General features: G+C 39.8%; 2 protein-coding genes across 2 annotated transcripts in view; both read right to left on the bottom strand.

Moving 5' to 3' along the window:
- The window catches only part of LOC149829532 (alpha-L-fucosidase 1-like), a 2,244-nt gene extending 1,692 nt beyond the window's left edge, over positions 1-552 (bottom strand). Inside the window, exon 1 of the mRNA XM_090015567.1 lies at positions 1-552. This exon is cut by the window's left edge and continues 354 nt beyond it. Within this exon, the coding sequence (XP_089871693.1) occupies positions 1-176 (176 nt within the window). The 5' untranslated portion in view covers positions 177-552.
- A 35,306-nt stretch (positions 553-35,858) lies between these two features.
- LOC149829531 (Peptidase family M48 family protein) lies at positions 35,859-67,383 on the bottom strand. The gene is made up of 4 exons (XM_090016009.1): positions 66,782-67,383; positions 65,961-66,428; positions 65,357-65,508; positions 35,859-36,260 (listed from the first exon to the last, which is right to left on the bottom strand). Exons 1-4 carry the CDS (start codon positions 67,256-67,258, stop codon positions 36,011-36,013), a joined length of 1,347 nt encoding a protein of 448 aa, XP_089872135.1. The 5' UTR covers positions 67,259-67,383; the 3' UTR covers positions 35,859-36,010.
- Positions 67,384-72,089: the final 4,706 nt, after the last annotated feature.

The following is a 72,089-nucleotide window of genomic DNA, read 5'->3' as shown; positions in this document are numbered from 1 at the left end:
GTAAACGTATTCATGCTGAAATGGAAAAACATTACTAGTTCCCTCTGCTGCCATTTTAGTTGGGCTGCATTAGGTATGGGGAGGATTGGTAATGGAGGAGGCACAGAGTTGTGCTTGGTTAGCACCAAATCCAGTACGTTAAGGACTAAGGCTAACCAAAACCACTCCTTTGACATGATTCTCTGGGTTCACTACTCGAAATCAAATAAGAGAATCTCTATGATTGTTTCCCTCGACATCAATTTGAAAACAAGGAATCTGTTCACTTCTGGTAGAGATAAAGGAGTGGAGAGAAAGAGAAGGAAAAAGACAGAATAGAGTGCAGACAAGGCTAGGTGAGCAGAAACAGTTTATGAATGAGTGGTTGATTCTGATCAGAGGATGAATTCAGAAGCTCACGGGTAATAGAATGAATGCACGTTAATCGAGCTACTTCCTGTCAAACACAGAGTATGTCACAGGATACAATGGTTCATATAGGATAAAGAAAAATCATCATAACCAACACAAAATTTATGATTGTTTTAGGAAGACAGGTGACCTTTGTTGTCAAATCTTATAATGACAGTAAGCTAACATTTACCATATTTGCCATAGGAAAGGTCAATCCCCTCAAATTTCTTTCCAAAATACACTGGAGTCGCTAGACCATGAAAATGATCATGTTTCTTCACCTTCCTAGAAAGGTTCCTATTCATTAACTTGAACAAGGATTCTCCCATCAACACCGGCCATTTTAATTTAAAAAAGCGTGTGAAAAGAGGTGCTTGTTACCTTGTTATATTCCATCTCTTGCACCAATCACACAAGTACAAGCCTATGTCTATGTTTGGAAGTAGCGATGGGCAATGGGCCAAGCCCACCCGACTCACCATAGGCTGGGTTTGGGTCAAGGTTTTAGGTTAGGGCTCGTTATATACGTGGGTCAGGTCCGGGTCAGCCTGCAGGCTATTGGGCCAACCCCATGGGCCTAAGCTATTTATTAAATTTTAATATAAAAAATAAAATATAATTAATTGTATAGTAATTTGGTAACTATTATTATTTACTAAATTAATTGCATTAATTTTATGAAAACTAAAAAGATAATTATTTAGGTAGATGAGATTTTATTAATTATTTATTAGTTTGGTTTGGGCAGGGCGGGAGCTAGCACGGTCCGCTTCACATTGGCCCATTGGGCCAATGAGCCGGGTCATGCATGGGCTGCTCTTCAAACACGAGCCCGTTAATAGCCAGGCCAAAGTAGGGATGGCAGTGGGGCGGGGTGGGGCGGGGGACAAGGTTTCCACCCCCGCCCCGCCTCAAAATTTTATCCTCCACCCCCGCCCCGCCTCCGCGGTGGGGATGGATTTTATCCTCCACCCCCGCCTCCATCCCCGTTTCATACCCTTCATCCCCGGTCCAAACGGGGATGAGGCGGGGCGGGGCGGGGATATTGCGGGGAAAAGTGGTCGGGGCGGGGATTAGGCGGGGATCGTGGCGGGGACGGGGCGGGGCGGGGAAAAGTGCACATCCACCCCCGCCCCGCCTCCGCGGCGGGGATGGATTTTATCCTCCACCCCCGCCTCCATCCCCGTTTCATACCCTTCATCCCCGGTCCAAACGGGGCGAGGCGGGGCGGGGCCCCGCTTTCCCCCGGTGCACTGCCATCCCTAGGCCAAAGTCTGGGCCAGACCATCTTCAGGCTGGGCTGCACTTAAAGCCTGATGGGCCGACCTCTAAACGAGCCCGGGCTGGCCCTATACCCACCCTTACTTGGAAGTGGGAAAGGGAACTTATAATTACAGTGGTACAGAAAATGAAGGAAAAATGTGTTAAAAGCTAAAGAAACTAAATTTGTGCATATTTTTAGAAAGTTTCAATTGTGGAGTCATTCATTCACCAACTCCTTTGGTTGTTTGCCATTAATGTTTCGGTGGCGCTTTTGCAATGGTATATTTGAAAAAGAAATCTCAGGCAGCTAGTCTCTGGACCCCACCTTCCCTTTTCTTTCTTTGTACCTTGTTTTAGTCCCCCACGTTATTTCATCTTCACGGTTAACATCAAATAAGCTGATCTTTCAAATCACTTTGGGACAGTGATTTGACATCCTCAGCGTCCATTATTGTGATAAATGGTCACCATTATACTCCCAATATTGACATCAGCGTTAGCTTTTTTTAAGGCCCGTGAGATTGAAGAAATGGGAGGTGAAGATGTTAGATCACATTCTTCAAGTGATTTGGCAGATCATCTGCAACAACAGATTCTTAATTACTCTCTGTGGTTCACCGTTATCATAAATGCATAAAGATGTAATAAGCATCACAGATGCACTAGTACAGTAGAGACTTTGATGTCTGAGCTGTCCCAGTGAGTCCAGATTGTTAGAATCAAATGAGAACAGTCCATCAAATGTGGACAACCTCTCCTCAAGATAAAGCCAAATATGATAAAAGCAGTTTACAAGATCAAGATTGCATCCAAGGATCTCCTCAAGATAAAGATGACAGATTCGTAAAACAAAAAAACGAATCCTTCTGTAGCTATACCTTATTCAAAGATGTATCAATCTGTAGAAGAACTATATATAAATGAAAACCAACTGACCACGTTAAAAAAATTTGTGAGTTTCTTTCACAGATCGGGTGCAATCTGATTGCGCAAAAATTTATGCATTAAGCACCCAGGTCTTGGGTCCCCCACCTGAGAGGCCACCAAGTTGTGCTTAATGCACAAATATTTGCTCAATCATATTGCACCTCATCTTTTCACCCAGTAAACCGGGTAGCTGTAGCTACAATGTTTGGAGGTCAGGTGGAGGTCAGGATATATACCAATCAAAGCCAGCATGCATTAAGCAATAACATGTGCAATAAATTGAGAATTCAATGTCAGATTTTGATGTAAACCAACTCTCTTAACGCAAACTAGAGCAAGTAGAGATGCACTTTTGAAGCAAACCAGAGGCAAACCCAAAAAGAGTCTAGTACCACTAGGCCCTTTACCTTGATTTGACCAAACCAACTTTGATTTGGATGGTATTATCTAAGGATGTAAACGGTTCATGTTCGGTACCAACTGCAGTCTTGGGTGGGGGAAAGGAGAATCTAGGCATTACCAAGTCCAACTTAATTGGGTTTAACCTAATCAGGTTCAGATTCAGATGAAAAAAATAAAACCAAACCCAGATCTGACTAGCTTAAAACCCAGCATTTACAGTTAATTGGGTCGAGTTTCTAGTAGGATTTGGGTTTTTAGTCTGATCCGGGTTTGAACGAAAAACTTAACGCCAAACCCGGATCCAATTATTAATGGGATACAGATTTGACTACCACACCCGCTTAATGGACTCAGATTCGAGTCCGGTCTAGGGTTGCACCCTAACCGTTTACATCCCTATTATTACCTGTTATCATTTTTGGTACAATTGGCCAAATTAAGATAGTTCATTGTGGTCAATTTAGATAATTGAATAATCCTAATAATTGAGAGTAAAGCGTGGTCCTTTAAAAGGATCTTATAAAGTTGCCACCTCATTTAAAGGTCGGTGCATGAGACAACAAAATGTTCCAATTTACTGATGGGAGCTTGGTGTTCAATGACAATGATTGGGGCATGGGGATCAGTAATACAGGGTGTAACCTGGCTGAGTTAGGTTCGGGTTTGAGTTGGGTCTTATCAAATCTGTTTTTGAATTTAATCTAAAAATATACTTAAGCCTGACTCAATTCAATTCGGGTACGGGTTTGGCTGAAAATTGTGAATCTATATAAGTTAATGGGTTTAGCCAAAAATGGGCGGTTTCCAAATGAGTCAGATACTTAATTTGATTCATTTTCCTGTTGGGTCTAGATATTACTAAGATTATAGACTTGAATATGCTTCATCAATTCAGCTATAAATTAGGTCCAGTATAAATGAGTGGGTTTGTTTTAATGCAAAATAAGTTCCATTAAAATTTTAACCTTTTAGAGTTGGAAGAATATTGTTATCATAAAGGAAAATATTTCAATTAGTAATTATTATATTTATAATTCACATATTGATATACATCATGTTCAGGTTAGGATCAGTTTAGGTGTCAGGTCCAAGACGGGTTAGAGTACATATTGTATAGAACCGTCTGGGTTGGGTAGGAAACGATTTTGGGTACACACTGTTCAGGTTGGTTCGAGTATGAATTACATAAACCATTAAGGTTGGGTATAAAAACCGGGTCGGATCTAATGGTTTCAGCTCTATATTTTCCATACTCATAGCTGATCCATTGTTTAAAGGATTCTAGACTCTAAACCTGACCTGAACCCATGGGTCTATCAAAATCAGGTTCGTTTGGGTCTTATTGATTCGGGACATCGGCTTGGGTTAAGATACCCGACCTAGTTACACCCCTCTATATATGTATGACATAAAATACACTCATTTTTTTTTGTTAACCATTAATGTTAATTAGGTTTTTCATTTTTTCATCTTTTTCGATGGATAAAAAATATGTAATTTTCCAAAATTGACATCTAAGTTTTCAACATAATTCAAAACTACATTTAGTCTCTGTTTGGAAACTGGTAGCTGGGATGAGAGTTAATGCATTTGGCAAAAACTTGGTCAAACTACCTTAGTGGAGGATGCTGAAAACTAGCAGCTGGGTGGGAGTTTATGCATTTGAGATGAGAAGCCCTTTGTATCTGTAGTACTGAATGGATTTGGTAACTACCACCACTTAGAGGAGGTAGGATTTGGCAGCTGCTACCTTTTCAAATGCATAGACCACCTCGGACTGCCGGTTTCAAACTTGGAGCCTTATGTTTTGAAAATATTCAAAAGTTAACCTAAAATTTTCAAACAATCCCATGAAAATATTTGGTATTAAATTTATAACAAAACCTAAAATATGACCTTTATATCATTTTTTCTTTCTTCTTCAACTTCAAATGGTGTTTTCTATAAATTGAAGTTATGAATCACTGTTTCTTTCTTCTCCTTTAAACTTCAAACTTTTTTCTATAAGTTTAATCAATTTGTTGTAGCATGGAGATGGTGATAGTCTGAATATTAATTCATTTTAAAGATAAAAAAACAATAAAAATTACAAAATTGAGGAAGAATCAAATCAAAACTAACCTAATTCATAAGCCTTCCAAAACCAGGCTGGCATATAAGACCAAGAGTATATTTTGAATTTTTTTAGAGAGGTCACAGGAAAGTGGCCTAAGCAGTACTTTCCATGGGTTCCATGGTCCAAAAAGATAGTACAAATGCGTCTATTATTGGAAAAGTAGCCGTATAGGCTACAAACCTTGTCCACAATATGTAAGGATGAGTTTTCGCAGTACACCAGTAAAGCCATAACTCTTCACTAGGACATGCATAAATCCAAAAACGACGCATCCAATGCTATTGTCACAGACAAAGGAGTTGGGGGTGTTGAAGCTCCATTGAGTGGACAATGTAAAGCGGTATGCATTAAGCTATCAGTGACTTGTAGTAACATGTCATGCAATGGACAATGGTGTCATCGTTGGTACGACGGTGTGTGGCGGCACAGTTCTGGAGCATTGTTCAGTTAAACATTGGACCAGTAGACTAGAAGATGGTTGGCTTTGAAGATTTGGTTAAGTATCTCTGTACTCGGATGAGAAATCCCACAGGTTGCATTTGGTTCGCACGAGGGTATGTGTGGGTTAGGGATAATTCTCTCAAGGATTACATTAGGTAATCCTAACTGCGTATGGTGATGCAGGACTAGGCGAGTGAATCCCTAGGTGTCAGTGATTGATTTGGGTAGCATTGCTCACTATGACGTATAACTATCAACTGACTGCAAAGCTAAGGGTTGAAAATGATTTTCCCTCGTTCGTTGACATACATGCAAGTCCTTATGAGATCGCACCATGGTTGTAGGGGTGCGATGTTGTTATTGAATTTAGGTTGTTAGTTCAGAAGGGCATGAGCATCGCCCCCTCATCATAACTTAGACAATGACCACTTTTGTATATTCACTAAAGAGCACTGTGACCTGCGTATAAGAAAGATGCGTGACACCGTGGCGTGGGATAGGCAGCTGCGTAAGAAGTTGTTCTTGGCTCATCAGTTTGGTTCCTACGAGAATGTATTTGTTGACTCTAGAAGAGAGTTACAACGTGTTGACTCCAGGAGAGAGTTGCAATGTTGGGCCAAGAGTTGCTCTTATTGGACAAGTGACCAAGAAGACCACCGCTTTGAAGGACCACTATAAGGTATTATGCGAGTAAGCATCCCCCATTTTGAGGATTAGTTTTGGCCATGGATTGTTGAAAAACCACAAGTTTGGTGCCTTATGAAAGCAAATATCCCTGTAGCACATGTTAGTGATCTCTTTTCTCCGCAAGATAACAAGGACCATAATGGGCAAAAAGTGCTCATTTTGATAGCCCTTAGGTTCGAGGCATGAGCACAGTAGAAGGTCGCAAAGAAAAGTGGTGGACAATTGTCGAAGTGACTTTAGGTACATCGTGGTTTGAGACTCAATGTGTTGAAAGTTGCAATGATGATAAGTTAAAGCCAAAGAAGGATGACCGTGCACAAGGGGAGCACATGTGTAAAAAGATCTTTGATGTAAAGTTAAATTTTCTAGAGTGAAATATGAGTTGAGAAGGATAAGGTAAAGTGCAACCAAAGATGATTGCAAAGGAAAATTGGCACTTCGAAGTGAAGTCGTCGTTCTTACATGCACCAACTTTAAAGTAGATGTCAAAGGGTTGGGTGGGAGAGAGCGTCACTGACTAAGGAGTTGGGATGTGACATGCATAGTGTTGAAATGCCATTGAGTGAAAAAATGCATCGGATGTAGTAACAAACGATATGCATTGGGCTATCATTGACGTGCAGTGCTATTATGTCATGAGATGGACAATGGTGTCATCATTAGTATGACGGTGTGTGGCAGCACAGACATGGAGCATTGATTCAGTTAATCATTAGACCAGTGGACTAGAGGATGGTTGTCTTTGAAGATTTGGTTAAGTACTTCTCTACTTGGATGAGAAATTCCACACATAGCGTTCGATTCGCACGAGAGTGCGTGTGGGTTAGGGGTAATTCTCCCAAGGGTCACATTAGGTGATCCTAACTGCGTATGGTGACATAGGGTTAGGTGAGTGAATGCCTAGGCTCAGTGAGTGATTTGGGTAGCATTACTCACTATGACGTATATATATCAAATGACCATAAAGTTAGGGGTCAAAAATGATCTTCCCCCATCCGTGGAGATACCTACAAGGTCTTCTGAGGGATGCTTACAAGAGACCATGTCATGGCTGTGGGGGGCACAACATTGTTGTTGAATATGGGTTGTTGATTTGGAGGGGTGTGAGCATTGCCCCCTTTTCAAAACTTGGACAATGATTGCTTTCATACATTCGCTAAAGAGCATTGTGGCATGCGTATAAGGAAGACACGTAGAGTCATGGCTTGAGCTAGGTAGCTGCACATGTGGTGGTGTGCAATGCCAATGATCATATCGACAGTCATGAAACGAGTTTGTATGAAGCCTAGGCCATTAGTCTGGCACCGCACGGGCTCGCAAAAATCTTTTTCCCTTGACAGCTATGCACTAAAGCTGTAGACCAACCTCAAGCCTAAGTCACTTCATGAAACTTGACTAATGCAGAGTGCATGCTACTTGATATATTTCATAAAATATAAATCAATGTCATGTATAAAGGTGCATGTGTATGACCTTGTCCTCTTTAAGTTGTGCTTAAGTTACTTTTTGTTCAATTGCCTACTTGAGTTGAAATTGAACAACATGACCAAAAATAGATATTTTATACTACTTTCTTCTTCATATTCAATTTATATGAAAAGGTATTCATTTATAGTAGCATACTTTGAATTTAAACAAAGAAAGATACAACTAAAACTTATTTTTAATGAAAAATGCTTGTATTGTCCTTGTAAAATGGTGTATTCTTTAATGCCTCAAAAATTTTCAAACTCCTTTCCATATCCAAAATGTTTGATTCTCTACTTTTTTAGGACATTTTTGCCCTTCCATAAATATAGCACGATCTTCACAAATTATTTTCACGAATGTCCTCAAATGTGTGAATATCCTTTAACTAAATACTCCTGACGTACCTCGAAAAATATAGTATGACCATCGCAAATCATTTTTGTGAATGTCTCCAAAATGTGTGAACCTCCTTTAACTAGATACTCTCGACGTATCTCCATAAATATAGTATGATGTTCATAAATCATTTTTGCGAATGTCTCAAAATATGCAAATCTCGCTCTTTTTACTAAAATCATATATAAGGCTTGCATGCCCCATGACCTTCACGCAGATACCGTGAGAACCTTCTTTATCCACAAATATGTCCTAACATTCACAAATATGTGTTATGAATGTCCTTACTTTCACATGTCAGATTCAAGCTTGACAAGTTTGTGTCACACATTTGCAAACCTCACAACCTTCACTTATGTTTCCCTGCGAACCACCTTTAATTAAAATTGCATAAAGACATGATGTTTATAAAATACGGTTTGAATGTTCTTACCTTTGTGTAAAGTCAGGATGACATTAGTAATGTTATTTTAAGAATGTTATTACGTTCGCATGCTTATTGATTCATATATAAAGTCACTGCAGTTTTTTTTTTCATTTTTTATTTGTTTCTCGTTAGAACACTAACTCTTTTTCCTCTTTTCTTTGTAGCAATTCCTGTGAAATTCATCTTTCAATATTTCAGTATGTGTGCGACATCCTTTTGGCCAACTTTCTCATCTTTCGGTCAATTCTAGTAACTTAGGTCAAAAGGTGAGTTTTATATATATATATATATTGTTTTCTTGCATTATAAAGTTTTTTTTGTAGATATATATTTAATAGCCTTTTATTATTTGTGTTTGGTTGTTGTCGTGTATGATTTATGTATGTTTTGCTAGTGCTTTATTTAATATCTGACACTGGATCGTACATTTAGGATTGACTATGTTTAGGGTTGTTTTCATATATATATATAGAGAGAGAAAGAGAGAGTAGAGCGTAGGTGCTTAATGATGCATGCTTAATGGGTTTTTTCTGCTCTTCTATTATTTTTTTCGCAGTTTTGACACCATAAATATGTTGGGCATGGTCAATTTATGAGGAATCCACTCCCGGATCATGTATTTTTTATAAAAAAAATGATATTTGGAGAATAACAATTTTACAAAGATTTTGGACCATTGATTTTTTGAACCTTATAAAAACCCACCCATATGTCAGAATCAAACCCTTTAAGAGTTGATCCCTATAAAATAAAGTAATAGATCACATATGTGTTGCCTGAATTTAAAAATAAAATGAAAAAACTGAAAAACCCATTAAGCACCTACTCTCTCTCTCTCTCTCTCTCTCTCTCTATATATATATATATATATATATATATATATATATATATATATATATATATTTGTTGATGTTGTAGTATTTGTGTTGAGTTTAGATGATTTATATCTGTTTGCTTATCTTTTATTTAATATTTGGCGGTTTTGTATTGGGGTAATGGGGGTTAGGGTTGACTGTGCACAAACATTCAATTAATGTAATAGAGTTGAAGTTAGACTGTGCACAAGCATTCAATAGGGGTAATGAGGTTAAGGTTGAAGTGACTGGTTTTCAGAGTGGTTGTTGTAGATAGTTGTGTTAATTGAATGTGGAAAGGCTATATGGATGACTTTTTCTTACATGATATTTTCATTTGATTAATGATATATTATGTGGTTGGTGTATGCAATTAATGATTGCCTCGAAAAGAGTTAAAGTGCACTATCATCTCATTGCTTAGTCTAATTAGAGATTAATAATGGTATCCAAAAATAGTAGTTTTAAGAAATTTATGGTTTTGATGTCTTGTAAAACAAGATATACAAAAGAGTTATTGAGCCTCCAGTATAGTTATTCTCCAAATGTAGAAAGCCAACAAATATGGAAAACAGTTTTGGATGATGTAAACTCGATATTATGTAGTAATGATTTTTTCTTAATTACTTTCAAAGTTAAAAAAAAAAGCAATTGGAAGTGATATACAAGAAGCAATTGAAAGTGATGTAAGAGAAGCAATTGATGAACAAAATATCAACCTAAGAAGCAATGATGAGAATCCTATGGAGACCGTGTATCTATCTCAAGCATTGTCTATTTAGTTCAATCCTAAGGCGAACATTCAACTATCCCAAATAATTGACAATATTAATGTTTTTAACATGCACATAGAGGACATGCAGCTTCTCAAACCAATTAAAGATATAAATATTGTACGTGTAGGCAGTAAATAACGTGCACCAATAATTAATGTTCTACATTATTAGAGTATGTTTGCAAAGGATGTGGAGCTACGTCAATAAACCAGTGTTATTGATGTTCGCTACAATAATGCATATAACATCCAACCTTTTAGGGTGGATGACATAATGAGGTATGAATTTATGAACTTTGTAATATATTATTGATATATATTTGTGATAATGAAGGTGTTATTTTTATTGTTAAACATAAAATTTGAAATTGCAAAAATGATGCATACATAAAAACAAATGAAGAGATAAATACAATGACTTTTGATTTACTTTATGCATTCAAACAATCAATTAGTGATAGCAACAATCATATAAATAGCAAAGAATTTGATTATGATGATGACTATACCATGTCGGATGATGATGACTCTGAAACAATAGGAGCAGACCAAGACACTGATGACATGCAACAACTAATGATAGATGCAAATGATGCACAACTGAACATTGAAAAGTTGAACTCTTTGTATGTTGTAAGAGCTATAAGAGCATTTATTGGGCAATAAAATTAATTTTTTGGTTTTTATACTAATGAGATTGGTTGAATAGGTTCATGTACAATGAATTCTCATACAATAAAGAACAAATAATCAGATTCATATATGTGTGTTGGATAGAATTAATGAATTTAAAAAATTTAACCATGTGACATTAAAATACAATGCTTGTAAGGAGAGGTGAAATAATACTTTCAGTTTCATGGACACTATTTTTTAGCACGAAAGGTTGATCCTCTCCAACTATGAAGATAAGAGAACCCTCTACATTAGACTATAGCGTGGAGGAAAGAAACTCATGAGTAGAAAACTGATGTATCAGGATGACAGTGTTGAGAGTGTTCTCTCGATACACTCGTCTCTCACCTATAGGACTGGTGAAAGGTACCTGGCCATGCCAACACCATAATTATATGAAAATACCCCTGTATCATGGCTCTGATCGAGGTTTAAGCCTGTGTTAGTACCCACAAGGCTAAGAACTGAAACCTAAAATGATTGTGCATTTAGTTAGGCACGACATGTATCATTTAAAAAGAAAACCTAATTAAAAATAAAAATCCACTCATGCATACAGTTCGAATTATGCAATGCTAGGTGCATACATTTTAACTGCTTATGCATATTTAAATGCTTATGGTTCATTGATTGCTTTTGATTGAAAGAGTTATGCAAGTGTAAGTGATTGAATATGAAAGTGTGAGCATTGGAATATGCTTTTGCATGCATATTTTAATTTATGTGTATTGAATAACACTTCCCTACTGAGGACTTGTTAGTTTAACCCTATTAATTAAATGTTTTTCATATAGCGAATAGAGGACCACATGATGGCAGGAGGTTGCGGCGGGAACCGAGCCAAATCTTTCTCCTTTTTTATTATGTTTTGGATTTGCGAACATTCACAAGTGTTTGAAGACTCTGATATTATTTAATTTGAAAGACTCTGATATTTGTTAATTCAAAGTTAGTAATGTATATTTATTAATTATGGATATTAAATTTTAAATTTGGAGTTTATTTGAAAATGATATGATAGATCTATAATATGCCAAAGCTTTTATCTTGTTCGAATTTTCACTATAATTTCTAAAACTATTTAAAAAAAATTACACAACTTTTAGGATAGAAATTTTGGGATGTTACACTTGAGCTACGTTGTTTTCAACTACGGCCTAAAGAGGCTCCTTGTATTTTCAAGTTTTATACTTGTTTGAATTGGAATGCTTTCCTATTAGATCAATGTTGGTTCTGACCCCGTTTTATGGGAGATACAAGTACTGAACCTTGATGTGATATGTGAAGCAGGGTAACATCAAATTCTAGGGTTTCTCCAGATTGTGTTAAACATTTCATTTATAAAACCCGTTTTATAAAATATTATTTTTCTAAGAAGTGATATTTGTAATAAATAACTCATTTTGATAAATGGAACACTTTGGTGGTCATTAAGTACTTGACCACATACCTGTGACTCGCCTGACATTTTCTAAAAGCGATGACTCATTATTTCCTATTTTCGCTGCTAAAAACTTTTTCTAAATTCTGTTGTAAAGAAAAAAAAGAAATCCATGAATTTTTTACCAAGTTTTATTTTGAAAATTTTGGGCATTACAAAATTGGTATCAAAGCCTAAGTCTGAGAAACCCGGTTTGAGATCTGTCATGTTCACGATATCGTACTATAAGTATTACTTTTAATATTCTAACCCCGAAAAAATATTTTGTCAAATATATATGGCAAGTTACGACTCAAGGGGTTAGGGCGATATGACAATAAAGAGGCCTATCTGAGGCAGTTTATGCAAAAAAAAAACCCAGTTCTTAGAAACTGGTCATAATTTGAATCAGTAGACTCACGTGTGATGTTTCACCGCTCATGATCGCCAGTGATGCGTGACCCTTATAATTAAAGGCAATGCGTGCTTGTTTGTTCTGCAATGTATATATACAAATAATTTTTACTTCCCTGTATACGATAAAAAAACGGAATAACATTAATTGTATGTGAATAGACAAATGTCTTATATGACGAGGAGAACCTCACCAAGCAAGGAGTCCCACACTCAAGGGTTTCTGTTGAAAACCCTCAACAACTTGGTTACTGCCATCTATGAGACAAGGCAGAAATTGGCCCTGCCTCGCAATGAGAACACTAGAGAAATTACTCACGAGAAGTTCCTCAAGCTAGACCCATCGATTTTCGTTGGTAGAGCCAATCCAAAACTTGCAAAAAGCTAGATCGAAGAGATGGACCATGTGTTCCTAGTGTTGGGAGTGCCAGAAGAAATAAAAACTAATTTCGGCACGTACCGATTGAAGGGCAATGCACGAAAGTGGTGGAACACTACTAAGATTACCGAGTTCTCAGGATACAAGGTCATCCCTTGGGGTGATTTTTGAAGGACCTTCCTAGATAACTACTTTACAATACACTCAAGTTATTGGAAGAATATGAGATTTTTGGAGTTGAAACAAGGTAATACAAGTCTTATCGACTATACAATCAATTTTTAAAACCTCGAGCGATATTGCTCCAGGTTGTTCGAGACTGACTAGGAAAGAGCCGATAAATATGTCAATAGGTTGCGGGAAGGGTTACGATCTCATGTGATAACCAGAATGCCCCAAACATTCCAAGCTAATATGGTGGCAACTTCAAAGATTAATACGGACTAAGAGTGATCCAAGGGAATCGTAGGAAAGAGGCCAGTAGCAAGCGATGAGAACAACAAGAGGACATTATCTGGTGGGTAGGAATCATGACAACCTTTTCGCAAGAGAGAGTTTCAGGCAAAGAATTTCGCTCCACTAACCAAAGGGCCACCACAGATAGAGGGATTCATTCAGCCCTACCAACAATCCAATTTTCATTGCCCGAGGTGTAGCGCACATCACTCCAGAGAGGCCTGTCTTCGCAATACAGGGGATTGCCTATATTGCGGCAAATAGTGCCATCATATAAGAGAATGCCGCAAGAAGACTTCAAACCATTAATAGAGAAATATGAGATTTGCAGAACCCTTTCAACAAATGTGACTGTGTCCCCTATTCCAACGATTGCCACTATCTAAAGCAGCGCAAAAACCTGTGGTGGGTCGTGTCTATGCTGTATCAACTGAACAACTCATAAATGATGACCTTATCGAGGAACTCGAATACCCTTGATAGATAAAAGTTGTGTTGGGTAAAAAGCAACTAGAAAATAAAATAAGATCAAATGAATGCTCGAGCCTAGACAAGTGGCTCATGACCTTGTGTATGGTCATCATTATCAATATGTATTTATTCTCCAAAGTAATGATAAAAAATCTTGGACTTGTCAAATCGAATTTATATATGCTTGTGTCCAAATTGGTGGCCATTGACCCTATGAGTGGATAATTGTGTTTGTGCAATTACGACACTAGAAGTCACTTGATAAAATCTATAAACCGTTGAGGAATTGTTCATTAGAGGAGAACCCTGTGAGGTTTTACATATCTAATATCAGATAGTCTGACCTAGGTGAGCCTGTAAGTATGTATAACTCCACGACCAAGCAGTCCTGAGAGACCCTGTACAAGTGTACTTGTCCAAAACCCGTAGCTTAGCTAGAATAATTTCATGAGGGTGTACTTTCTCAATATCAGGTGAGTCTGACAAGGACGAGCCTGTGAAGTGGTACGTTTTCAAAACCAGGTAATCTGATGGGAGACTTGTTCTAATATGGTAAAAATTCTTGTGAAAATGATCAGGTTATATGAAATAGTTACATGAAATGACTATAATTGACACCCAATTAGAAGACTATGAATTCATATTTGCTGCCATTATTGTAGCATGATTTGATATTAACTTAGATATGAAAAGCATACCTTCATCGATTGTAGATCGTGATATGAGGTTATGATTAGAACGAATATGATAAAAAACTAGGTGAATGACACACCACACCTACTTAGACACCTTGCAAATGATTGCAAAATTGTTTATTCGATATCTGACTGGGATGGATATGTTGACATACTAGTGAAAGAAACATCATACCTACTTAGTCTTGTTGTTGATAGCATTATCGATCCAATATGCGGGAGAAATATTTCGAGATATTTACGTAGTACTCATAATAGAATTTTGAGGACAAATTTTTTTTAATAGGGTAATGATATAAAACCCATAATGTTTCTATAAAAATTTTGAATAAAACTAAGGTATTTTATGTAAAATTATCATATTAACCTATAATGCAAAACAAATGAATTTCATCCAGCCAATTATACTTAGGACATATATATCTTCAAGGATATATGATCAAACAATCAAGAAGACATAACTCTCTCTAACAAAACTAAGAGATTTCAACAAGCCAAACTGTTTTGTCTCGTCAATACGAAGAAAATGGTGTACTCATATTTTTTCACAAAAAATATCGGCAAAACAATGAAATTACATAGGCCCCACAAAAATATTTGGCGGACCCCACAAAAATATTTCACCAAAAATATCTTGTGGGTCTCACATAAATATCCCATGAAATTATTAAGTGGGCCCCATAGGGACATAGATGTTATTTAGTTACTTTGCCACTAAGTTTAGATCTTAGATCAGGTGGGCCATATAGATCAGACTCAGACACCACGTGGATCCAAGATCCACATTTTTGCCTATAAATAAGAGGAGACCCCCTCCTTTTAGAAAAAAATTCAACCATCTCTTTCTCTCTTCTCTCTCTTGGTTCTAGCCTAGTTGACTTAGACCAAGCCCACTTGCAATGAGCTTGAACTTGCCTAGCCTAGGGTAAGCTCAGTTGGGTCAAGCCAACTTGACTTACTAGGCTAGCTTTTCTCTCTCTTCTTTTGTCGTAGTCTTAGCCTAGGTCAAACCCACTTAACCTAGACTGAGCCTACTTGAGATGAGCTTGGACGTACCTGACCTAGACTGAACTTATTTGGGACAAAATCCCTTAGCCATGACTGCTTGACCTACTCTACCATTCCCTTGACTAGGTCCAACCCATATGACCTAGGTAGGTTCGAACCCAATTGGACCTAAACTAGGTCCAATCTGATTTTGGTGTAAACCTTGTCGTCTTGCCGCACAATTGGGTCCTGTAAGAGACATTCTTGATTGTGATCGTACCAGACAAAAATGACGTGTCGACCATGATCTAGGAGCGCCTCAACACCTTGTTGAATCACCATTGCCTAGCCTTGGTAGGTTTGTGTACCAAACAATGCCAAAGCTCTTGCTTTCCTTGATAGATGCTTTGGTTATGTATTTGAGATTGTTGTCACGTTGAACGGTGCCAAGGCCTTGGTAGGTTTGTATATATATTTGCTTATGCATTTGAGATTTCTGTCGAGTCGAATAGTGCCAAGGTTCCTGCTTTCTATAATATATATGTATTTACTTATGCATTTGAGATTGTCGTCACGCTAAATAGTGTCAAGGCTCATGTTTTCTGTAATATATACGTATTTACTTATGCATTTGAGATTATCGTCGCATCAAATGGTGCCAAGGCTAATGCCTTTCATAATATATATATATATATATATATATATATATATATATATATATATATATATATATATATATATATATGTATTTGCTTAGGCATTTGAGATTGTCATTGCGTTGAACGGTGCCAAGGCTCCTACTTTCTACAATATATATGTATTTATTTATGCATTTAAGATTGTCATCATGTTGAATGATGTCAATGATCATTCTTTCTGCTAGTTATTTAGTCTGGTTTCACCCACTGAGCCTTACATATGCTTTTACATTACCGATGCGCTAAATTGTGCACAGGCTCCCTCTTTTACTATATATAGTTGCGCATAAGTAAACATACAAATGGAGATCTACTCCCTATCACCAAATGAGATTTCAAATACTTATCTTCATTCAAGATGTTGTTTGGCGAAGAAACCCTATTGAAAAGATTTTTCTATTTACGCAAAAATGCTTTTACGTAAACACTTAAGTCACTTGTGTATGGCCTAACTAAGGTTTGAGTTTTCAATAAACCATGGTAGATGCAAAGTATGCACAAAGGTGCACATCTATCCCCCAATAAGCATAGTGCTTTCTCTGTCAAAGAGAGGAGGTGCTACCAATTTTTTTAAAAAGATGCTCACTGAGCTTAAAAGAGCATAGCACTTTCTCCGTCAAACAGAGGAGGTACTGCCAAAATTCTGATAAGCTACCTTCTGTAGTAAAATGAAACATCATGCTTACTCTGTCAAACATAAGAAGTGATATCGAAATTTCATGCAAAATATTTGCTTGAGCTAGTATGAATGACACAATGATGCCCCCATTGTCGGAACCCTGCCTAGATGGCTCGTTCCACTTTCACTTCCAAGGTTACCGCACTCAAAAGGTATAATGTGCTAGAGTAGCCATTGCGCTTTGATTAGGCTAGTACTCATTGCGGCTACATACATCGAGCAGTCGATTCAAAGCGATCATTGTCTATGCTTGCCCATGTGAAACATTGTTTTACAACTAGACTCGTAAGGGCTATTGTGTCGAAGTTGCTTGTCCACCCGCAAGGGGTGAAGTGCTCGTGAAGGCCATATATGCTGAGAGTTAGGTCCTGCATGCATATGAATAAAATATAACAGAAGTTCTTAGACCACACGGGTGACCCGTGCTTCAGAAAACTGAGTAGGGTTGGGGTACATGTTCCCTTGGTGTAGAATGCACTGAATTGCCTATGTGCCACTCGATGTCCTAATAAGAAATATTATGCCGTCGAACCCCTTCAGTACTTGCACTCATCGTGGCATGACGATGATGGTACCGCCTCAAGTGACTTGTATGATGTTATGTACCAAAGAGTTTAGGTGACATTCCGTCACTCGAAGGTTAGGAGGTCAGGTTATCTTTAAGATCTAGAGATTGAACCCTGCTAATGCAGTAGAATGATGCATCTGAACCAGCCTACTGGGGGTATCTCGGCATGTGCTTTAACTGCTGCCCTGCCATAGACAGGGTCACTCAGGCTTCTGGGGCATACAAAATACATAGCATAATAAAACCTCAAATGGCTTTGTTTGACGCCAAAGCTAAGTTCTCTCGCATACCAAGAGGTGAACGAGTAAATATCAAAATAATGCATTAGCTATAAAATTAACGATGAATGAATGAATAAATGAATGTGTATTATTATTATGACTCATGCATAACCTTGGGAAAGATATTAACATCGGTACACTGTTGAACTGATAGAAAAAATGACCCATGTTTAAAGTTGGTTGTACTCCTTGGTCGGCAAGGGAGTTAGGATTTTCCACTAATGAGCTTGTGAGTGAGGTAGTGACGAGGCTGGATCAGGTGTAATCGCACTGCACATTTCTAATGTGCAGCTGCACTTGAGCACCCTCCATCTTTATCATACAGCCTGTCAGTTATGAGCCCCAACAGCAGATGAGTGTTCAAGTGTAGCAGCACATTTGAAATGTGCAATGTGATCAAGAACTGATCTTTTTCTGTCAGTGAGGTCGAGCAACATAGTGGGAGGTGTGGTTATATGTTCGGGGCAGAACACATTATAAGTGTTCCGCCCTTTTAAGAGGGACGCGGTACACTGGGCACCCCTCTTGAATAAGGGGGCAGCTACTATATGTTCCCCCTTAGTTGGGCAGAACACTTATGTATGCGCCCCAACCCGAACATTGTATCTGCTTCCACCTAGTGACTGCCTCCTATAAAAAACGGAGGCGCCTCCCCACCAAAGAGGGGGCCAAGTGTACTGATCGCCTATTAACAGGGCGAACACTCACAAGAGTGTTCGGCCCCAAACACACGATCATGTCCCAGCTTGAAGTCATATGAGCTAGTCCAATTCAATTTAAACTAAAATTCAGTCTATGGTGTCAACCACGAATTGATAGGCTACTTTTCCTTTTTTGTCAAAATATATACACTCCAATTAGGCTTGGTGCACACCTTAGTGCTCTGTTCTCCAAACATCTGCGCTCTTTTGTATCTGATGAGTTTATAAACGTTGAAGGCCCCACCGGGGGTTTTCCGGCTTCGGCGAGGGTTGCTCGTCAATCAAAAAAAAAATGTCATATTTTGATGTCAACAAATACCATCCAAGGTTTGAATCATACTATTTTCATCATGTATAATACATTCACGAGTTCATATTTGGTTAACATAACCAGCCCCAATGAGTTTCAACTGGGGGTTTCATCATATATAGTGATGAGTATTTCCCAAGTAGTTTATATTCTAAACCATCTTAAATGCTTCTCAAAATCATAGTTGTAGGTGTTTTTTTTGCTTAATCTTAACCTGTAAATGCGTCCATCATTGCTTATTCACTAAGAACTATGTTTTTTATTAGGGCTGCAAATGGATCAGATATAGGATAGATCCTGCCTGACCTGGATCAGAATCCAAAGTTGGTACAGACTGTAGAGTGAATCCTAATCTGGATCTGAATCCACACAGGATTGGATGATGCCAAGTAGAATTCAGATCTGAAATATGGGTGGAAATGCTTCACCTGGCAAAAGAAGTCTGAAAACAAGTTTTCTGTATGTGCAAATGGATCAGTCCATATCAGAATCCAAAGTCAGATCTGGCTTAACGTGTTGATTTGAATACAAGCCGAACATGAAAGTAATCTGAACTCCTGTATTTATATACAGTAACCCATAACAGTGGGACGCCCGCCGATCAGCTGCGGGCACATGTCAGATGAGAAAAATTAATTTTTAGTAGCAGTCGCAACCGCCACTAAAAACTGTTTTTCCGCCCTATTTCTTTTTTTTGCTCAAAATCAACGCGTGGGACGCGTTCAATGCTCGTTCGACAATACACTGGGTTTATCTATCTATCTATCTATATATATATATATATATGCTGCACCAAGAACTAGCCCACTTGCTCACACGAGTCGGGCCTGTATATTGTTGAAAATTGAAACGAGGACAATAAAATTTGGCTTTGTGGGTTACCTTCTCATAGTTGGAAAAGTTGGTTTTAAGGATGTGCTCAATATTTGATGGTTCCGCAGTGTATATCTAGCTATGTGAGAACGCAAGGAGCCTGTAGGTCGTGTACTTGCGAGCCATGTCTGCTTGATAATCAAACAATTTCGTCAAGTAGAATAGCTGATCGAACATGGTCCCCTTAACCGGGTGATACTCCTTCCTCATAAGTGATTTCCCAAGGACTATCCTTAGCAAGCAGATCGTGAAGACGCTCAAAAGCATGAGGACTGCTGCAAACAAAGGCATCAAGATGTATGGGATGATACTCTCTCTCTCTCTCTCTCTCTCTCTCTCTCTCTCTCTCAGAGAGAGAGAGAGAGAGAGAGATAAGTTGGAAGAGATAAAACGTGGAAGCAATGAACGCCAACCGAATTTCATGCTGGTTTTTGTGAAATACGGCTAACAGAGAAAAGAGAAGATGAAGGGAAAAACTATTTTTCCATTAATTCCATACGGTAAGTATACACATGTATTTATACAAGAGAAAACTGAAAACACGTACAAGCGTAAAACACATACAGATAACTAAACAGAGTTATCTTAAACACTTAGACGTCTTGAACTCTTTAATGTTATCGAAAATTTGAAACTCCTAATCGGACGAGAGTTTCTGATAACCAGAACTTCTTAACGCTCCCCCTCAAACCAGAGTGCATGAAGATTGCACACACCGAGTTTGTCAAGAAGATGAATAAACGTTTTCTTTCCCAAAGTCTTGGTAAAGAGGTCTGCCATTTGATTTTGACTGTAAATAGGTCCGAATAACACCTTGTGCCAGTTTTTCTCTCACATGGCAATCAATGTCTATGTGTTTGGTGCGCTCATGAAATACCGGATTTCGTTTTATTATCACATAATACCGTGATCGATTGTGTGTGCTCAATGCATAAGTCAATCAATAATAATTTAAGCCATACAACCTCACACACAACATTTTTCATGGCACGGTACTTTGACTCGGCTGACGAACGAGAGATTATGGCTTGCTTCTTTGTTTTCCAAGAGAAAGGAGTAGACCCAAAAATATGCAATACCCAGTTACAGAGCACCGTGTCTGGGGATAGACTGCCTAACCTGAATCACAGAACGCAGTAAGATGAAGAGGGTTGTTGCTTTGTAGCAATATTCCTTGTCCAGGTTATAACTTCAAGTATCAAACTACTCGAAGAGCAGCTTGAAAATATGGGAGTCTTGGTTGCTGCATGAACCGACTCAGGACATGTGCTGCAAATTGAATGTCCGATCGTGTGACACTTAAATATATCAATCATCCAACTAGATGATGATAGTGACGAGGATCATATATAAGGTCCCCTTGTTCTGAACTCAGTTCGTGTTTTTATTTCATAGGAAAAGAGACGGGTTTGGCACCAAGAAGGCCCATATTGGTTATGATATCCAATGCATACTTCTGTTGAGATAAATAGATTCCTTTATCTGAGCAGACAACCTCAATACCCAAAAAATACTTAAGGACTCCTAAATCTTTCATGTAAAATAACTGTAAGATATGTAATTTCAACTTATCAATTTCTCCTCGATTGTTGTCAGCAATGATTAGATCATCTACGTAGATTAAAACCACCACAAAAACATGGCATTTAACATAAGTAAAGAGTGAATGATCTGCGTCAGACTGTTTAAACCCAAAACTTTCAAGAGCATTAGAAAGTTTGTGGTACTAGTTTTGCGGTGACTGTTTCAAGCTATATAGAGATTTTTGTAGTTTACACACACAATTCTCCCCTTGTTGAGCATATCCCGGAGGGATCTCCATATAGACATCCTCATGCAAATCTCTATGTAGAAACATGTTTTGAACATCCATTTGACAAAGTACCCAATTGCGGGCAGCCGCAACTACGAGTAAGGTTCTTACCGTAACCATCTTCGCAATCGGGGCAAAGGTCTCATTATAATCATGGCCCTCTTATTGTGAGTGTCCTTTGGCAACCAACTATGCCTTATACCGTTCGATCGACCCGTCAAATTTATGTTTTACTTTATACACCTACTTGCAACTGATAGGCTTCACGTTGTCAGGTAAAGTAGTGATAGTCCAAGTATTATTCTCTTGCAAAGTACATATTTTCGAGTGTATAGCATCCTACCAAACTTTATACTTAACTGCTTCTTCAAAAGTGTCAGGTTCATGAGTATAAGCAATAAAGGCTAGAAAATAAGAGTGTTTACTTGAAAAATTTTTGAAGGAGACAAACATTGACAATGAAAATCAAGTACTTATCTTAGACCCTTGTGCTGAAGATGTGTTCAAACTTGGTGAAGAAATCAATGAGCAGTAGAATTCCTTTAACCACATATTAGGTTTTCTTGGTTGAGATGATCTTCTAAGGTCACTCTCAAAAGGAGGTATGGAAGATGCGGATTCAGTGCTATCAGGAGTCACAATTTCTGATTGAAGCTCCATGGAAGAATCAGGAGTCCCATGGGTTAGTACTTCAGGTACTGGATCTTGTAATGGGTGTGATATGGTAATAGTTCCTTAATCTTTGGCATGATCTATAGGCTTAGGCAACATAGTTACATCCTCCTTTTCTTCAATAGATTTATAAAGAAATATATTTTCATAAAAAATCATATCTCTACTGGTAAAATTTTGATGATTTTCTAAATCGTACACCTTATATGCCTTTTGCACTTCTGAATATCTAAGAAATACACAACGTCGAGCTCTCGAGTCAAATTTGCTTTTATTTTGGCCTATGTCGGTTGCATAACATAATGAACAAAAAACACGAAAAATGTTTGTAATTTGGTTTTTTATGATACAGTTTTTCAAAAGGCATTTTTTCTCAAGTTTAAGTGTTGGTGTTTGATTAATTAAATAGGTTGCGGCTAGAACACACTCACCTCAAAACCATATAGATAAGTTTGATTAAAAATGGAGTGCCCAGGTCACTTCAAGAAGATAATGTTTACATTCAACTACCTCATTTTGTTGGAGAGTGTAAACACAACTGTGTTGATGTACTACACCATTATTTTTGAAAAAATCTTGAATCTCATGTGAAAAGAATTCAAACCCATTATCAGAATGAATGATCTTGATCGGGTTAAGGAATTGGGTCTTCACAAGATTAAAAAAATATTTTATAAGAGCAAAAGTTTCATACTTTTGTCTCATAAGAAAAACCCGAAGTTGCTCATATAAAATCGTCTATAATGCTTAAAAAATAGTGTGCACCAGAAAAAGTAAACTTCGAATAGGGTCCTCATATATCACAGTGAATCATATCAAAAGTATTTTTTATATTAATCTCACTCAAAGGAAACTTTAATCTGGGTTGTTTGGCTTTATGATAGGTGTCACAATAATGAGATTCATCAAAATCAAAAGTTAAATTCAACTATGATTTTACTACTTTCATTCTTGAAAATAAAGGATGTCTTAATCGCCTATGCTACAATACATGATTGGTTCATGTAGTAAGATAGGCTTGGATATTATTGTTTAGTTGTAGGAAGCACAACTTGTTTCTTTCTTCACCTTATTCAATCATCATCTTCGATTTCATGTCCTGAATAACACAAGAATTGGGATAGAAAGTTATTGAACAATTCAGAGATTTAGTCAATTGACTCACTTATAATAAATTTATTTTGAATGAAGGAATACAAAGAACATGATCCATGCTAAACTGGGAAAAAAAATTGAACTTTGATGTGACACAAGAATATGTTTACCATTAGGTAATGAAATAGGTATATTGCATGGAGCCAGATTATAGAAATCAAGAGACTCAGTTCTCATATGTTGACTGGCACCAGAGTCAATTACCCAAACATGATTAGAGAAAATCGTGAGTGGAGAAGTCATACCTATAAAGTTGACCGACGTTGGCTGGTTTTTTACAAGTGACAGGATTTTATGATACTCATCCATAGTGAATGCAGGAGCAATATTACTTAACCCACTCTTACCAGTAACGTTATGTGTATCCATTGGAGTGATCTGGAGGTCATTGCAAATGGATGCTGCAGCAGCGCGAGGTTTAAAATTTGGGTCATATAGCCGATGACCAGAAGGATAGCCTATTAGCTTGAAACACTTTTCTTTGAAGTGACTAACTCCATTGTAATGACTACACACGGGCCAATTTTGTTGGCTATTTCTGAATTTCTGAACTCGTGTTGCCGGTTCTTGGCTAGGGTTATTACCATAGGGTACGACTAAGGTCATACCATTAACTAGCATCAGGTTGTTTTTCTTCTTGGAGCACCAGTGCATATGCCTTAGTCACATTGGGCAAGGGTTCTAGTAAGAGAATTTGTCCTATTATTGCATTATAATAATCATTTAGCCCCATCAAGAATTGAATAACTCTTTCCTTTTGTATTTGATTAGAAAATATTTTCATTGAGCCATATTTGCACGTTGGCACTTGAGAGTAAGAACTAAGCTCGTCCCATAGAGATTTTATTTTGGTAAAATAAGTGGCAAGTGACATTGTTTCTTGTTGCAGACGACAAATAGAGCTTTGGATCTGATAGATCTGTGGTGTCAGACTTTGAGTATATTTTTCCTGTAGATCTCTCCACACCTCATGAGCAGTAGTGGAGTAGATTACACTATCGGCAATATCCTTACCGAATTCAAAACTCAGGATAATATCATGTTATTATAGTGGACCCAATACGAGTGATCGATCGTTCCTTCTTCAAGTTCAGTAATAAAGCCATCAATAAAACCAAGTTTATTTTTTGCACTAAGGGCCATCATCATGACTCTAATCCAAGTGCCATAGTTATCTCCAGTCAAACGTTGCTGAGATTATTAGAGTGATAAATAAAGAAAATATTAGAAGTATCCTAACCTGAGAGAGACATATCCTTCGAACACCCTTCTTCTAGTGCCATTGACATAGACAACGAGGCTGAAGCAACAATTTGCTGGAAGGACGGACTTCAGCTGATCGGCTGAAGAAAACAAGTAGTGCAGAAAGCACCAATGTTGAAACCGGATCAGCCTGGTTGCACATGAGCTAATGTAGAACAAGTGTACACGATCCTCAGTGATGTCTAGGTATCTATAGCTTTGATACCATGTGAAATATGGGTCACAGAGAAAAGAGAAGATGAAAGGAAAAACTATTTTTCCATTAATTTCATAAGGTAGGTATACACAGGTATTTATACAAGAGGAAATGGAAAACACGTACAAGCATAAAACACATACAGATAACTATACAGAGTTATGTTAAGCATTTAGACGTCTTGAACTCTGTAATGTTACCGAAAATTCAGAACTCCTAATCTGACGAGAGTTTCTGATAACCAGAACTTCTTAATAGTTTTGATGCGTAGGTCAATGGCATTATCACATTGGGCTACTTCTATATTTTTTATTTGCATGAATTGGTAAATCCACGAATGAATGAAAGAGATGCACGCACACCTTTTAAATTTTTTAATTTAGCTGGCGGACAAACAAAAGTGGTCTTAATAATCATACCTTAGAAATACAAGGCAGGTGGAGTTGGTCTAAGGTTGTCAATGGATCAGGTTTACTAGGATCCGACCCGAACCAAACCCTATAGGGTTTGAATATGGTGATAAATAAGAAGACCTGGGTTTAGACCCAAAGATTCGATTAATACATGGACCCGGGTATAGTTTATGAAATTTTATACCAGACCCAGACCTGAGTTTCGATTAAGACTTGTAATTTTTTAATGTAAAAATGATAAAAAAATATGTAGTCCTTATCCGGTCTGGATGTGGTTTCTTATAGTGGATCCAATTAAACATGAGTCCAAACATGATACCATACCAAAAAATTGGGTCCAAATCCAAACCAAACCGGATCTGTTGAAACCCCTAAGTCTGTCCTAGCACGTCGTTAGATAATAGACCCGAACAAGTGAATTCAGTCACTCAATGGGGTTGTACAAAGGTTGATAAAATAGCAAAATCAACACCCCACCGTTACCTTCCATCAAAATGACAGAAACTTGAAATGGAAGTTCGTTCAGGCGATTTGACAACACATTTTTGGGTTTTGAAATCAATATTGTCTACTTCCATTGGTTGTGAAATGATGACATCAGCTTTTTTTTTGGTGGGCCTTACAACCTGCTTAATGGACAGTGGTGATTGAGGAAAAAACATAAAAAGTTTAACTATATGTCCTTGGTGAAATGATATTTTCATGCATTACAAATACCTCTAGAGAAAAAGCGACGGCATAAGATGCAATCACATTGTACACAAAATATATGCCGCTACACTGGTTACCCTCCATCTGCTGACGGGCTTTCACATCTGACAAGTTGTATCCCAAAAATGAAGGGATCCAGCCTTTAAAACAACCAAGATAATTCCTTGATCAATGGTCGCACCCTCCCTTATCCTCTTGAGGGCCTGACTGAGGTTCCAACAAAACAAATATGACTTTTTTAGGATAAGTCAATAGTGATGACTTGGTGTCCAAGTTAATAGTTATAAAAAATTAGGGTGATATACCTCCAAAACTATGTTTTAAAGCTTCGTTGTTGTCTGCAAACAAACTTTGCCAATGTGAGAGATGGGGGAGATTAATGTGTGGAGCTTGCCCATATTAAATTTATATCATTTATTATATTTTCTATTTATGGTACTATAAATACAAAAAATGTAATCTCTCTTTTAACTTAGGTAAGTTTCAATTTTTGAATTACTTAATTCAATGAGGAAATAGAAAAGAGATGATTGTGGATCCCTTGAATTAGTAATATGATAGAGGTCAGTGACTTGTTATCGTTATCTTTTATTTTACATTGTATATATTATGTAATTTGTAAATGATTAATAGAAAAATTGGAATCCTTCTTTACTGTACATTTTTTATAATATTTTTCTACATGGTATTAGAGTTGCACTATCTATAAAGAGCACTGTGAAAAAATGATCATCGGATGTAGCTGCATTCATTCTTGTTTAGCTGCCATCATCGTGTGAATTCATTTTTCATTCTAAATGTGACCAAGGTTGCAACATCTTTTTGTGGTGCTTTTTTTTGTCGCCAATCATGTCGTCCGATAAAAATGGTACACAAGAAGAGAAACATCAAGATTTGCAGGTCTCACAACCCTTAATGTGTCTTTTGGTGCTCGAAAAAGTGGTCAAGCTAATGCCAACATCATTTATGCTCAAACCAGTTCTCATGCTTTTGTTGTTCTTATTACTTCCAACTCCACGAATCTGATACCTCAGTTCACCTGTGATGAGCATGAAAAGTAAGTCATTCATCAACTAAAGTAACTCACAAGTTATCCTAGAAGGTAATCTCTCCTCTCATTCTGCTCTTTTATCCTTTTTTTCAACGTTGATTCATAGATACGAGTAATATCGATCATATGACCAATGATTTGTCGAATCTAGATAGTTCCTCTATGGTTTCTTGTCTACCAGTCAATCTACCAAATGGAACTTTCACTCATGTGACCTATATGGGAAATGTCAATATTTCTTCCAATTTCATTTTGAAAAATGTCTAGTGTATTCTTAATTTCATATTCAGTCTTATATATGTAAATAAATGTATTCAAGATTTAAATTGTGAAGTAGTTTTTAACAATGATCATTATTGGTTACAAGACCCATACTCAAACCGGTGTAGGATTAAGTCGACAATGATTGAAGCACCTTCCCCGACCTTGGAGGAAGGCTGAAAAAGAGTTAAGGTCACCCACAAAACTCCAAAATCAACACAAGGACATGAAGTTTGTGCAAAACAATCGGTTTTTGTCCCTGATGGTAGTTGAACCCCGTTCAGAGGAGGTGAGGGCAGAGGGACCTCGCCTTGCCGGAACCCACCTATGTGAGGCGGGGAAGAAACGCCAACATTAGAAGGTTGGGTACAGAAAATCAGTGGCAACAGCTGGGGATGGCGACTGAACCCAACCGAGGGAGGCTGCCAGAAAATTAAGCCCACGCTCATGCAACACTGTAACTGTAAGCCATGGACATACACAACTGTGTGCCCGACATGGAGGACACGGCTTCCCGTATGGGCGAGCCCAGGCGCATGCAGAAGGAAAGTCCACCATGAGAGAATGGCGACACCTAGCAGCAAGTTGCAGAGGGAGGGTGACAGTTCATGTGGCACTCCAGACGAGGCACTGGCTGAGGTCAGCTCCTTGGAAGAGGGTTCAAACCAGGTCAGTTCCCCCTTTTAACTCACCTTTCCTTTTCCGAAGCAGGTTATATGTTACCCCCTAGCTCCATCTCATGTTTCGGGGTTCCCAAAGAGCGCCACTTATAAGATGCAGACTGGGTAGTATCCTCATGTGTGTCTGCATCACATCGCAGCATAATTTGGTGCCTTCACAAAGACTTAAGTACCCTTCTTCCTCCTCCTGAAACTGACATAAATGCCCTTCATTTAGAAAACTGAGTCAGCGGTTCGTGAAAAGAACAAAACTGCCCTCCGTCATTATCGCGCCAAAACTTTAAGCAAAGTTTGCGTATCCAGAACATACACCACCCTCTCTTCCTTTTCTATGAACGAGTCCTCATGCATCTTTAAAGAGAGAATGAGTATACGAAATCGCCCCGGAGCTTTCTCCCTAATACCCACCTGAGCTTACATTGGACAGATTGGGATATGGATCTAGAATCCCATCCAGCCCAGAAAGTATACCGAAGAAGAAAGCATAAAAAAGAGAGTTTGGGTAAGGAACTCAAGAGTATTTTTTAGATGCTTTAATCCTTATTTTAAAAAGAAACCCCCCCTTAAGTCAGCTCGAAGCTTCGAAAGAAAAACAGAATGAGGGAAATGGGGATCTAAGCTCCTACCGACAATCTAGGTGGTTGAGGAGTCAAACATACATATAGACACTCAGTGTGAATGGTAGCGCCCAAGTGGTGAATGCAGGAATTGATTGCGGAGGTCCTTAAAGACCAATTGTTTGATGTTATTTTTATGTTGGAAATAAAAATTTCAAAAGAGGCTATGCCTCTCATGAATAAGGACATCCTAGACTGGGATATGGTTTGCAATTTTGAAGCTTCTTCTGGTAGTAGAATAATATGTATGTAGAACCCAATGAATGTATCAGTGGAGGTCTTATTGGCTATCGATCAGCTGATGACGTGTTGGTGGAGCAGGGAGATGAGTTGGTGATGGCTTCAAGTGTGCATGTCCAACCAAAAAAGGTCAAGAGGACCCTTGGGTGGTCTTAGGTGATTGGAACACCACTAGATCAGCACAAGAATGACACAGATCGAATATGGGTCATTAGGACTCGAGTCAATTTAATGAGATGATTAATCAGTGTGCTCTTATGGAAGCAAATCATGTTGGACCTTTATTCACATGGCAGAATAGATGTTGCATTGATAGGTATTGATGAATGAATGTTGCATTGAGAGCTTTTCCAATACTATGGTTCGTGCATTGCCCCCATACAATATCAGATCATAATGGCTTGCTCGGATATAGAGTTGTCTCATCATTCAAAATTTTTTGTTTTTGGACACTCAAAGAGGAATGTAGAGAGATTGTAAGCAAATGCTGGGACTGCAGGGTGAGTGGTTGCCCCATGTTCAGGTTAGCGACAAAGCTTGACATAGTGAAGAGAGGCCTCAAAAAATGGAACATGAACAATATAGGTTTCAACTCCTCCAAGTTCAAGGACATAGAATAGGAAATTGACTGCCAAAGGAAGGATGAAGGAGATGAAAACCAAATCCAGAAAGGGCACCATCTAAGTGATGAGCTTCAAGTTTTGGCTTAGATAGAAGATATGTGGAAGCAAAAATCAAGATGCTAATGGTTGAATGAGGGAGCCCGTAATACAAAATTTTTTCATACATTAGTCAATAAGAACATTAAGAAGAAGCAGATCTTGTTCATCTTAAAGAAGGATGGTTCTCAAATCAAAGGCAAAGAAGACATAAAAAATGAGGCTATTGCTTATTTCAGGGAGTTGTTTTCTGGAAAGGATGTGCTGGAAGATGTTGTAGAGGCCAAAGAAGATCCAAGGGTGACTGAGGAGGAAAACCTGAGAATGAACGAAGAGGTTAGGATGGAGGAGGTGCGCCAAGCAGCTTTTGAGCTTGACCCCGAGAGTGATTTAGGCCCAGATTGGTTTTCAGATACTTTCTTTCAGAAACTCTAGGGCATAGTGAGGGGAGACTTATGCATGGCAGTAGCGAATTTCTTTAAATCCAAGAAACTGCTTAGAAGAGTTGAGTGCACTAATATAGTGTTGATTGCAATAGTAGAGGGGGCTAACAAGTTCAATCAGTTCATGCCCATTAGCTTATGCAACTTTGTGTACAAAGTTATCACAAAAATCATAGTCAACAAGATGAGAGGAGTCTTGGTGAGAATCTTAAGCATCAACCAGATGACATTCTTGAGAGGCAAATTGATTTAGGACAACATTCTCTTAGCCCATGAGATGGTAGATTCGATAGCATCCAGAAAGCAAAGATGCCTCATGTTCAAAACTGATTTGGTAAAAGTGTATGACAGAGTTGGGTGGCGCTTCTGGACTAAAAGTCTAAGGAAAAAAACCATTTTTGTCCATTTTAACCTATCCCCAGCAAAGATCCTCCAAGTTCAACAGTGGTATATATGGGTCTCCCTTTATTTAAAGGGACTCTAAAGAAGGGCATGTGTAGCAAGTTAGTGGAGAAGTTTTGTGCCAAGATGGAATCATGGCATGGTAAATTGCTAGCTATGGCAGCTAGGACAGTTCTCATTAGATTTGTTTTGAGTTCTCTCCTGATCTATTTGATGAGTTGCTTGTCTTCCTAGTGCCACCATCCAAGAAATTGAGAAAATCATACATAGCTTTCTTTGGCATGATGATAAAAATCACAAGCACCATCACCTCATAAAATGGGAGCACGTTTGTAAGCCTAAAGAGGATGGGAGTTTTGCTATTAAAAATCTAGATGAGACCAACAGAGTTGCACTCACAAAATTAGCATGAAGGATATGCCACAATGGGCATAATCCAAGGATTTCCAAAAACCTCCATAAGGAATCTATATGGGTTCCTAAGAAAGATCAAGCAATCTCACATGGTTAGAGGGGTGTGTGATGTGGGGCAGTGGCACTTAGGGAAGGTCTTCGTTGAGCAGTTGGTGAAGGGAAGGAGACATAATTTTGGTTTGATCCATGAATGGAGAGGGGTCCTCTAATCCTATAATTTCGAGATAACACAACGTATTATGTATGATAGTCTGCGTAATATTCAAGTTGAGGATATCATAGATTGCAATACTCGTTCACATAAGCGTTTAATTGATGTCAGAGTTTAGGCTACCCCCCGATGTTATGAGGGAGGTGGAAAGGCAAAAATGGCATCATGAGACCAAGGATGCCATTCAATGGAAGATGGCTAATGGTTTCTCAATGAGGACGGTGTGGGATCTTATTAGAGATAAAGGGCAGATAAATGACATTTTCAAGAAGGCTTGGCACAGTAAAGCCTCCCAGAGCGACAATTACCCTAAGAATGGTGCTTGATGGTAGGGATGGCAGTGGGGCGGGGTGGGGGACAAGGTCTCCACCCCCGCCCCGCCTCAAGATTTTATCCTCCACCCCCGCCTCCATCCCGGGCGGGGATGGATTTTATCCTCCACCCCCGCCTTCATCCCCATTTCATGTCCTCCATCCCCGGTTCAAACGGGGATGAGGCGGGGCGGGGATGAGGCGGGGATTGTGGCGGGGAAAAGTGCACGGCCATCCCCGCCTCCATCCCCGGACGGGGATGAATTTTAACCTTCGTCCCCGCCTCCATCCCCGTTTCATACCCTTCATCCCCGGTGCAAACGGGGCGAGGCGGGGCGGGGCGGGGCCCCGCTTTCCCCCGGTCCACTGCCATCCCTACTTGATGGTAAGTTGCTTACTCAAAATCGGCTAAAGAAGCTAGGATTTCAAATGCCTAGCATATGTGAGTTTTGTAAGAAGGAAGAAGAGACTGAAGGTCATTTGTTTCTTAGGTGCCATTGGGTGTCCCATGTATGGAAAATGGTGGCTAATTTTTTTGGCAAAGACTGGAAGCCGGGCTTCGATGTTAAGAAAGATCTAGAAAGATGGTCATGGATTTAATGACAAAAATGTACAAATCAATTGTAATTTGGATGTGGAAGAAAAGTAATGAAATCATATTTGAATCTAATTCCAAGTCCCAAATTTAGATGAGAGAGGAGATTATCCGAGTAGTGAGAGAACATGTTATGCTCCTTTTAAGAAACTTAGAAAGTTTGACTACCAAACGATGGAGGCATATGCGCATCCCACCTGAGGGGTGGATGAAATTAAACATGTATAGCATCATCTACAAAGGTAGATGGCATGTTGGATACACGGTTCGGGACCATGGTGGGCACATTGAGTGTGCAGGTTGCTTGACAAAGGAAGGTCTAATGGAGGAGAGGGAATGTTGTGCTTTGGTGGACATCAATCAGGAATCTGGCATAACAGGGAAGGTGATCATGGGTCTAGTGGATATGGTGGGAGGCATAGCCCGATTCCTTGAAGGAAGGGAAAACAAGGCAACCCACACCACTTATAGACACCTTATACAGTTTTAAAAGATTACAGGTTAGATTCAGTTATTGTAAAACTGATTTTTTGGTTTAACATTTAGTTAAGTTAGCTAGGACTATGCACAAAGCATGCAAAGATCACCCCCAAGAGTGGCACCCTTTTATATACAGTTTTACACCTTTTCTACACTTAATGAACCGGTAGGAGTCTGCCTGACCCTAGCTTGACTATATACAACAACAACAACTACTACACTTTCATCCCAAAATAATTGGGGTAGGCGATATGAACCAAAAAAGAAAATCATTATGGGTCTTTCACATGAATCCTTCTCCTCCAATCATTTCTATCCAATGCCATGTCCTCGGTGAGGTTCAAAGCATTCATATCTTTTCCTATCACCTCCATCCATGTCTTCCTAGGCCTACCCCAACCTCTTTTAACTAATATATTTTCCCATTTCTCCATCCTTCTAACTGGAGCATCATTAGGTCTTCGTCGAATATGTCCAAACCACCGTAAACGATTCTCTCTCATCTTATTTTCAATGGGTGCAACGCTTATCTTCTTACGTATCTCCTCATTCCGAATCTTATCTTTTATTGTATTTCCACACATCCATCTCAGCATACGCATCCCAGCTTGACTATATAAAAAAAAAAATAGTTGCCAAGTCCACTTGACTCTTGCCTGTGTGTTAACCAAGACAGTAACTGTTATGTTAAAAATTGTACACAGTTTTATGCACATAACAAAACAAAGATCTAATAAAAGAAAAGTAAAATGCACCTTACCATGGGGGTCAAAAGCGATGGTATTGTCATCTTACCTTAACTAGAGAGATTGTCTTATTCCTCAGCACTTTCTCATTGCGATCTACTATCTCTATTGGTCTCTCCTCTATAGTCAAGTCTTCACGCACGTCCATATCCTCATGTTGAATAACATGAGGGATTATTAATGTATTTCCTGAGCATCAATACGTGGAATACATTGTGCACCTATGCAAACTGACATAGTAGAGCAACTCGATATGCCATTACTCCTACCTTCTCGAGAATCTTAAAGGGACAAATGTATCTAAGGCTAAGCTTGCCCTCACCAAACCTGAAAATACTTTGGGTCAACGATACCTTTACAAACACATTGTTTCCTACCTTGAATGAGAGCTCATGACGTCTCTGGTCTATGTAGCTTTTATGTCTACTTTGAGCCGTTACCAAATGTTGTCACTCCAACAAGTGGGTGATCGACATGACTTGTCATACAAGGCCTCAAAAGATGTCATCTCAATACTGGCATGATAATTGTTGTTATAGAAAAACTCTACCACATGTAAATCTCACTCACTTGACCACTTTAGAACACAAACTCTCAACATATCCTCTAAGGTCTGAATGATCCTCTTTGACTGTCCATCGGTCTGTGGGTGAAACACAGTACTAAACTGCGGTTTCATTCCAAACGCATTATGCAACTGTCTCCAAAATTATGACGTAAATTGTGAGTCACGATCAGATACGATGGATCGTAGAACTCCATGTAATCGAACTATCTCATCGACGTAAACTGTAGGTTGTGAAGGTGTTGAGTTGAAGACCCCGGAGCAAACCCCGCTGGTGCACGAGTGTAGGTGGGCCACATAAGGAAGAGTGGTCATGGGGCCCCACCCGTGGTTTACCCTTGCTTCGGTGAGGGTTCCTCATCATTAAAAAAAAGACAGCCTTATTTAAAATGATGAAATTGCTTACAATCGATCATTGTTATCTTCTGCTTAAAGATCTGAGGTAAATTTAGAAGCAACATGGCAATTACATACTCTTTCTCGTTACCATCAATCTCCATTAGTACCTCAACATCAGGCACACAGCCTAGTAACTTCAATAACTTACTGATCATAGGGACATGTGCACTAAAAATTATAAAACACGGCAATCGACCTCAATGGGATTAAAACCAGGTATCTTTTTACTACCCCTTTCCATCATCGTTGTCCTTAATTTCTTCATGTCCTGACACTGTTTGCTTTAGACTAGGGGTGTCAACGGATCGGGTTTGGTTCGGACTCAAGTGGAGCCAGACCTGGCCCTGATTTTCAGGTATGGTATCAGATCCGAACTCAGGTCTAATCGGACCCACCATAAGAGAAACCATACCCAGACCTGATAAGAACTACATGAACCAGACCTAGGCCATGCCCCGTAAAATTATATTTTTTTATCATTTTTACATTGAAAAACTGCGGGTGTTCGAAACTCGGGTCGGACGCGGGTCTGATATAAAATTTCACAAACTATAGTCGGATCCATGTATTAATCAGACCTTCAGGTATGGACCTGGGTCGTAATCGGGTCTTTTTATTTATCACCATACCTGTACCCTATAGGGTTTGGTACAGGTTGGGTTCGGGTAAACCCGACCCATTGACACCCCTACTTTAAACAATAGCACGGTTTAGCAGCTCCAAGGACAGGAGATGTTAGGGTGCCCTCTCTCCGAACTCCACATTCCCGTGCATTCTAAAAACACCAAAGTATGGCCCATCATACGTAAATATCAAGCTACATAGCACTGCTCCTTATACCAATTCAGCCTCACCAAAAAGTGTCTCTCGCTAAAATGTTACTTGGAATTGGAAGTGCTGAGCATGGGGCTCGATACAGTATATTTTATCATTACTATATGGGGATACTGTATTCCCATTTCTATTGATAAACAACAAAGCATAGTAAATGGTAATGATATTTTCATGGGACAATAACTTTGACTCTTTGAGCCCGCTAAGCACAACTCAAAGCAACAAAGTATGACAAATGGTTGTGTTGAACTAGTAGAGATGCAAATGGGTCTGGATCCAAGATGGAGGTGTTAGTAATTTTTTGACTGTTCCTGATCCGACTCCTCCATGTACCAGTAGAGATGCAAATGGGTCAGATCCAAGATGGAGGTGTTGCAACTTTTGGCTGTTCCGGATCCGACTCTTCCATATATTTAGCTGTTCCGGATCCAAATCATTTGCATCCCTAGAAACTACCAAGCCAAATGGTTCAATCAAATCTTGTGCGACAACCAGGTCTAGAGGCCAAGTGTCCTTGGAAGTAACCAACTTGATCATGCCGACTTACGGTTGAGACCCCTAAAATCAGCACCAGCCAAATCCAAGTTGGGAACCAACAGATTCCAACACATGGACAAAGAAACCACTGAATCAACTGCCTTGGATTTTGTACTTAGCAGCAACTAATGATCAACAATGGCTCAACACCAATCTTCTGGATCAGTAATACCAATTATATGTGAAACATCTGTTTCAATCCTTGCATAGCTGAATACAGTGAGATCACAAGATTGTTTACTTTTCTTATCAGGTCGCAGGACTGGATCCATACAATCAGTTACTCCTCTCATCAAGGAAACACGTAGCCTAATGGGACCACAGTCTTCTGTTAACTAAAGTAGGTGGGCACACTAGCAGCAAAACCTGTTTTTCTTTTGTTTTCTCATTTATGATTCCTCAGTTCATTACTGTAATCACATGCATCAGAAATTTAAGCAGAAAGTTGAATTTCAGCGTGTTATTGCAATGGCACAAAAGCAAGGAAGACTATTTAACAGATACAAAAGGCAGCTCAGAACTGAATTCGAGAGAGGAACCATGAAATTCTTATATTACATATAAGTATACAGTGTAGTTGCTGGTTAAAGAAATCCTTCGACTCCATGTCCTGCAATGGTCTCTCGGTATATAGCAAGGGCTTCTTCCATTACCTTCGCTTGCCTCAATAATTCTGCTCTTTTCTTTCCTGATGGGTGGGTGGAGAGGTAATCTCTCAGCGCTGAGTCACCTGTAAGCTGCCCAAGTTTCTCATATACTTGTGGTGCGATACGTGGGTCATACCCAGAAGAAGCAAGCAATAAGAGCCCAATGTAATCTGCCTCCATTTCCATCCTGAAAATGGCGAAAACTTTCAGTAATTACAGAATCAAGTTCCACACCATTAAAATCAACAGGGAACCCAATCTCCTACAGAATGATATTCATCAGGTATGTCATACTTAAGAACTAAATAAGCCAAGTGCCCATGGTTAACAAAGTTTGATGAAATTGGTAACCTAAAGCTGGGGTCAGTTCAGTGCTTGAACAATGAAACCACAGCAGGACAGTACTAAAATTCATTGCATCAGAACACTTTTATTCATGTTCTCAACTTCCCCATGCTTTCAGGATTTTTTTTTTTGAGAGAAGGAAAAACTTTCATGAAAAATGGGAGAAGGCTTGATGATGATGATGATGATCCATAGAAGCACATGCACTCACACACATGTTGGAAATAAGAGTACAAGAAACCACAATGTGTCAAAATAAAGCCAAACGAACATGAAAATTCCTAGAGATCACACTGCCCTTGGCCAATGACAGCCTATCGTATGAAACCATAGGTTTAACCTGTAAATCCTTCAAGGTTTCCTTTATCAGTAATGAACAAGACATCATTTTATAACTAAATTATGCGAAAGAGTTTTGTTTGCATTTTCGGCCACATTTATGACAGACAGAATACTCTGTTATCAGTCCACCATGTTGCTTTTCTTTATTGATGATTGAGATCATGCTTTTAAAATGGTTTTTGTTTCTCCCTCTGCAATTTTCAGCATCTTCACGCTCGGCCATGGGACACTATCTAGTCCGAGCATTGTTTATCATGGAAGTCCAAGGCAGACATAATCTCCAAATGACAAAGCAGGTCTCAATTAAATAACTTCTTAATCATGAAACCAATCACTTTGAGGTGAGGAACCATCAAGTCCCATACGATAATCTGATGTGCCAGAATCCTCTGTTAAATAAGAAAAATTAAGAGCTAAAGTACAAAGAGATAGCTTGAGATTGTTCAGTCTAAAAGAGAGAAGATTCAAGAGGAAGTCAGTGAGAGGTTGTTCATTCTGCAAGAAAGGGATCAAGACCCATCCAGGTCTAGCCATTTCTCAACATTACCAGCCACAGGATCCAAGTCACTGTCCCATAAATAACATACTGCTAAGAAAATCATGTAACATACTACTAAAGAAATCCCAAGTACCTACTTAGAACCTTAATCATAGGACATCAACAAATGCAGGACAAAATGGTTCACAACTACACTTTCTTGATATGCCTTTACTAGACATTGACAAGAACAGATCTCTTCCAACCTTAACAAATTGTGAATATGTGGATAACCTTTAAATTCTCATTAGGAATGAATTTTACTAAAATTTAACAAATATGCACAAAAGATAGCTTCAAATTCTCAATGTTAGTAGGGTTTGTAACCAAGGTGTGGGGTCCTTCGACGGAGTTTCAGTCCAACTGCAACCATGGAATCTAGCAACTTCTCTCTGATTCAAGGAAGATGGTCTCTCCCCAGTATGGCTCAAAATCCATTCCATTCAAAATTATTGTTGAGGATTGGATGGTAAATTCACAGCTATGGATACAGTATCAGAACATGATCTCAATAGAGACTTTGTTCGGGTGTTTTCACTTAGGCAGCTACCATACCCCTATAATCTTCTGTTATTTTGTTGGTTTACTCTGAAGAAATTTCTAATGTAACCATTGGGTTTGAAACACTTAGGAGGCTATTATCAAGGCATGGCATGAAGTCACGAGAGGGGAATGCGAGGAGAGTATAAAGAAGGATTTTTCATTAGCCCAAAACAAAGAAGAGCATAAAACATATAGGGGTCGACCCCCTTATTATACTTTTCACAACTAAAATACCCTTAACAATAAGAATAGATACATGTCACACCTAAAATGAACATCTGGACTGATTTAACAATTACAATTACATTATGACTACTTTGACTTTACTAATACAACACTAAAAATACATGCATACTATAACACTCTCCCTCAAGCTCGAAAGGTTGTGAAAACAATCATTCCAAGTTTGGTAAGAAATGTTGGAAAGAGAGTAGACTGGCTTTTGGTAAAGAAATATGTTGTTTGTTGTGCCAACCCAATATAAGATAAATGACAATCAATCTCTATATGCTTTGTCTGCTTATAAAACTCTAGATTTTTGGCTATATGTATAGCACTTTAATTGTCACAATACAATTAGGTTCCACTAGTCAACTTTACTCCCATATCTTAAAGCAACCATCTCAACCATATTATCATAGCAGCAGTCTGTGTCATCACTATATATACTCAGCCTCTGTGGTAGACAAGGCTACTCTTTTATTCTTCTTACTCTTCCAGGATATTAGAGAATCACCCAAGAATATACAGAATCCTAATCTAGAGTATCTATCTTTGGATGAACCTCCAAAGTCTGAGTCACAATATGCTCTTTAGCTCCAACCTTGAGAATGAAGAGAAAAACAACCCATAGTGCATGACTATATCGAATAATCTTGAGAACAACCCCCAAATGAACTGACCTAGGAGCATTCATGAACTCGTTAAAAATAAAAATATATAACATGTATAGTAACTAGGTTTTTTTATTTTAAACCTTTTTAGTTTGTTTAGTTTGTATTGAACTAGTCAAAGCATTGACTAGTCAATACAAAGAAAGTAGTTGGACTCCCAACTGCTCTAAATAGAGTCGTTGGGAGCCCAACGACTCTCTATTCCCCCCTTTCTTTTGTGTATAAATATGGGGCATTGCCCCCACTCAATGTATGAATTTAGTGTGGATTACAATTAATAAAATTATTGTTTTCCCTCTTGTTCTTAAACCCATTTAGTAGGTATTTGTGTATGAACCCTTCTTGTGGTTCTTTTGAGTGTTCATTTCGGTATTTTTAGTAGAACTCTTTGAGTGTCCATTGTTGGTGATTTAGTGAACATCCTTGAAAGAGCTCGTGTTCTTACATGGTATTAGAGCTCGGTGATCAAGATAAAATTGTGTTCGAAACATTGAGAAGTGTGCCACTCTAAATTTGAAAGTGTTGGAGCTCTCTTATATTTTCTATTCGAAGTGTTTGTGATTTGTGGCATTTGCATGGTGGTAAAGTGCTCATGACTTCCACCGATACTTTAATTTTTTTCTCTTCTCCTTCTCTATTCTTCTCTTCTTCTTTTTTTAAACCTTGTAAAAATAGATGACAATAATAATGTCACCATAAAACCCATTAAGCTCAACGACTCCAACTACGTAACATGGGCTTCAATTATAAAATATCTTATATTGGGAAAAGGGTTGTGGGGATCAGTGGATGAGACCGATCTGGAACCTAAACTAATCCTTACCAAAAGTAGAAGGTGAGAAAGAGGTACCTCTTATGGAGGTTGAGAAGAATAAGACAATAACCACTTATGAGAAAAAGTGAAAAGAATGGAGAATGGGATATGCCAAGATTATGTCTTGGCCAGTGTTGTTAAAAACGCGCCTCAAGGCGCAAAAAACACGCCTCGCCTCGAGGCGAGGGCCTTTTCGCCTTGAGGTGCACTTAAAAAGCGCAAAATCGCAAAAGCGTACACCTCATGCGCCTTGAGGCGTTCGCCTTGAGGCGAGGCGCGCCTCAAAGTGAGGCACGCATTAAGAAATCGGATGGCCCGGACCCGAGTTCGACCCAGATCCGGGCCCGTATTCTCGAAAGATCGAGAACCTGTCTTTAAAAAAGACAGGCGCTTCGGGGCGAGGGAAAGCCCTCGCCCCTTCTCTCTCCACTCTGTCCCCTCTCGTCCCCCGCCACTGCTGTCGCCGGCCACCACTCGCCGCCGGCCACCACCCGCCGCCGGTCATCGCCTCTTCCACCTTCTTCTTTCCTCTGCTGAGAAGGCATCGGCAACCCACCGGCCACCACTCGCCATCGGCCAGCGACTCACCGCCACCGCCGTCCATTCCGGCGACCTCTGCGTTTTTCGGTGACAGGTAAACTTCTTTGCTTCTTCTTCTCTGTGATGGGTTGACGAAGATCTGTGTGTTTTTCCCCAGCTTCTTCTTTTGTCATTTGTTCTTTGTGAAACCGTGTAACCTACGTTTATGGGGAACCCGGCTCCACTCATCCCTATATCATCCTCTGTGGTCATAACTCCCTCTGGGATCTCATTGGTACTAAGTTATTTTGATCAATCTGGCCCTCTATCGATGGGTTCAGCACGGTTGATTTAATAGAAATCAATCTTTTGATAGTGTTCTTTAACAAAAAAAAACATGATTTTCAATTTATTTTGACAGTGTTCTTTAACAAAAAACCATGTTTTTATTAATGGTTATTGATTTTTGAATCAGCAAAAAGTCTTGCACATAAGTCGGATTATGTCTATTCAAATGTCGATCTTCACTAAATGGATGATGTAGATCACATACCCAGGGTCCAATTTGATGAAAACAACTTGCATCAGTGAGGTCCTAATGACAGGAATGGCGATATAGATGACTGGAACCTAAATGTGGTTATGGGTGCCATGCAAAACACTATGCTTGCTTCACTAAATGGAGGAAAAGAGGGATTGAAAGTGTGTTGTTATAGCCTGGCCACGAGCAGGTTGATGCCATGAAGGCCCTCAGAATGATGAAACCACGAGCAGGCCGATGCCATCGGCTTTTTGGATGTTAAAGAAAAAAAAATTGTGTATGTTTTTGTCTGTGAATTAGTATAAGTTTGAATTCTCTCTTCATGATATGAATTTTCAGTTTGTAGCTAAAAATTTAGAAGTTTGTTTCTTTGATTATTGTATGACAAGCAATATACTTCTGCCATACTTCTTGTTATGAATTGGATGTCTCTGAACTTCCAGGTGATAGATAATATTAGGGCCTTAGGGGATTTGAAGTTAAGTCGATTTTTCATCTGCTTAGCTTTTTGCTTTGTTTTACTGTTCCCATCTTCTTTTTTCTTTTTTTCTTGAGAGATTGTTTTACTCTTCCCATCACTCTTTGGTTCTCTACTATGAAAGGTTATCATGTCAACTATTTTTAGACCACTAGACGCACTCGGCCTAATTTAACTTAAAAAGTAGGTTCATTATATGAATATTTTACTGATGGCTTATGTTCCTGTTGTCTTATTAATGACTTTTTTGCCATGCTGTCACTCGTGTTTTTCTTGTCACCTTTTAGCCTTGTTTGTATTTATGTATTAGTTTAGTAACTACGGATTCAAAATATTTTGGAAGTTATTCCTTGCCTCTTCAAATATAGAAATACTCTAGTCTCTGGACATGCACAAGTAGCCATCTTTTCGCTTTCTTTCAACTAAAAGAACTAAAGAGATCACAATCATGGGTTTGGTTTACAAAACCTGCAACGGACCAAACCTGGTTAAGATGGACAAAATACTTAAAGAACCTTTCAACTCACATTATATTTTGATAGATTTGCAACTTCCTGACTACTATGCCTTCAGTTAGCAAGTTGTATATTAGTCTGTTACATTACAGAAGAGTTATGTATGCCGTCATTGTTTTGTTTCTATTACTTTGGCACACATGAGCAACGTAGCTCATGTTGCTCAATTATGTTTTTTTCTAGGATTCCTATATAGCTTATACACCAAGATTGTCTATTTTGCATTTGTTTTCATGTAATGTGGTTAGCAGAATGCATGATGTTAATATATATTTTGTGTTATGTATTTTTGCGAACAATGGCAAAAGATGTAGGATGAGATCATGGAGTTAAAGTTTCAAATCCTACTAAAGATCTCAAACTCGTAGGACATGTAATTTGCAATTACTGTCATAAAGAGAGTACAGGAGGCATCTATAGGCTAAAACATCACTTAGCTGGCACAAAGCATGGTGTAAGCATGTACGAAGCGGTTCCACTTGACGTGAAAAGATTTTTTCAGAATCATCTAAAGGATCAGAGGCTAAAGAAAGAAGAGTTAGAACAAAACAAGTTGGATATCGGGAGAAGTGTTTATTTTGGATCATCAACCAGCGAAAATGTGAATAAAGAAACTAGTGGATCAGGTAGTGATGCAAAAACAAGTACAGCTGGTCCTATAGACCTTTTTGTGAACAAAGAAGCACGACAAACCACAATAAACATTGCTTTCAAAAGGGATGAAAGAAAAAATGTATGTCGTGCCATTGGTAGATTTTTTTATGCAAATGCCTTATCATTTAATCTTTGCAACAGTCCATATTTTGGTGCAATGGTAGAAGCTATTGCAAATTATGGGCGAGGGTTCAAACCGCCTTCTTATCATGAAATCAGAACGTGGATTTTGAATGACGAGGTAGATTGTACTCATGAAATTTTGAAAGAGTTCAAAAAAGAGTGGTCAAAGGTTGGTTGCAGTATTATGACAGATGGTTGGACAGATGGAAAAAGAAGAAACTTAATTAATTTTCTTGTGAACAGTTCATCTGGGACAGTATTTTTGAAATCTGTTGACATCAGCGACATGGAAAAAACTGATGCAAATTTGTGTAAGTTGTTTGAAGAAGTTGTTAAAGAAGTTGGTGAAAGTAATGTGGTGCAATTCATTACAGATAATGCACTAAATTATGTGGCAGCTGAAAATATGTTAACAACAGGAAAAACATGTTTTTGGACACCATGTGCAGCCCACTGCTTGGATCTTATGTTAGAAGATATTGAAAAGATATCAATTTTTAAAGATACAGTGGAAAAGGCAAAAAAAATTACAAGATACATTTATAGTCATGCATAGGTATTAAATTTAATAAGAAAATTCACAAAGAAGAAAGAACTTCTGCGTCCAGCCGTCACTCGTTTTGCCACAACATATCTTACACTTCATAGTATTGGGTGTTATAAGAAAGAGTTAAAGTCGATGTTCTTATCTTCAAAATTTAGAACATCTAATTACTATTAGAAATCTGATGCTAAGAACATTTCTTATATTGTTCTTAATGATCATAAGTTTTGGGCTGCCATATCATATGCAATTAAAGTTACACTATCTCTCGTGAAAGTGTTGTGACTCGTTGATGCAGACGAACCTGCTATGGGATTTTTGTATGAGGCAATGGATAGAGCGAAGGAGAAAATTGCTTCAAACCTTGACAATGTCGAAAGAAAATATAAATCTATTTGGGATATCATTGACAGACGATGAGACTTGCAACTTCATAAGCTTTTGCATGCAGCTGCCTATTATTTAAATTCACATTTTCATTATGCTGACAACTTCAACCCTGATGGAGAAGTTATGGGTGGCTTTTATGATTGTGTTGAAAAATTAGTTTCTGATGCAAATATTCGGTTGAAAATTACAACACAAATCGATGCATTTAAAAAGGCAAAGGGCTTGTTTGGCAGAGAGGCATCTGTTACAACAAGAAAATTAAAAAGTCCTGGTAAGTTTGCAATTATGTTGTTATTTGTCAATATTTTTTTATGTTTTTGTTAATTATGACATTCTTAATGTTTTTATCATTTTTTTATTATTTTATTTGAATGCAGTTGATTGGTGGAGTTCATTTGGGCACGAAAATCCTGAGTTGATGAATTTTGCAATTCGAATTTTAAGTTTGACATGCAGTGCATCGGGCTGTGAGAGGAATTGGAGTACTTTCTCATTGGTTTGTGACTTTGTATTTTATTTTTGAAATACATTTTTATATGTTTAATTATCTTATATTTGATTATCAATGATTTGAAATTATAGGTGCATACAAAACGAAGGAATAGACTTGAACAAGAGAAGATGAATGCATTGGTTTTTGTAATGTACAATATGAAATTAAGAGAGAAATATGAAGAGGAGGGCTACCAAAGACCCTATATGTCTAGATCATATAGACTCAGACGATGAGTGGATTGTGGAGAAGGAAGATCCAGTGTTGCCTAGTGATCCCAATTGGTTGGAGGATTCATGGTTGGATCCGAACTTCGACATAAATGTCATTGAGCATGTGCCTATTGAAAGAGTCACTTCACCTCATGTTTCACAAAGTGGTTCTAGGCAAGACATGTCTTCAAGAGATCGAGGTAAAGTTATATTCCTTTTACCTAGCTATGAATATAAATGTATTTTTTTAATTACATAACATAAATATTTAATACATGATTTTTTATTAAAGGAAAATGAAAAGCAAAAGAAGTAATTGAGGACGTGGATAAAGAAAGTGTAGATGATGAAGAGTCAGAGAATGAAGATGAAGAAGAACCTATAGTGTGCATCATGCTCAAGGCTGTCTCAAAAATATGCTTGTGTTTTATCTCAGCTACTCCATTTTGTTGAGGGGTATGAGGGCAAGAAATTTTACGTGTAATGCCATGCTCCTTCAAATATTCACTAAAATCATGGGATATGTATTCCTCCCCCCCCATCACACTGGAAATATACAACATTGGTATTGAATTGGTTTTGGACTAGTGCATGAAACTGTTTGAACAACTTGAAAACTTCATGTTTGTTTTTCATGAAGTAAATCCAACTAAATCGAGTGTAAGAGTCAAGAAAGAGTACATAGTATCGAGATCCAGAAAGAGAGGCAGTGGGCGCAGGACCCCAAACATCTGAGCATATAATCTCAAAAGGCTTTGTTGCTCTTTTATTGATACTATGAAAAGGAAGTACATGACTTTTGCATAAATGACAACTTGGACATTTTGACTCTAAACTGACTGAGGGTATTAAACCTTTAACAGACAACTTGTCAAGAAAAACTTGACTACAATGACCCAAACGAAGATGCCATAAGTCTGGCTTATTAAGTTTCAAGACTCTAGATGAAAAACTATGATCTGTAGATCGACTCAAAAATGTTGGAAAGGAAGAAGCTGAAGAAGCCACGGCTACGGAAGACGACGTCTTCAAAGGCACATGAGATTCTTCAAAGACGTACATGTTCCCGCGCCGTTCACCTTTAGCGAGCGTCTTCTTGGTGTGAAGATCCTTAAGATAAACAGAAGGAGTAAATTCAACGGAAGAATTTGTTTAATCAACTAATTTTGACATAGATAGAATATTCTTTTGAATAGCAGGTGTGAGTAAGACATTTGACAAGGCTAATTGAGATTCAGGCAAAGAAAGGGAGACATTTCCAGTGTGAGAGATGGGGTGGTGAGATCCATCTCCTATGACTATAGTGTCATTTCCAGTGTAAGGAGTCAAGTGAGAAAATTTACCTGTATCAGAAGTAACATGTGATGCTGCCCCTGAATCAATATATCATATACCTTCATCATTTTGGCGCAAGTTCATCTGATTGAAAGTAGTCATAAGGATATTTTGTACGTCCTGTGGAAGAACCTGTCCCTGAGGAGTGCGTGCAAACGTCTGAGTTGCCTTCTGCCCTGGCCTCCCTGTTTTGTTCCGGTTCTGAGGATTGTACCAGCAATTTGCTTTAACATGTCCCCGCTTATTGTATAGAAAACAAGTAGGAACACGTCCCCCTCGTGATACACTGCCTGAGCCAAGGCCTCCTCCACCTGGTGTAGGTAGTAATCCTCCTTTGTTTATAGGTGTTCCATTGGGACGAGGAGGAGTAAATAAGACTCCTGTTTGAATAGGCGTATGTGCCATCATCACAGGATGAGCATCATCTGACGCGTGTTCCTGATTTAAGTTGACCTCATATTGCAAAAGCTTAGACTGAAGATCATCAAAACATGGAAGAACTGAGACAACCTGGAGTGTCGTGCAAAACATGCGATATTCAGGTCCAAGGCTACCTAATACCTGTTGTACCATATCCTTATCTGATACAGGACTTCCAATGGCAGCTAACTGATCTGTAATTACCCTGACATCCCCCATGAACTCTGTAATAGATTTGTTTCCTTTTCGCATGGATTGGAATTGCCATTTGAGTTGCAAAGCTCGAGATTCAGAAACCTGAGAAAAGGAATGAGCTAGTCCATTCCACAACTCGACAGCAGATTGATCGTCAGAAATAGTTTGTAAAACACGACCAGAAAGTGTGGAAGTTATGTAAGCAACTAATGTCTGATCCCGTTGTACCCATATGTCATAAGCAGGATTGGTGGTTCGAAGTTAACTCACCTTGCCATCTTCACCTGTTATTTTTTGCATGATATGTGTAGGTGGGGCGGGTAATCGCCCATCTAGATGCCCATAAAGACCATGATTGCGAATAAAGGGCACAATCTGACGCTTCCAAAGTAAGTAGTTATCATGGGATAACTTGTGGGTCATGAGGTGTGTAAGAAAACTAGGGTTCAACTTGGAATCCATGGATTATATGAAGAATGAGATGCAATAACAGATAGAAAACAGGAATGGGATGACACCAAATAGAATGTTGACTGTACTAACAGTGTATTAAGGGAAAAATAGCAATGCTGTGTGCTGAAAATAGTATCAGTGCCTTCGTCACACAGAGGAGTAGTGACGTGCGAACCAAAAAATGTTGAACAGAAAATTTATTGAGAGAAAAACAGCAATGCTGAGAAAAACAGCAATGTTGTGTGCTGAAATTAATAGCAATGCCTTCGTCACACAGAGAAATAGTGACGTGTAAACCAGAAAAATATTGGACAGAAATATTTTTGGGGAGAAAATCAAGGACTCGACAGACTGGAATATAATATTAGGACGTGCGTACCAGAAAAAATATTAAAAATGAAAGAAACTGAAAAAGAAACTAGAATGACGTGAAAAGAGATTAAGGAAAAGAGAAGAAAAAATCCTACGTCCTTTAGAAGCACGTGCTGGTCCTTATAGGGCTTCTAGATGATTGATTTCCACGCTTGTGCTCTGATACCATGTCAGAAAGATCAACCTGCAAGAGATAAAAGATCAACTTGCAGGAGATAAGGTGAGGTAAAGAGAGAAGGGAGAGAGAAGAGGAGTCGGCGGCAATAGGGTTTTTCCCTTTTCACTTATCATTTATAAGTGTTATACAGGGTATAACATTACACAAGAAATAAAAATAAATTACAAATATGCCACCACCCACGCATCCCAAGATGGATCCTTGGAATGTGGTGCGGGTCGGATCATGGATCCAAAACTAACACCTATATCCTCCAACATCAAGTCCAAACAATGTGAAGGAGTCCAATATAAATGTTCTCTTTTTTCCATCAACAATTTTTCGGCCTTAACATAGTTGGAAGCATTATTTGTAATAATTTGAACAACACTTGCTTCACTCGTTCAACAACTTCATCTAATAGCTTGAAAAGTAAATATGCATATTTTACTTTTGCAGATGCATCAATTGATTTTAAAAACATGGTTCCTAATGGACAATGGACCAAAAAAATTATGATCGTCTGACTCCGTTTGTCTGTCCACCTATCTGACATAATACTACACCCATATTGTAGCCAATGATTTTTGTACTTTGTTACAAAATCATTGGTTCTAGTGATTTCCTTTGCCAAAAGTGGTCTCTCAACTCATGATAAGGAGCCTTAAATCCAGGTCGAAACTGACCTACTGCCTCAAACATTGTTTGAAAAGAAGGTAACTTTGCAGCATTAAATGGTATCCCTGCCTGATAAAACCATCTACTGCTATACTCACAAACTCGCTTTCTTATTTCTTATACTTGTTCTCTAATATAATCTGTTTTGCTGCATTTTCAGTAGTTTTGTCAACATTAAAATATGAATCAATAGAACTTCGTGGTAGTGGTGATCTTGTCACAAAATCATGACCACTAGAAAGCACCATTTGGACATTATCTTTGCTCAACATGGCAGGAGATCAGACCTCGTACATAGTAGTAAATTCATTCTTCTCATTCTTTTTCTTTTTCGAAGATTCCATATATTGCATTATATTGTTCCTTATCAACAAATTACTATTCTTACATGCCTTCAGGTTGCCTGCAATTCCAAGTATGTGTTGCTTAATTCTATAGATTCTGCCGTTATATGTATTTTTGCATATATCACATGTCACTGAATTCAAATTTGCCTCATCCTTGCAAAATGCCCAATTCCATGTCGGATCCCCAGAGTTTCTAATTTTCCTTTTTGTTGTTTGCACTTGCATTTAGAGGAGCCAATCCACAATCAGCCAAAGAACTTGAGTTTGCATCTTCCATTGTTCTAATTAAACATTTCAAAACAAACAATTATTAATCAATAAAGTAGATAAACAAAACATACACAATATATATATATAATAATATATAAACAATACATATATAACAGTATGTATAAACTGTTCAGTATATAAACAATACATATATAAAATATATAACTGTTATATATATATATATACTGTTCAGTACATATATATATATATATATTCAACAGTATATACATATACGGTTCAATATATATGTATAAACAATATATAAACTAACAGTATATGTATATGCTGAACAGCATATACTGAACCGTATACATATACTGAACAGTATATGTATATACCGTTCAGTATATATATATATATATATATATAAATATATATATACCAATATATATATAAGTATATATAAACCAATACTGAACAGTATACCAAGAAGAACGGAAGTAGAAGAAGAAGAGTGGAGGAAGAAGAAGAAGAAGAGCGGAAGAAGAAGAACGGAGGAAGAAGAAGAGCAGAGGAAGAACGGAAGAAGAAGGAGAGCGGAGGAAGAAGAACGGAAGAAAAAAAAAGAGACTTACCAGCAGCAGCAGCAGCAGCGGCGGCAACCGAACAAACGGCGGCAGCGGCGGCAGTCACTGACTCACCCAGCAGCAACGGCAGCGGCAGCTGCGCAGCAGAGAGAGAGAGAGAGAGGAGGGAAATGTGCAGCAGAGAGAGAGGGGGAAAGGGGTCGATTTCCCCCCTTTTTCATTAATTTTTTTTTTAAAACGAGGCTGGACCTTTTTTTTTTAAAAAAAAGGCTGACCTACTTTTTTTCTTAAAAACAACTTCATAACCGACTAGGCGGGATGCGCTTAGGCGCCTGCCTAGTCGGACCTAGGCGGCGCCTAGGCGATTCCGACTAGGTAGCTTGCCTAGTCGAGCTGGGTGGCGCCCAGCGCCTAGGAGCGCTTTTGACAACATAGGATGCCAATCATGTCAGGCCTCTATCAGGAATGAGTTTGGACATCTCTCACATTAAACATCCCCTAATTTTTCCTTCTCTGGCGTCCCAGGATTGATAGGGGCAGGGTCTTCCATCATGCTCCTGGAAAACCAGATTCTGGTAACATTGCCCTTTGTCAGGGCATTCTTTTGATCAAGTGGCCTCTCTTAGGTGTCTCGGTTCATTCTGACCCAGTTCATCAAGGACCGACCCACTCAAAACTAGCAGAAGTGCTTGAAAAGGAACCTAGTTCTTTCAACTTTATCCCAGATTTCCAGTTCAGCATGAACTGACTCACTCTAAGCTGGTCACCCAGGATGAACCCAGACCTGAGGAACAGTCATTCTGCCTCAGTTCACATTATTTAGTCTCATATGAACTAAATCAGGTTAATGTGGCGAATCAACATAGCCATCTTCCTAATGGTTACTCAAGCAGCCTCGCTCTCTCTGCATGATAGATGCTGACATCCAGAAGACATCCTCTGACAGAGCCCCTACTCTATGGATAGTTGATGGGTGACCATCAAAATAGTTTCCATTGCTTTCCCTACACTTTCACCACCTTGTTCATCCAATCTGCCACCATTTAATGAAAACAACCATTCAGAATTTCTGACCCTAATTCATGAACACATTTCTAGCCTTGTTAAAACCCATACAGGAATATTTTATGACAGACTCCACCATTTGCCCAGTGATTGAGGATATTTCCACCAAGTGTCCTGATGATGCAGGACCTAGTGATGCAGATAAATTTTTTAACTCTGCATTTGATGAGTGTAAGTGTGCATTAGTTCCTCTGGAAGCACTTGAGAACATTCATTAGTTAGTTTGTTTCAAGTTTGTTTCATAGCTAGTCAGAACTCGTTAATTTGTTACACGTTAGGACCAACTCCACGATTCATGTTTCTTCTTGGCAAACTTTCGGTCTTCTCCCCGTAAAGTTTGAGGGGGCATGTTAAATTATGTATATATAAATATATATATATATATATATTCTTATATATATACATTCGTATATATAAGTATATATATGTATATATGTATATATACATAATATATCTCTTTTTCTTTTTCTGTACAAACCAAAAACCCGATAGGGGTGTTTTGGTAAATCCACATGTATTTTTCTTTTTTTCTTTTTTGCTTTTTTTCTTTTTTCTTTCTTTTTCCCCTTTTTCCTTTTTCTTTTTATTTTTCCAGTTTTACTTTTAAGGACCATAAGGGGCCCCACCTATCTAGTCGTTGGGGCCCCAACGGCCATATTTATGACCGTTGGGGCTCCCAACGACTAGAAGGGAGCCCCCTTTATGGTCCTCCTTTAGCTCTCCTCCTCTATATATAGAGGAGGCTCCCCCTTGTAAATGTATTGGGTTTTCACACTTCTCTTCCTTTCTTCAATAATATCCAACTTATGACTTTAAGTCATTTTTTACTTTTGAGAGTTTTTGTGTGTGCACTTTTAGTGTTTGTGTTCTTGGCTCTAGTGGTCACTCTTAAAGAGTGTTTTTTGCTCTATTTGTGCTTCCGCCTCTTTTCATTACAGTCATTTATGTGGATTTCAAAGAAATAATGGTAGATGTATGTTAGAGTTTATTTTAAACCATAAGTATGAATATGCAGAGCGTTATTTTTTAAAAACTAAGCAAATAAACAATATAAAAAATAAGAACTTAGAAGCTATGTCACATGGGTGCGGGTGCGGGTGCGGGTGCGGGTGCGGGTGTAGGGATGTGGCACTTCCAAAAAACCCGGGTGCGGGAGTGCGGCGAGGGCAAAAATGTAAAAAAAAAAAAAAAATATATATATATATATATATATATATATATATATATATAATTTTAAAAATGTTAAATACAATACAAGTATATTTAAATGAAAACTAAGAAATAATCAATTAACTAAGAGAGCAAATTAGTACATGTATTCATCATTGCTTCGCCAAAGTAATCGAAGATTTGAATGAACATATACTAAATCCTCTGCACGCTTGCTGATGAGTTTGTTTCTCTTCATGTTGTGGATTTGAGAATATGTGCTCCAATTTCTTTCACAATAAGATGAACTAGCAGGCTGCGATAGCAATCTTAATGCAAGACGTTGGAGAAGAGGTGTTTCTGATCCAAATGTTGACCACCATGTGATAGGATCTATATTATCTTCTTCTCTCGTGAATAATGTCGGTCCATATAATCTCGAAGATGAAAATTTTTCAAACTCTTGTGTGACTTGATGTAGAAGATATGCTTCTGAAAAAAGTCTTGTCATACACATATTTCTATGTCTTGATAGCTCTGGGTCTAAATTTGGAGGGACACGACCAATACCACCAGCCCGCCACTTATTTATATAATATTTTGGATTAAGAGAATGTGTCATGCAATGCAAATGAGTGTTGCTCTTATCCCATCTTCTGACTAAAATTGAGTGAATATGATTAAAAAAATCTGAATCATCCAATGCAGGATTTTTTTCTTCATGCTTGAAAACTATAGCTTGTATTTTTTCAATCATATTATCCCACATTTCATAAACTCTGTGAAGCATGGGTTCATCCTTATCAACTTCTCTTAACATTTCTCAAATAGGTTGCGTAAATTGAAGGAAGTATGCCACTTTGTCCCAAAACACTTCATCAAGAATGAATTTTTTAATTTCTTGAGCATTGATATCATCATCAGCACGATAGAATGTCCAATTTTCATCAGTCACCATGTTAATCAAAGCATTCTTCACTCTTTTAATCTTCTTCATCATCACAATGATGGACGCAAAACGTGTTTCAGCGACCTTCAACAATTTCAAATCAGAATGCCTATTAAATATAGCATTAGCACGATGGTGGTTAACAACAAAATTCCTAATGCTTTTGTCATTTTTTTATAAATCTTCAATCCATGAACATAAAGCATATGCTTGTGAATTTTCTTCTTCTTTGGGGTTGCAGATGCTCTTTAGGGCTAGATTTAAGTTGTGTGCTACACAGAGAGTCCAAAAAATATAAGAGTACTCACTCTCCAAACTCAACGCTGCACTTTTACAGACTTGAGCGTTGTCTGTAATGATTTGTACCACTTTCTGATCACCCACTTCTTTTATCACTTCTATAAACAATCCCTTCAAATACTCTGCATTTTTATATTCCCCAAATGCATCAACTGCTTTCAAGAATATTGGGTCACTAAGCGAACAAGCAATGAAATTGATTAATAGACGCCTTTGAATATTTGTTCATCCATCAGACACAATAGAAACTCCATTTTGCTCCCATGAATATTTTTTAATCTCTAGCAACCTCTCCACATTTGCCCTCTCTTCTGCAAGAAGTGTGATTCGTATTTTTTCTGAACTTGGAGGCACATAACCACTCAAATTACAATTTTCCAAGGTTGTTACAAAATCCTTCCAATAAGGATTTCTAGCCGCATTAAATGGGAGTGAACTAGAATAAAAATACCTCCCAACTTTTCTATCCAATTCTTCTCTTCCATATGTATTGAATGTTGCTTGTATCGTTCCTCTACCTCCTACATTGACTTTTCTTTTCTTTTCTTTTCAGCATATTCTTGGTGGAATCGGCCATTGCCTTTCTCTTCTCATATTTTTCTTGTATTTTCTTGTATTGTCTTCGCATTGCCTCATCAACTTTTCTGTAAGCTGAAATGACATGTCCTGGTATCTTCAACAAATGAGCATTCACTCTTGTGTAAGACCCAACAAAATCTCTTTCGCAGAGCTTGCATCGAAATCTCTTGTTTCCACCACCTCCTTCTCCAGTTTTTGCAAGTTTATCTACATGTACCCATAATGGCAGCATAACTCACATGTTGGGATAAGGATGACGTAAGTCTTTTCCCTTTATCCGTCATTTTTATCCTGAAAACACAAAAAAAAATACATTCAAATTTTCAAATCAATTATACTCGACCCCCTCCCCCTATCGAAAACATAGGGAGAAGGGGGGGTTCTGCCCCTCCCCTGCCGACCTAACAAGAGAGCGAGAGCGAGGGGGGCTCGGCCCCTCCCCTGCCGAAAACAGAGGGAGCAGGGGGGGCTCAGCCCCTCTCCTACCGACCCAACAAGAGAACGAGAGGGGGGGCTTGGCCCCTCCCCTGAAATCAAAGGGAGTAGGGTGGGGGCTCGTTCCCTCCCCTGCCAAAAAACAGAGAGGGGCTTATCCCCTTCCCTACCGAAAACAGAGGGAGCAGGGGGGTGCTCAGCCCCTCCCCTGTCGACCCAACAAGAGAGCGAGAGGGGGGGGGGGGTTCAACCCCTCCCCTGTCGACCCAACAAGAGAGCGAGAGGGGGGAGGGGCCGAGCCCCCCCTCCCGTGCCGAAAACAGAGGGAGCAGGGGGGCTCAACCCCTCCCCTGCTGACCCAACAAGAGAGCGAGAGAGAGGGGGGGGGGGGGGGGGCTGGCCCCTTCCCTATCGACCCAACAAGAGAGCGAGAAGGGAAGGGGGTTCTCGGCCTCTCCCCTGCCGACCCAACAAGAGAGTGAGAGGGGGGGCTCAGCCCCTCACCTGTTGAAAACAGTGGGAGCGAGAGGGGGGGCTCGGCCCCTCTCCTGCTGACCCAACAAGAGAGCGAGAGGGTGCAGGGGGGGCTCGGCCCCTCTCCTGCTGACCCAACAAGAGAGCGAGAGGGTGCAGGGGGGGCTCGGCCCCTCCCCTGCAGACACAAGAAGAGAGCGAGAGAGGGTACGTACCTGCGAAAGGAGAGGAGGAGCCTGGGAGGTGGAGCTGGGGCGTCGGTAGGAGAGCGCTCGAGCTCAGGGGGAGAGGAGAGGAGAGATTAGGGGCAAAAAAAAAACTGCCCTAATCCTCCTTTTCATCAGGGAATTTTTTTTTAACTCCAAAAAGTGGACAAAAATGACCCTGGGTGCGGACCGCACCCAGGGTCGTGTTGACCGCACCCGCGTCGCGTCGACGCGGGTGCGGCATCTATTTTGCCGAGTCCCTGTGACTTAACTTAGAAGGAACAAGAACATACATTTAGTTGTTTGATGTCTTCGTTATTCTCTAGTAACTAAGCTCAGACACAAGTTGAAGTGTTTGATTTCCATGTCGAAAAAGATAACGAAGAAAATCACTTCTTTGTCTAAGTCAATATCTGTGGCCTATTTGATTCGAGCAAGTACAACCCGAGAGGTGTTTACACCTGATGCCCTAAAGCCATCTGGTTTGGGAGTCACCGTCCCAAAAGCCCACTACATGAACTTTATAGAGAGCCCAAGGGATGTTGACATTGTATATGACAAGAAGAAAACTATACGTAAAACTATAAAAATAGATGGTCTAGTGACTCGAGCAATTATGTCGGAGGGATACTTTGTATCTAGTGCCCTAAGGTCGTCTAGCCTAGAAGTCACTGACCCAAAGCTCGTTTACACGAGTCACGAAAACTGAAAATTTGATATAGTGCTCAACGAATAAAAAAAGTGTGAAAAATTAGAAAAATTGAAAAAGAAAAAAAAAGAAAATCAAGAGCATAAAGACAAAGTTCACTGCTTAAGAATAATTTTGGGAAACCTGTGCAGAAAACATATAAATGAGGATAAATACGCAATGGCATGTGTGTATTTGATTTTCCGAGAATAAAGCATAAATGATTACGATATTTAGAAAAGTAAAGGAAAAAACTTTTATTCTGTGGTAGTATGTAAAGACTAAATATGTTTTGAGAGTGTAATGGCATGAAATATTTGTTTAAACCTATGTCACATGGGTGCGGGCACGGGTGAGGGGATTCGGCACTTCCAAAAAACCCGGGTGCGGGGGTGCGGCAGGGGCAAAAATGTAAATATATATATCATGTATAGTGTATATGTATGAGGTCCATGACATTTATGCCCAACTTACTTTTTACCATTTTTTTATCTTATATGGTTGTCCCCAAAGATGATTGTGGAGCCTGATTTATTGTTTTTACCCTTGTAGGAAGGGGGGTCCGGGGGCTCCCCCCGGCGCGGGTCCAGGGGGGGCCGCCCCTGGCGGGGGTTATAGGGGGGCAGCCCCCCCCCCCCCCCAAAGAATTTTTTTTAAATTTCGCAGCCCATTTCATAGGGCAAAAAATTAAAAAAAAAAATCCAAAAAAATGGACAAAAATGACCCTGGGTGCGGTCAACGCACCCAAGGTCGGGTTGACCGCACCCGCATTGAGTCGCGTCGACGCGGGTGCGGCACCCTGGTAGCCGAATCCCTGTGACATAGGTTTAAACAAACTCCTTAATTGTCTAATGCTTCTTAAAGTTGAATTTGTATGTATACATGACAGAGATGTTTGTTGGTAACATCACCGCAAATCATCATGAGACATTACTCGTCCACTGGGGTAACCTAGGGGTTTAAAGGGCTTGTTGCATACGCTAAATGTAATCGTGATTCTTATGACAGTGAGTTCGGATTTGATTTGCATGTTTTGATATTTCTGTTGAGGGTCAGTTTGCTCAAGGACTAGCAAACGATAAGCATGAGGGGATTTGAAGACTTTACCTGCGTGTTTTGGAGTAGATTAAGTCTTTTAGGAGTTTTTATTAGCATTTTTATTTTTTTAGGAATTCTAATTTTTGAAAACACGTTTTTAGAAGAATAGTTTTTAGAATTTTGAAAAATTAAAAGGAGTTTTCAAAAAAAAATGTGTTTAGACCTAGGTTTAGATTATAAATAATATTTTTTAGAGAGGGGATGGTGTCCTCCCATTGGAAAAAGTGCTAGCCTCTTCTCTCCCTCTCTTCTTCGTTTCTTCTCTCTTTACTTTCGTTTGATCACCGGTTCTTCCTCATTTCTTCCCTTCTTTGATCTTTATTTCATCGGTCTTCTGATCTTTGCTTTTGTCGGTGCTTCTTACCGTGTCGTCAGAGGGTGTGTTCAACCACGGAAGCGACCGCTTCTTCTTCTCCTCCCCTATCTCTTTAGTGCATCATAAGTATTTAGATTTTTTTTAGTCGTTGCATCCATATAACCATGTTTTAGATTCACATATAGCGTAGATTATTTTTTGTTGCATTATTACAAGTAGCATAGTGTAAAACTTATTGAATAGTTCATTTCTTTTTCTGCGTAGAATAGGCTGCGTTAATTTTTTAGTACATATTGTTGTAGTTCCATATGCGTGAGAGCAGAATAAGGTCGGTCATTGTTGACAAATTCGATTGCTTATTAAACTGACGCAATACCGATCTGATCAAAGTCCAATCACGTCTATACCGACCCAACAATCTCTTGAGTTCAAATTGTGCATGCTCTGCCGAGCGTTGTGTTACAAATCACGCATATCGGTCGATTATAAATCACAAACTCAAAGCTGCCCCGGCAATTTGCGTGATCAAGACATTCAGATTAGACAGATTTGTGGAACTCAGCACAATCACATTTTATAGTTTTCTTTGCTGGATAATGTAATTTTTTTGTTGCAGCATCACCCGATCATGCAAAGCACACACACTCGTGCGTGAACAGTTAACATTTATTAATGCAAATCACGCACCAGCGTGGTTGACGTTAATAAAATTATTTTTTAACTACAACAAGTACTTCATAGATATTTAGTTACTTTAGGTTTTTAATTTGTTATTACTGCATCTTGGTTAGATTAGACATTAATTCATTGTTTTACATTAAAAGTAGTTAATTTGTTTTAACGATTTTTATAGTTAATAGTTAAGTAAGTATTTCATAATCAAGTAGTTTAGACCAGAATTTATTTACTGTTTTAAAGTCAGTAGACCGGTTTACATTGGGTAGATAAGTGCTAAATTAATGTCTAGTAGTTAATTAGTTTGTTTTAGATTTTAAACATTATAATTAATTAGCTTATAGTTTAGCTTAAGTTTTCTTTTTATTCATTACTTAGTTAATGCAATAATTCAGCATTGGTTTATTAGTAGTGTTTACATTAGTTTTAGTTTAATTAGTTAGATTAGACTTTCGTGTTTAGTTAGTTTTAATTCAACGTCTTTCTTGAATTTTAATTAGTTAGTTTTTTTCAAGTTTGTTTTATAGCTAGTCGGAACTTGTTAATTTGTTACAAGTTAGTTGGTTTGTTAGATCTAGTTAGTTTTGATTCTTGTTTCTTGTTTTTATATAACTAACATTAGTTTTAGAAATAGTTATCTACTTTTGTTTTGTGTGTTTCTGATGCAGGGCAGGACCCGATTGGGCCCAGCGTGCCACTCGATCCACCACACAGGGCAGATGAAAGACCCCGTGGAGATGACTCACCAGCAGGGACGGAGCCACGACGCAGGGAGGTACCCCTGCGCACCTACGTCAGGCGTGGTGGAGCTCGCACGCCCCAGAACCAGCTGCAAAGGGAGACTGAACCGGATCGTGGGTCGGATCCAAACCTGGATCCACGACCCGGTCCAGTAAACAGTCTTTAAGAGGCTGTCTAGGGTTGTGTGAAGAGCATTGAAGATTAAAAGAAGCCCAGCCGACTTTTCTTTTGCTGCAGTTTTCCCTTCTTTTACTTATTTCCTGTTTTCCCTTGCATTCTTCCCTGTTTATTGCATTTCTTTTATTAGTTATTGAGACATTTCTGAGTTTAATAAAGAAGTTCAGTCCCACCGATTCACGGTAGGCCATTATTTTCTCTCCTCCTTCAACGTGAGCTGCATCAAAGTGGTATCAGAGCAGCGGGCGTTCCAACTTCATCAGCGGTATGGCTCTTGAGGAGGGAACCGATCCGGTACAAGGCGAAACGCGTGAGGAGGCGAGCAGCGAAGACCCAATGCTGCGTGTCATGGAGGTGTTGACAAAAATACAAGAAAATGTGGTGTGTATCGGTCGGGATGTGGCAACCATATCCCGGCGACTTGATGGGGTCGAAGGCCGAGTGGCTGCCCTCGAGTCCCCGATGGATTCCACTGCGACCTCAAGGCAAAGACTGGAGGGTGCACTGAAGGTCGTAGCAGACGCGGCAGCAGTCCAGCCGACGTCCTGTCAACCAGACTGTGTTGCTGCCCCACGACCAGCAGATCCTCCTCCATTCCCAGGTTTGACAGCCACGGCGTCACACGCAGCAGGTACCCCCCATCCGAACCAAGAAGGTAGGGCAGGGCAACCCCATGTCGTTGGTGCAGTATTGCCCTGGCCTCGAGTCATGGGGGCTATGCCACCGGCCGGGCTGGGCCTGCAGGAACCCAGCGACACGCCGGGTCCTGCCGCAAATTTTGGTCCGAGTGCACCCCAGACCAGGGCTCGGTTTCCTGTGGGTCTGCCGCAGGTAGGGTTGGGTCCGCAAGGACCCAGCAGTACGCAGGACCCCACTGCGAGCCCCAGCGCAGTAACCCGACCCCGGAAAGAGTTGTTTCTCCCTCCTGGTCCCGCGCGCAAAAGCATTGCGATGACCAACCAGCGGGTGGAACCTGGCGAACCCGTGTGGATGGGTCCGAACCCGAAAGGGTCCGGGCCGGAACAGTTTTCAGCAGGACCCAGGCCTGGATTTCGGGGACCATCCGTTGGGTCCCTGGGAGCGGGTCCGGGATCCGAACCCCCTTACCCAGCCAATCCAATTGGGTTTGGTTCGCGGTTCATCCCGAACCAAACCCAACCCATTAGTTTCGAACCCATAAACGAATCCAATACCGACCCAGACCCATATCGGACCCGGACGGAGCTCCAGTTTGGATTTGAGCCGGGTCAGAACCAGACCCATAATCTCTTGGATTGGGGATCGAGTTCAGACCAAGCCTATTATCCCCAAAACTCGAACCTCGATCCCTCCCATCCCTATCTGGGTCCGACGAGTAGTATAGGAGTGGGCCCAATTCACATTCCATCGGGCGAGTCAACCCATCCATATACCCACCAAGGCCCATACCCAAACCCAAACCAACCCGTTTACCCAAACCAAGGCCCATACCCATACCCAAACCCAAACCAACCCGTTTACCCAGACTTGACCCAAAACCCAACTCAATATCCGGCCCAACCCCATATTCCTAACCCACAACCATATTATACCAATTCTACCCGTCCGGAACCAGAACCTCAACCGAACCTTCCCCCGAACCTTGGACTTCCCGTCATTCCAGTACCTTCATACCGGCCACAGATGGTGCCCGCCCACGGGCAAACCCGACCGAGGCAATGTCAGCAGGAACCGGCGCGCCCCGACCGCCGACCCCCCATCAGGAGAGATCGACAGCACCAGCATCCTGGCGAACAATACCATCATATGGGCAATGAAGCAGTTTGGGACGACGACATTTTCTGGAACGAACCTCCTGCAGGGATAGTGAAGCCGCGACAACAGAGACCACCAGACCACTCTTCCACCTATGGCGTGAAATTGGATCTTCCGGAGTTTGCGGGGCGATTCGACGCGGAGCAGTTTTTCGACTGGTCTTATGCAGTGCAGTTTTTCTTCGATTATCACACAGTTGTTGAACATCGTCGTGTTTCGTTAGCTTCTACACGATTGAGAGGCCTAGCACAGACATGGTGGGTGGAGCTACAACGATCAAGGGAGCGGCAGGGATTAGAACGCGTACAGTCGTGGGAGGAAATGCAAAGACTAATGCAGTCAAAGTTCGTGCCTTCGGATCACGCCAAGCGAGCCTACAAGGAATACCTGACCCTGCGCCAAGGTTCCCGAACTGTAGCAGAGTACACCGCGGAGTTCCATCGTCTTTCCCTGCGTGTGCAGATCGAGGAAACAGCTCGTCAGCAGGTCACGAGGTACATTTCGGGTCTCCGCCCTGCTATCTCTGATGATTTTAGTTGTGTCACAGTCGAAACATTAGATCAAGCCAGCAGTTATGCCATGAACATCGAGGACAAGCTGAAGCGGAGGCAGGAATATCGGACGACCCGTAGTGAGCCCTCCAACCGACCCAAGCCGAGTTTCCCAACCAGGGGAGCAAGCTCCTCTAGTGACTCAAAACCTAGGACCGACCTTAGCAAATCTGACCAGTCAGGTCCAGCTTTCCACACCCGGTCCAAAACCAAACCTACTGAGTCGACCCTTCGTTGCTTTAGGTGTCAAGAGTTAGGACATGTCGCGTCCAAGTGTCCGACCGTGAACAAGAACACCCATCTAGTGGAAGGGATTGTCGAGTCTGCGAGTGAGAGTGATAGTGAGGACAATTCATTAGTTGAGGTTGAGGATGAGCGGGGAGTTATAGAGTTCGACGGCAACGTCGAAAGTTTGTTGTCCATCCGTCATGTGTTGATCACACCCCGAGAATTGACCCCATCGAAATGGCTAAGGAACAACATTTTTAGGACTCGATGCAATTGTGAAGGTCACGCTTGTGATGTCATCATTGACACCGGAGCATGTGAGAACATGGTATCTGAGAGTGTGGTGTCTACCTTGAAACTCAACACCGAAAAGTTATCCCAACCCTATAAGATGGCCTGGTTCAAGAAAGGAAATGAGGTTTCCATCACTCAGCGTTGTCTAGTCCGGTTTTCCATGGGGGAACACTACCACGATGAGGTGTGGTGTGATGTGGCCCCTATGCATGTGTGTCACATTCTTTTGGGACGCCCCTGGCAGTTTGATCGCCAGACCACTCACGATGGCCGCAAGAACACTTACTCTTTTATCTTTAATGGCCACAAGATCGTCCTTCTACCAATCCGGGAGACGGGTTTCCCCACAGTTGACAAACCCGAGCGAGTCCCCCGACTCGCAGGCCTCTCGTACCGGCTTTTCCTGGACCACTGCCAGGAAGATGGCTATTGTTATGCCCTGGTGGCTAAGCCAGTGATGAGTTCACCTGTGTCCATTCCCGCGGATGTTGCCCCTCTTCTCGAGGAATTCCACGATGTTATGCCGGATGACCTTCCTGATGGATTACCTTCGACAAGGGTGGTTCAGCATGCCATTGATTTTGTACCCGGGTCGAGTCTACCCAACCTTCCCGCTTATCGCATGAACCCTTCCGAACACGCGGAGTTGTTAAGACAGGTTCAGGAATTACTGAAAAAGGGTTTCATTCGTGAGAGTGTTAGTCCTTGTGTCGTGCCTGCCTTACTTACTCCCAAGAAAGATGGGTTCATGCGCATGTGTGTCGATAGTCGTGCGATCAATCGCATCACCGTCAAATACCGTTTTCCCATTCCTCGTCTAGATGATATGTTTGATATGTTATCCGGTGCCTCCATTTTCTCTAAAATTGATTTAAAAAGCGGATATCATCATATTCGGATACGCGAGGGAGACGAGTGGAAAACAGCATTTAAGACACGTGATGGATTGTACGAGTGGTTAGTCATGCCGTTTGGGTTGTCTAATGCCCCCAGTACCTTCATGAACATGATGACCCAAGTTTTGCGTCTGTGTCTTGGGAAGTTTGTTGTTGTCTACTTTGACGACATCTTGGTCTATAGTTCTTCATTGTCTGATCATTTGAGTCACCTGCGTCAAGTCTTAGATATTTTGAGAAAGGAAAAATTGTATGCCAATGCCAAGAAGTGTGAGTTTATGACATCCAGTGTCGTGTTCTTAGGGTTTATTGTGTCTTCTGATGGTGTCAAGGCCGACCCCGCTAAAGTCCGAGCGATTGTCGATTGGCCTACCCCAAAGACTATAGGAGAGATCCGTAGTTTCCACGGGTTAGCCACCTTTTACCGACGTTTCGTGAGAAATTTTAGTACCCTTATGGCCCCCATCACAGAGTGCTTAAAAGGTACTAGCTTTCATTGGACGCCAGCGGCGAGCAAAGCCTTTACGATCATCAAGGACAAAATGACCAGTGCCCCTGTCTTAGCCCTCCCCGATTTTAGTGCAGTCTTTGAGGTTGAATGTGATGCCTCTAAAGTGGGGATTGGCGCCGTCTTGAGTCAGAATCGTAGGCCTGTCGCCTTCTTTAGCGAGAAGCTGACTCAGGCCAGGTGCCAATACTCCACTTACGATGTTGAGTTTTATGCCGTTGTACAAGCCCTTCGTTATTGGAGGCATTATCTCATTTACAAGGAATTTGTCTTGTACACGGATCATGAGGCATTGAAGTACCTGAATAGTCAGAAAAAGTTGAGTGTCCGTCATGCCAAGTGGGTCAGCTTCTTGCAAGAGTACACCTTTTCGCTTCGGCATCAATCGGGTACCCTGAACAAGGTGGCTGACGCTTTTAGTAGGAAGAACAGCCTGTTGATGACTATGTCGGTGCAGGTCATAGGTTTTGAACAATGCAAAGAGTTATACTCTACGGACCCTGATTTTCACAAAGTCTGGGAAGGATGCACCTCTTCCGCTCGTAACCTTGACCCCCGTTTTTGTATTCATAATGGTTACCTCTTCCGTGGCAACCAATTATGTGTACCCAATTTCTCCCTCAGGCTTCAGTTGATTTCTGAATTACATGAAGGTGGGTTAGCAGGGCATTTCGGGCATGATAAGACGTTCGCTCTCTTAGATGAACGATACTTTTGGCCCAAAATGCGCAAAGATGTTGCCCGTTTCCACGGTCTACCTCACACAATCACTTCCGATCGCGATACGCGTTTTATGAGCCATTTTTGGAAGTCGCTATGGGCCCTGTTGAAAACTAAGCTCCAGTTCAGTAGCGCGTATCACCCCCAGACTGATGGCCAAACCGAAGTCGTGAACCGCACCTTAGGAAATTTATTACGGAGCTTAGTGGGTGAAAATGTCAAAACTTGGGATCTCGTTCTACCTCAAGCCGAGTTCGCCAATAACAACTCCATTAACCGGTCCACTGGTAAATTCCCGTTCCAAGTAGTGTATGGTCGGTCTCCCACCCATGTCGTTGACCTCGCCCCTGTGTCAGATCTCTCAACTCCAGCTCTGGATGCCTTTGATGCCGTTGAATATATGTGTGACATTCACAGACAAGTCCGGACCAAACTTGTTGAAAGCTACGAGACCTACAAAGCTTTCGTAGATCAGGGTCGTCGTGATGTCCATTTCGAGGTCGATCAACTTGTCTGGGTGTACCTGCGTCCAAAGCGTTTTCCTGTCGGTACCTATAGCAAATTAAGTCCTAAGAAGTATGGCCCCTTTAGGATCCTCCAGCGGTTAGGTTCAAATGCTTACCTCCTTGAGTTGCCCGATGATTGGCATATTTCCCCTATTTTTAACGTGGCTGATCTATATGCTTACCGTGGCAACAACAAGTCGACAGAGTCGACTTCTTCCCAACCAGGGGAGAATGATGCAGGGCAGGACCCGATTGGGCCCAGCGTGCCACTCGATCCACCACACAGGGCAGATGAAAGACCCCGTGGAGATGACTCACCTGCAGGGACGGAGCCACGACGCAGGGAGGTACCCCTGCGCACCTACGTCAGGCGTGGTGGAGCTCGCACGCCCCAGAACCAGCTGCAAAGGGAGACTGAACCGGATCGTGGGTCGGATCCAAACCTGGATCCACGACCCGGTCCAGTAAACAGTCTTTAAGAGGTTGTCTAGGGTTGCGTGAAGAGCATTGAAGATTAAAAGAAGCCCAGCCGACTTTTCTTTTGCTGCAGTTTTCCCTTCTTTTACTTATTTCCTGTTTTCCCTTGCATTCTTCCCTGTTTATTGCATTTCTTTTATTGGTTATTGAGACATTTCTGAGTTTAATAAAGAAGTTCAGTCCCACCGATTCACGGTGGGACATTATTTTCTCTCCTCCTTCAACGTGAGCTGCATCAGTTTCGCAGAGTAGTTTTCGTGTGCAAAGAGCCCCCCAAAGATACCCTCAGGGACATGCCCCTTGAGAAAGGGACCTTTAGGCTTGACAGTTCAACTGTAGCATCCAAGCAAACAAAAGAGGCTAGATCACAAGAGAAGAAGACCCTTGCAGATTTTAGTTTTCTTTATTTTTAGTTTTTTTAGGGCCAGAGGGCCGTTTACTTTAAGTTGGGTTGTAATAAGGCCTTTTTAATATTTTTGAGCCCTCAGCAGAGGGTAGCACTTTTTATTTTACTTTTTATTTAAGGCAATAAAGTTTGTCTTTGTATGAAGTACAAGTCTTTTTAAACATGTTCCCTGTGTTCGACCCGGATTTCACCGCTAGTGTAAACCGAAAATTTGATATTTGATACATGGTTTGCACAAACGAGTTTTATTAAAAAATATCTTTTAAAATACTGTCTCGGAAAGTTGCATCAGTGTACAACCAAATGAAGAGCCACAAGGCCCACAATAAGATGTCATCTCTTATGCTAAAGGTGGGATGTTTGATAGTGAAAATGATTGATGTTTTGTATCTTTTGTTACAAAACTTGTGTGTAACGAGATCTATATTTAGTTGATTGTGACATGAAATAAGACATCTAAGTTTAGTTGAATCATGAATGATTTGCATTATCTTGTATTCTACGATTTTCTTTTAGATTTTTTGAGATTTTTTTAGGAAAAATGTGATATTTTTACAATATGATACGCTATGTATCTTATTTTGATCCCGATCGATACGGGTTATGATACTCTTTTTACAACCTTGGTTGCACCCACATAGTTGACCTTATTCATACTGTGTAGGTTTGAGAAACCCCGGATGCACCACGCATTGCATGTAATTGAGTTGATTTCATGTGGTCTGATTTTTATTTTTAATGATAATTGCAAATTGTAGCTGATGTATTGATTTAGCATCTGAATTTGAATTTTTATAGATTGCTGACAAATTAATGATATATAGGTTATATATAGCCGAAATGTGACACAAACAGCAAACAATAAGTTGCTCATACATTAATTTGCGAGCATGCCTTGAACAGCAATGATTAATTAATACACTAAGGTTGTACGATTGTAGTTATCCCTAAATCCTCATAACGTTCTTAATCTCCTCCTAAAGGCTTCCTACTTACTTTCCAGTGACTCACTTATCACTTCACATGGATCCAAAACATCCATACCACCTGCATTGTTTGCCGGATTTGCTTCCATCCATGACAACTTCGCTTTGAACTTCAACTGATCTTGCATGCAAGAGCTAGGTTCAGTGTCTTATTGTGGTGAGAATGGGAAAAAACTCTATGAAATAGCTCCAGGGTTTCTAAATGAACAAACATACGCTAAGGCCTAATGCAGCAAACCAAATTCTACAGCATAACTTTACCATCGTATGACCAAGAGCATCAATACATTTGCATGAAATCATAGTAGAGCATTAGAGCAACAAGATATCTAAGAAAAAAATAGAGAGATATGATTATAGAATATACCCTCGTGAGAATGGTAGCCGCAGTAGAAGATTTGACACAGCACTGACAAGATCAGGCATAGAAATAAATTGGAGAACAATCAGCTGAATAATTGCAAACCATAAGTTCTTGGTGATTCCTTCAGCCGCATGCCGTGCAATAGCATGCCCAACCTAAAATTGAAATATAACCTGAGACACATCAAAAGACTAGAAAACTCATTTGAAAATGAAATCCAGGCCTTATGAAGGACTCAAGCAATTACTGACAGAAACAGGTGAAGAATTTTTCAATTACTAACAAGTTGTTCTAAGAAAAATGCATCACTACAATTAATGCTCTGTTTGGGAGCATTGCATCAAGGTGGAAACACCATTTCCATGTGTTGACAAAACATGGTTTTGCCAAAATGTGGTATTGATGATGGAGTTGCCAAAAACATCCTCTTGTGAATCGTGTTGAAATGTGGTGTTGGGGCAGCCCACTCCATTCCCAATGGCGTTTTGGCAACACCACCGCTCCCAAACAGCAGAGAGCACAAGAGCACTGGGGGAAACCGCAACACACCTCCAATTGAAGGCTCCCAAACAGAGCCTAAGTGGCAATATCAAACATCTCTTCATACCTCATGGCCTATGACAGTCGCTATCTCAGCATTTGACTTGAAATGATCAAGCAAACCAGTAAAGACAACAACTTTGCCTCCAGGAAGACAGAAGGCATTAACAACGGGTTCGTTAACAACAATCACTTCCCAATTCAACCCTTCCAAATGCTGGGTTGCAGGTTGAGACCCTTGAGCCTTACTCGTCTTCCGATTCTGCTGAACCCAAATATCATCAAGGACCTCATCTTCTTTGTGCCATTCAATATCCAACTTTCCTTGCTCACTAGTCAAGGACATCACAGCATCATGACTGTCCGGTGAATCCGATATCCAGGGCCGCTCAGCAGCATATGTCAAATCGCTCCATACTCGTTCATGCCTGATTCCGCGCTGCAGGGCATCGATTATGTCCTTGGATATTAGCCTCACCCTTACACTGTCTGGGTGCAGTGGAGGCAAGATTTTCCTCTTTAAGGAATCTTTCAACTACAAGAATAAAACCCATAATGTTCAAAATGGGAACAAATAAATGAAATGAGGAAAGGAATTGGGTCCATGAAATGAAAGCAGAGGTTACAAATAGAGACAGGTCGAAAAAAATTGCCAATAGCTGACAAAAAGGAGAGCATGTGAAGATCCCTCACTTGATCAAGTTGTGGGAAGCTAACCAAAGCAAATTTAGGTAAATCCGTGGACCTTTCATTTGATCAAAAAAGCCGAACACAAAATCGATACGCTTTGAATTAAAGGATATGGGCAACGATAGGATCAGACTGGTTTTTCTCTCCGACCACATCAAAGAGAATTGAGCAAAATAGGCAACGGTGCAGAGCGCTCACTTGTTCGAATTGCTTTTCTCCAATCTGCCGCTCGAGAGATCGCGAGATGAGGACCAAATGGCTGCGATGCGTATAAGGCACGGTCTCCAAATTGCCGAAATAGACGGTGATCAACATTCCGCCTCCGACCACCACCACCAACAGCACAGCGCGGGGGTTCTCGAACCATCGCCGAGGCCCCCTCTGCCTAAAATGCCGCACTTGGTACCGATCGACGTGGTAAAATCGCCTCCCACCACCACTGAATGCACCTCGATTTAGGCCAATGGCGTCGAATTTCCCCCCGAGCGCCCTCGATTCCTGAGAAAGGATGGATGCGAATGAAACCCCACATGGGAATTCCTTCTGAGGAGGGGATTTCGCCTTGAGAGGCTCGGGATTGAAGTGGGGAATCGATGTTTTGGCACTCCGGAGAGAGGAAGCACACGACCTAGCTGCCCTTGAGGCCAGGGAGTGAAACCTCTTGCACAGAGTCATTCTACGCAGAACCAAATCGAGAGATAAGCAGGAGCGATCACCAACCCATCACCACCATCATTGCCATCAAGGAAATTTGATCCGTCTTTAACGAATTAGGACACATGATGTTTGGGCTACCAACTCCATTCTTTTAATGCAGTGCTCCAAACAACAAAGAGCATGAGAGCGCAGGAGAAAACCGCAACTCTCCTTTGATTCCTCTGTCACAAAGACACATGAACAGGACACGTGATATCTGTTAAGTTCAAAAAATTTTAGAAAATGAGGGCCTGTTAGAATTTGGTAGCTGAGATGGGTGTTTATGCATTTGGTGTTCCTAAGGTAAAATCTTGTTCAAACTAAGGAATTTCGTTTTGAAATCTGATAGATGGGATGGGCGTTTTTGCATTTGGGATGGAAAGTAAAGCCCTTTCTCCTTTGTATCTACCCTAAAGAATGGATTTGGCAGCTGCCTGAAAGTTTAAAACGGCAATTTCTCGCAAGATTTTCAAAATATCGTTAGATTTATTAAAAAACATAAATACCACTATTTAAATGTGATATTTACATTTTAAACCGCTATTTATCATGAAAACCCATGTATTTTTATTTTTAAATAATTTTTATTAATATTTTCTTATAAATTTAATTTTTTTATTGCCAAGATTTTATCAAAAAACACAAGATTTATGAAAATTTTCAAATTCTCTCGAGTTTTTTAAAAAACAAGATTTTGCCTTTTTTAACTTATTTTTTTAATATTATTTTGTGATTATCTTAATAATTTTAACACATGCCACGTTATGATTGACACGGAATAGTTTTTTATTATTTTTTAGCCGATACATAATGATTCAGCTGAGTATTGGTATCGGGCAGATACAGTTGAATCGGCAGCCCAACGGTTCAGGGCTGATACCGATACGGACAACATTGGTTAGGCAGACCCTACGGGGTTATACAACTATACCATTGGGTTTTGAACCTGCAACGTCCCAACATAAGGTGACGTGTACTAGCTGCTCCAACCAGACAAGCGGAGCTCCCGTTGTTCTAAACACCTACTCTTATTACATGTTATAAACTTACCTCCACCTATTTTCCGTTTAACATTTGTCCTAATTTGGGTGAGTTTCATGATAAATATATTTAGCATTATTTGGGTTTGGGTCGGATCTGAATTATCATTATAGTTGAATTAGAATCAGGCTAAAACCACCCATTTTTCACATGAAAATCGTTGATCATATATCTTTTTTAACAGTTGTCATATCATAAGGTCCAATTTTCTAACTGAATTTAAAATTTTATCATGACACCTGGGTAGGATACGGGTCTAAAACTAGAACCAAACTTCAAAAAACATACAAAAGCAGATCTGACCCATATTTTCATACTGGACAGCATATACAAATTTGAACTAGATAGTTAACGTATGCATTTGGACTTGGTCGGATCCATGTTAGACTGGATAAGTGTTAAAGTTGGGTTTGGAAAAAATTTGTCTAATAAGTCTTTTTTTTTACTTGAATTAATAGGTCTATTGTGAGATGACATTCAGAACCGGATCTGGCATATTTTTGTATATGTGCAAGTTTGGGATCCAATCAATGAAAGTCTGACCAGATGACACTCTAATCAGATCCATAACAAATGTGTGTGAATCAAAAGGGGTTAAAAAAAAAATTGGCATTTTAAATATTGGTAATGATAAGGTACTCCTGGAGTACCTACTCTCACCTAATAGAAGCTTTACATTTTTAAAAAATTTAAATTTTTGTTGATCAGACCCTACAGATATGATTTATAAGCATTATTTAGTAGAAAACAAGTTTTGGATCATGTGATTATAGCAGTATGTTTTTTAAAACCTTTAAAAATCAAAGGCTCACAATGTATCAAAATTTTATGACTTAAAAATCTTATTTTCATGTTAAAAAAAACATGATCCAAAACATGATTCTATCAAATAAACTAATATAACGGCCTCATAATATCATTAGGGATGGCAGTGGGCTGGGGGAAAGCAGGATACCCGCCCCGCCTCACCCAGTTTGGACCGGGGATGAAGGGCATGAAACAGGGATGGACTTATGCTTTCTCCCGCCCCGCCCCGACCCGACCCCTTCTCGATCCCAGCCTTGCCTCATACCCAATCCTTCTAAGGGATGACACTAGACCGAGGGGAAATGGGGCCCCGCCTAGCCCACATTTGAACCGAGGATGGATGACATGAAACGGGAATGAAGGGGGAAATTAAAATTCATCCCGTGCGGGGATGGAGGTTCGGATTTTGAGACGGAGTGGGGGGGGGGTGAAGACCTTGTCCCCCCCACCCCGGCCGCCCCCGATCCATTGCCATCCCTAAATATCATACAAAGAAAAAATAAATCAAAGAGCCAGTCACAGACAACAAGTAAAGCATATAAAAGGCAAACACTCCAAGAAACAAATGTGTAAATCCGTGCCTCAACAGAGGAAGGCTTTCCATATACTACCATGATTGAAAAAGCTGACAAATCGAAATCACTAACTGTCAAAACATGAAAAAAACAGAAAGGAGTGAGATTGTATGATTTTTGTGGAAAACAAAAGCGGTAGCAGTGCATTCAGAAAATTACTCTATACAAAATGGGCAAGCCCTTTTTGCTGACAAACAAAAAGTAATAGTAAAACACCATCTATATGGGATGGGTCACATTGAACACCCTACCAAATGTAGACATGGCTTAGAAGCAAAAAGAAATGGAACCACCATCAAGGTGGTATCCTATGTGGTAAGCGGGGTCCTCTGTCAAGCTGAAGTCCCCAGATCAAATTCCTCTGCCACATGGGGTGGCTGTTGTTCTGGTAGGGATCTGCCTAACCCCCAGCTAGAGATGGCAGTGGACTGGGGCGGGCGTCCCGTCTCAAAATTTTGAACTTCATCCTTGCCTCCATCGCTGCACGGGTTTTGATTTTAACCTTCATCATTGTTTCATGTCCTCCACCCCCGGTCCAAATGGGGTGAGGTGAGTCGTGGCCCCATTTTTTATTGGTCCACTGTCATTCCTAAAAAGTATTTTAGCATTTTATTAACGGAGATCGGGGATGGGGTGGGGTGGGGCGGGGGAAAGCATAAGTCCATCACTGCCTCCATTCCTGCACGGGTCTTGATTTTAACCTTCATCCCCATTTCATGTCCTTCATCCCTGGTTCAAACGGGGTGAGGCAGGGCGGGGCCCCATTTTACCCCGGTATCCCTAACCCGAGCTTGCCTTTCAAAAAAAAAAAGAAATAGAACCAAGGAGAGAGGATCATGACAGAGCTACCTTGGATGTTGTTCATCTTAAAAATGAATGGCATCCATCAAAACAGTGAACAAACTCATTGTGAGCCATTCATTCTAAACCATTCTGATGCCATTTCGTAACACAATGACACCGAAAAAAGAGTGGGGCCCATCCAAGTAATGTGCATCTCATTCTTACAGGTTTTGGATGCCATTCATCTTGAGATCAATGGTATCTATAGGTGCTTAGACGAAACGTAATCTCGTCTGAGAACCAAGGCTAGTAGAAGAACCAAATGTAGAAAACAATTAGAAAACATGTACAATTGAAATTGGAAACTCTTTTGACAAAGTTTATAGAACATATTCCAAATTGTTTAAACAATCCAGAATGAACCAAGACTAAAAGAAATAATCTAAAAAAGAGATGCACAATACAACTAACAATGAAAGCTCTTTTGACCAAGTTTACATAAGTGATGTAAATCAAGAGGGCTTGATTTATGAAAAACTACTTAACTACAAATAAACTATTCTAATTGCAAATAAAGGAATAAGGAAGCAACCAAAAATTCAATAATATAAATAATTCAAGAGAAGTACCATAGAAAATAATAGGAAAGAAAATCACAAATAGGTTTCATCAACAATGGTCTCTCTCTCTCAAAGAACCTATTTATAAAGAAAACCTAAATCTAATGGATCTGAATTTGAATCAGACTTGGATCTCTATGTGAGCTTGCTAATCCGATCTAATTGGACCACTGTCTTGGTCCCAAGAAATGTAAGCTAGGGTGATAGGCTATAGGCTATAAGCAAGACTTTGTCATCCTCTCATGCTCTGCACAAACCTTTGAAGAGTGGTCTCACCTTGATTGGGTTTTCTATCTTTAACTTGGTCTACCTGAGAATTGGACCTACCATCCTTCAATAAAGTTGAATCAAGCATACCTGGATCAGGGTCTCCTGGGTAGTCCTTAACTTGCATCATTCTCTTATGGCTGGAAAGAATTCAACTTTGACAAATTTGATCATTCATGATAGGAATATAGATCAACAACATTGAAGATAGACGAGATTTGCCAACCTTCGGGCACCTTAATGATATAAGCATTGTTTCTTAAACACTTTAACACACGAAAAAGACCAAATTTCCATAGACTCAACTTGCCATAAGTACCAATAGGATAGTGCTCTGGATGCAAATAGACCATAACCAAATTACGATGACTCTTATCTACTTGATACATATAAATGGCATAATTCTCTTCTAGGGTTTTTTTCACATGAGAATGAACTTACTGCATATAATCCACAATATCTTGAGCCGCTGGCGAGGCTTCTCCAACACAAAGAGTTGGAGTCAAATCAACCACATGAATAAGGGAATGACCATAAATGATTAAATGAGGTGGGAGGGTATGCGCCCATCACACATGGTCTCTTCTCCTTCCAAATCATTTGTGTTAATTTTTTAAACCCCCTCCATATTTATTAAAAAAAATGTCTTGTTTAGATACTTTTATTTTACATGGTATTTCTTTTATTCTCTCTTTAAAGGAGAGGGGTGGGGGTAGC

This window comes from Nuphar pumila, chromosome 8, assembly GCF_984573655.1.
Source record: "Nuphar pumila chromosome 8, dmNupPumi1.hap1.1, whole genome shotgun sequence".
Lineage (NCBI taxonomy): Eukaryota > Viridiplantae > Streptophyta > Magnoliopsida > Nymphaeales > Nymphaeaceae > Nuphar > Nuphar pumila.
Note: the sequence above shows the minus strand (reverse complement) of the source record. Positions and strands in the feature narration are given on the sequence as shown.

Bases quoted from the DNA above. Each gene is read 5' to 3' on its own strand.
- LOC149829531 (XM_090016009.1), bottom strand. From the start codon at position 67,258: ATGACTCTGTGCAAGAGGTTTCACTCCCTGGCCTCAAGGGCAGCTAGG. The intron at 66,429-66,781 runs GTGAGCGCTCTG...TTATTCTTGTAG, and splicing joins GAGAAAAGCAATTCGAACAA to TTGAAAGATTCCTTAAAGAG. The intron at 65,509-65,960 runs GTATGAAGAGAT...TTTCAATTTTAG, and splicing joins CGACTGTCATAGGCCATGAG to GTTGGGCATGCTATTGCACG.